General features: G+C 53.3%; 4 protein-coding genes and 1 long non-coding RNA gene across 18 annotated transcripts; all 5 read left to right on the top strand.

The window, feature by feature from the left end:
• Window positions 1-4,142: 4,142 nt before the first annotated feature.
• CD19 (CD19 molecule) lies at window positions 4,143-9,921 on the top strand. 6 transcript variants are annotated; one of them, XM_030301151.1, is made up of 15 exons: window positions 4,145-4,275; window positions 4,521-4,775; window positions 5,089-5,292; window positions 5,400-5,714; window positions 6,730-6,837; window positions 7,110-7,158; window positions 7,442-7,530; window positions 7,927-8,040; window positions 8,175-8,279; window positions 8,364-8,432; window positions 8,542-8,598; window positions 8,694-8,750; window positions 9,256-9,348; window positions 9,448-9,549; window positions 9,706-9,921. In XM_030301151.1, exons 1-14 carry the CDS (start codon window positions 4,188-4,190, stop codon window positions 9,537-9,539), a joined length of 1,695 nt encoding a protein of 564 aa, XP_030157011.1. In that variant the 5' UTR covers window positions 4,145-4,187; the 3' UTR covers window positions 9,540-9,549; window positions 9,706-9,921. The 6 variants fall into 6 exon arrangements, 5 of the variants coding, with proteins under 5 accessions (XP_030157014.1, XP_030157011.1, XP_030157013.1 ...); XM_030301153.1 differs by having other exon boundaries at window positions 4,147-4,275; window positions 5,421-5,714; XM_030301150.1 differs by having other exon boundaries at window positions 4,147-4,275; window positions 8,539-8,598.
• Window positions 9,922-16,853: 6,932 nt separating this feature from the next.
• On the top strand, window positions 16,854-26,891 carry LOC115503657 (nuclear factor of activated T cells 2 interacting protein). Its single transcript, XM_030299921.1, has 8 exons — window positions 16,854-17,364; window positions 18,028-18,100; window positions 20,268-20,385; window positions 20,998-21,078; window positions 21,169-21,355; window positions 22,557-22,701; window positions 22,834-22,943; window positions 24,797-26,891. The coding sequence occupies exons 1-8, from the start codon at window positions 16,978-16,980 to the stop codon at window positions 24,953-24,955; spliced, it is 1,260 nt and encodes a 419-aa protein (XP_030155781.1). The 5' UTR covers window positions 16,854-16,977; the 3' UTR covers window positions 24,956-26,891.
• Window positions 26,892-36,528: 9,637 nt separating this feature from the next.
• Window positions 36,529-44,683, top strand: SPNS1 (sphingolipid transporter 1 (putative)). Of its 6 annotated transcripts, XM_030299917.2 has the most exons (13): window positions 36,540-36,680; window positions 36,953-37,244; window positions 37,340-37,405; window positions 39,238-39,374; window positions 40,487-40,638; window positions 40,744-40,810; window positions 41,634-41,779; window positions 42,080-42,235; window positions 42,527-42,716; window positions 43,105-43,170; window positions 43,435-43,533; window positions 43,868-44,039; window positions 44,330-44,675. In XM_030299917.2, exons 2-13 carry the CDS (start codon window positions 37,004-37,006, stop codon window positions 44,422-44,424), a joined length of 1,587 nt encoding a protein of 528 aa, XP_030155777.1. In that variant the 5' UTR covers window positions 36,540-36,680; window positions 36,953-37,003; the 3' UTR covers window positions 44,425-44,675. The 6 variants fall into 6 exon arrangements, with proteins under 6 accessions (XP_030155779.1, XP_030155774.1, XP_030155776.1 ...); XM_030299914.1 differs by lacking the exon at window positions 43,868-44,039 and having other exon boundaries at window positions 36,532-36,680; window positions 44,330-44,683; XM_030299916.1 differs by lacking the exon at window positions 43,868-44,039 and having other exon boundaries at window positions 36,532-36,680; window positions 36,937-37,244; window positions 44,330-44,683.
• Window positions 44,684-44,959: 276 nt separating this feature from the next.
• LAT (linker for activation of T cells) lies at window positions 44,960-50,395 on the top strand. 3 transcript variants are annotated; one of them, XM_030299923.1, is made up of 13 exons: window positions 45,168-45,275; window positions 45,611-45,704; window positions 45,847-45,874; window positions 45,998-46,032; window positions 46,298-46,385; window positions 46,520-46,584; window positions 46,678-46,707; window positions 46,792-46,852; window positions 46,926-47,020; window positions 48,617-48,679; window positions 48,807-48,869; window positions 48,980-49,060; window positions 49,187-50,395. In XM_030299923.1, exons 1-12 carry the CDS (start codon window positions 45,186-45,188, stop codon window positions 49,051-49,053), a joined length of 786 nt encoding a protein of 261 aa, XP_030155783.1. In that variant the 5' UTR covers window positions 45,168-45,185; the 3' UTR covers window positions 49,054-49,060; window positions 49,187-50,395. The 3 variants fall into 3 exon arrangements, with proteins under 3 accessions (XP_030155784.1, XP_030155782.1, XP_030155783.1); XM_030299924.1 differs by lacking the exon at window positions 45,168-45,275 and adding an exon at window positions 44,960-45,050 and having other exon boundaries at window positions 46,678-46,852; XM_030299922.1 differs by having other exon boundaries at window positions 45,166-45,275; window positions 46,678-46,852.
• A 2,841-nt stretch (window positions 50,396-53,236) lies between these two features.
• On the top strand, window positions 53,237-58,879 carry LOC115503659. 2 transcript variants are annotated; one of them, XR_003965474.1, is made up of 5 exons: window positions 53,237-53,408; window positions 54,386-54,464; window positions 54,602-54,732; window positions 56,261-57,738; window positions 57,846-58,879. It is a non-coding gene; the product is annotated as an uncharacterized LOC115503659 (long non-coding RNA). The 2 variants fall into 2 exon arrangements; XR_003965473.1 differs by lacking the exon at window positions 53,237-53,408 and having other exon boundaries at window positions 54,118-54,464; window positions 54,602-54,759.
• Window positions 58,880-66,412: the final 7,533 nt, after the last annotated feature.

Genomic DNA, 66,412 nt, shown 5'->3' with positions numbered 1-66,412 from the left:
AGCATGTGACTCTTGATCTTAGGGTCCCAAGCTCAAGCCCCATGTTGGGTGTAGAGATTAAACAAACTTAAAAAAAAAAAAAGTGTGACAGTTTTCTTTCTTTCTTTACTTTGAGAGAGAGTGGGGGAGGGACAGAGAGAGAGAGAGGGAGAGAGAATCCCAACCAGGCTTCACACTTCAGCGCAGAGCCAGATGTTCAGCTCAATCCCACGAACCTCGAGATCATGACCTGAGTTGAAATTGAGCGGGACGCTCAACCAACTGAGCCGCCCAGGTGCCCCAGGAATATGACAGTTTCTAATGAAACTAAACATCTTATTTGAACACACCAAGCTGTTCCCCACCTCCGAAGTGTTCCCCACTCAGAAGACACCTCCTCAGCATCCTGTCTCAAGTAGGTCCCTCTATCACCTGTCTGCCATTAGATGATTTCTTACCATCTGAAATTGTTTATTGATTAACTTATTGCCTGTCCCCCTTTACCCTTCCAGGTCCCCAAAACTTGAATCAAAGCTCCATGAGGTTGGGAACTTTGTCTTGTCCCTTGCTATTTCGCCAGCACCTGGCACAGTACCTGATTTAGAAAACAAAAAAAAAAAAACACACATAGTAAACATTTGGTGAATAAACAAATGAATGAACACTTTCCTTACTGATCTCTCTGGCTTCCCTCTCGCCTCCCCTCCACCCTGCAGCCAGGGGGAGTTTTAGAAAATGCAAATCTGGCCAGGTTAGGGGCTCCTGGCTGGCTCAGTGGGAGGAGTGTGAGACTCTTGATCTCGGGGTCATGAGTTTGAGTCCCAAGTTGGATGTAGAGATTACTAAATAGACAAACAAACTTAAAAAAAAAAAATCTGGGGGCACCTAGGTGGCTCAGTTGGTTAAGTGTCCGACTCTTGGTTTCCGGCTCAGGTCACGATCTCGTGGTTCATGAGTTCGAGCTCTGCATTGGGCTCTGTGCTGAGCACCCGTTGGGGTTTTTCTCTCTGTCTCCCTCTCTCTCTCTCTCTCTCTCAAAAATGAGTAAACTTTAAAAAAAAAAAAGAGTATTAAAAAAAAAAATCAGGCCAGGTTAACTCCTGCTTATAAATCCCCAGCAGTTTACTGCCCTCAAATTCCCTCTGTGTGTGGCAGAGTGTCTTGGGAAGGAAATGAAATGGGGTCTATAAATAAGGCTCCAGTCAACTGTCAGGCTTGGATTTTATCCTGAGGCCCCGGGAGCCTTTGAAGGGTATTGAGCAGGAGGAGCACATGACTAATACCAAGGAAGTTCTTTCTGTGTAGAGTGTAGGTAAAGAGCAAAAGATAGGAGACAGCTCACAAAGGAGGCTATTGAATTGGTTCTGGTTGGGAAGGGAAGAGCCCCCAAAGAGGAGGAAGTTGATTCTAGAAATACTTAGGATGAAAACGGACTAGCCCTGGTGACTGAGTGCATGAGAGAGAAGTGAAGAGAAAGTTTTCCTTTACTCTTCCTAATTTCCTTTTGTTGTTTTTGTCTTACCAGCAAAAAACGGTTTACTTGGGAATAGCAGACAACTGCAATTCAGGATAAGCAAGGGACAGCAAAAACTGTATGCTAGCCCAGCAAATACAGGAGAGGGATGTTATTTTATGGAGAAGAAGAAGTTGGGAGAATCCTAACTGGGCGCCTGGGTGGCTCAGTTGGTTAAGTGTCAGACTCGGACTCCAGCTCAGGTCATGATCTCACGGTTCATGAGAGCCCCGCGTCAGGCTCTGTACCGACAACTCCGAGCCTGGAGCCTGCTTCAGAATCTGTGACTCTCTCTCTCTCTGTCTCCGCCCCTCTCCCGCTCACGCTCTCTGTCTCAAAAAATAAATAAGTGTTAAAAAAAAAAAAAAGTTGGGAGGGGTTGTATTGAATGAAAATTCATTGGAGAAAAGCAAGAATACAGGATGATAATGGTTTCTCTTTGGCTGAGTTGCAGGGATGGTCGATGTCTTGTAGGAGATGTAATGTACATCTTTTCCTGTTGGGGCCTGTGAGTATGATTCTCTCCTGTGGAGGGTTCTTCCCTTGGGTCTGTAATTGACAATGCTTCCTACAATTGAGGTAGAACGGTTATAGAGGGAGTGCTCCCCCTTCTGGCCTGGTTTCCCTTCATTCATTTTCACATTTTTATGCAACAGATACTTAATGAGCACCTACTAGATGCCAGGGAACAAGCCAGTAAAGATTCCTGTTGTTGAAGAGTGAACAGTCTGGGGCAGGAAGTAGTTGAGAGATTAACAAATAAACAAGCATATTTGGGAATTGGGGCAAACGCTGGGAAAAAAAAATAAAACGGGTGTGAAATCAAAGGTACCTGGAGGGTCAGGGAAGGCCTCCTTGAGGAAATAACATTTGATCTGAGGCCTGAGGGATAAAAAGGAGCCAGTGAAGTGAAAAGCTGAGGAGCGATCAGGAAGGAAAGCAGCAGGTGCAAAGACTTTGTTTGGAGCGAGGGACAGAGTAGTAGAGGGTTGAGATGGGAAATGGAGGCAGGTGCAGCCTCACTCAGACTTTGGAGGCCATGGTGTGGAGTGTTTATTTTGGTGTGGAGTGTTTATTTTAGGTAGAGGAAACACCACTACAGTGTTCTTTTTTTAGATGTAAGTTTATTTATTTGGGGAGACAGCGAGCGCAGGGGAGGGGCAGAGAGAGAGAGGATCCCAAAGCAGGCTCTGCACTGTCAGCGCAGAGTCAGACGCGAGGCTCGAACCCATGAACCGTGAGATCACAGCCTGAGCTGAAATCAAGAGTCAGATGTTTACCCGAGCCGACTGAGCCGCCCCGTCCCTATGGTGTCCTAAGCGGGAAAGTGCAGGGGAGGCAGCTGGAGAGCTAGTGAGGAGCTAGCGAACAGAGCCTCCTCACCTTCTCGATTCCCCAATGCCCCACTCTTCCCCCTCCTAGCCACCCCAACCCGACCAAAGGGAAGTGGGGCCCTACCAGCTGGAAGGTCCCCTGGGGTTCGCCTGAAGCAAACAGGAAGCTGCCGCCCAGCAAGACGAGCCTGGGAACTGGCAACTGAGAAAGCAGGTCTCCTGGGTCCCTGGCCCCTTTCCCTGAGCGACTGCAGAGTGAAAGTGGAGACACAGCCACGTATGCAGAGAGACAGATAGCTGGAGGAAGAGGAAAGGAGGGGAGAGACGGGGTGGGAGTGGGGGCAGAAGAACAGATTTATTAAGAGTTAGGATTCCCGAGTTCTAGGGCTCCCTGTGTGATCTCAGGCAACACCCTGCCCTTTGGGGGCCTCAATTTCCCCATTTCTAAATGGGTTCCTTCCATAGCTGAAGCAGGCAGGGGCTTCCCAAGTTCTTCCCCAGGAAGCAAAGGGGCACTGATCACCAGTCATCTCTCAGGACTGCTGTGTGGGAGCTGCAGTAGCAACCTGGCACTCGCCCTTGGCCGCTGGCTGATGCGGTCTCTCACTAACTGAGGGCCTACTATGCGCCAGGCGAAAAATGCTGCACGCATGCTGTCCTGTTGCCTCTTCACAAACGGGATTTTCATCGTGCTATCACTGTCCCCAGTTTACGGAGAAAGAAACTAAAGCTTAGATGAATGAAGGAACTTAGCCAAGCGGTAGACGGGGAGGATTCAAAGTCAAGTCTGCCAGATCCCAAAGTATGTGTGACGGGCCAGCTGTACAGAGTGGGAAGGAGGCCCAAGGCGTGTCGGCTGAATGAATGAATGAATGGGGTATGTGTGTGAAGGGAAATGATTTAGAGCCTGAGGTTGAAGGAGGGAGGGGGAGAAGGAGGGAGCCCCTAAAACTGGAGCCACTTAATTCAACAAATATTTATTGGGTGCCGGCGATGTGCCAAGACTGTCCCAGGGCACTGCGCATTCAGTGGTGAGCAGGACCAAGTCTCTGCCTTGAGGGCTTATACTCTAGTGGGAGGAACAGAAAGGGATACACAAATAAGCTCATTTCACATGGTGCGAGGTGTCGGGATGAAAATAAGTGTGTCAGGGTAGAGACAGGTTTTGTGGGTCCGGAGGGGTGCCAAGGGAAGGGGACTGGAGGCGTGACCACCCCTTCCTCCCCGGGGGGTGTGGGGGGGAACTGCCTGCCCGCCTGCCCGCCCCCACAGACACTCATGGTTCAGTGCCCCCCAGGCCCCCACCTGCCCCCAGCATCCACCGCGCGGCCAAGCTGGGTGCCCCGGGGAGTCTGGCCGCCATGCCACCTCCTCTTCTCCTCTTCTTCCTCCTCTTCCTCACCCCTGAGGGAGTCAGGCCCCAGAAAACACTGCTGGTGGAGGCTAAAGGTACGTCCAAAGGGTACAGACGGAAGGAGTTGGGGCTGGAAACTTGGGTCTGCCGGGGTGCCCTTGACCAAGTAACTATCCTCTCTGGGCCTTCATTTTATTAGCTGTAAAACTCAGAGAGGGGTCGGAAGGACTCTGAGCTCATCCACTTCCAGCTTGTGGGTTCGCTGGGTTATCACCCAGTGCGAGGAATGAAGGGGGCTAAGAGTTCCTCTCTATCTCTCTCTCTCTCTCTCTCTCCTCAGAGGGAGACAAAGCTGAGCTGCCATGCCTCAAAGGTCCCTCAGATGGTCCCCCTGAGCAGCAGGCCTGGTTTCAGGGGGCTCAGTCAGAGCTGGACCCAGGTTCACAAGGCCTGGGCATCCAGAAGGGGCCCCTGGGCCTCCAGCTCCTCATCTTCAACGTCTCTGACCAGATGGGGGGCTTCTACGTGTGCCAGCTGGGGCCCCCTTCTGAGCAGGCCTGGCAGTCTGGCTGGACAGTCAGCGTGGAGGGCAGCGGTGAGGTCTGGGCTAGGGCAGGGAGGGGTGGATGAGAAGAGGGAGGCCCCACGGATGGAGGATGGTCCGGCAGTGAAGACAGATTTGCAGGGAGGGGTCGGAGGGTCTGCGGGACAGGCACGCAGCTAGTTTTAGGTGGCTCCTAAAAACTCCTGTGGCTTCGTGACTTCCACCCTGAGCTGTTCCAGATGTCTTTCACTCTTGTCTGTCTCTGAGTTCCGTTTCTCTCTCTGGCTCTCTCTGGGTCTTTGTCCCTCTCTGTCTCTCTTCCTCTCCTGGATGTGTCTGTATCTGGTTCTGGGTCTTTTCCCAGGGGAGCTGTTCCGCTGGAATGCTTCATACCTAAATGACCCAGGCTGTGGCCTGGGGAACAGGTCCTCAGAGGGCCCCAAGCCCCCTTCTGGTTACCCCACAAGCTCCCAGCTGTACGTGTGGGCCAAAGGCCACCCTGAGATCTGGGAGACAGACCCTGAATGTGCCTCGCCCAGCGGCGGTCTGAACCAGAGCTTCAACCAAGGTAAGGTGCTGGGGAGATGCCAGGGAGTGGGGGTGCCAGGGAGGCGGGATGGTGATGGGGACCGGAGGGTTTGCAGGGAGGAGACCCCAAGGATTACACTTTCCTAGCCTTGGCTCTCCCTGCCCCAGACGTCACCGTGGCCCCTGGCTCCACATTCTGGCTGCCCTGTGAGGTGCCCCCTGCCTCCGTGGCCAGAGGCCCCGTCTCCTGGACCCTCGTGCGCCCCAAGAAGCATAACATCTCATTGCTGCACTTAAACCTGAGGGAGGATGCCCCGGTCAGAGAGATGTGGGTCCTAGACACCCTCAGGGGAGGGGCTGTTCTGTTGCTGCCCCAGGCGACCGCTCAAGATGCTGGCACCTATCATTGTTACCATGGCAACATGACCATCGAGATGCAGCTGAAGGTCACTGCCCAGTCAGGTAGAGTTTCTCCCAATTGTGGGGCACCCGTGTGGGGCTACCGGGAAGAACTGGAAGCCAGTCAACCTTGGCGCCCCAACCTGAGAGCTAGTACCAGGCTCTTCCCAAACCCCAGCTTCCATACTGAACACTGATTCCATCTCCGTCCTCCCTTGTTTCCAAATCACGACTTTTCTGGGTCTTCTCTTCCTACTGGTTGCTCCTTCCCATAAGCTTTGACAGGGTCCTCCTTCCTCCCCAATCCTCACCGTTGGAGCTCTGAGGCCTCTTCTTACACCGTCAGCACCCTCTCGTCCTGGTCTACCCATTCTTCCTGTTTGCCCTCCTCTACTCCCATGGGTCCTTAGGCCACCGTGCCTTAGTGACTCGATTCTGGGCTCCATACACCTCACACCCAGCCATTTCCTGGAACTGCCATTTGATGTTCCATAGACACTGCAGGCTCAAAAGACACAAAGCCAAACCCCACATCTTCCTGGAGTGTAGTCTTTTGGGTGTCCCTGTGTAAGTGAAGGGCACTACCACCTGCCCACAGGCCAAAGCCAGGAACCTGGGTATCTTTCCTTTTCCTCACCCATCCATCAACCCAGTCACAAGTGCTCTGCCCATTCTGTCCCCCTTAATACAATCCTCCTGTGGTACCCCAACCACAGTTCTCAAACTCAGCCTCAACTTTCACTCCCATCACACTGTGGCTTCCCACCTCTAACCCTGTGAACTTGACTCTGTCCTTCACTTTGAAAATGACTGTCCTTAACATGCTCCCCTTAATCCTAACATAGAGTCTAACTATAGTCATGGTTTGTTCAATAGATACTGCCCCAGGCCCCATGTCAGGCTCTGGGGCACAGTCTGTGACCTCAGAGGGAGGGAGAAGAGCTCTCCTTGTAGCTTGTGATTTTGAGGACCTGTGTCTTGCTCATGTTCCCAAGATTTACGGTCCTTTGAGGTCCCGGGGCTGGGAGGCAGGATGCCAGCCTGGGGCCCTCGTCTCATACCTGCTTCTCCCTATCAGTAAGACACTGGCTGCTGGAGGCTGGTGGCTGGAAAGTCCCCGTTGTGCCATTACTTTATCTGATCATCTGCCTGGGTTCCCTGGTGAGCTTTGTTCATCTTCGAAGAGGTGAGTCGTGTCCCCCAGCCCATCTGCCTAACCCACCCCATCTTCCTCAGGACAGCCAACACTGGCCAGTCTGACAACCAACCATCTTTCTCCCCTCGCAGACCTTCCCCACAGGCCTCCGGTCCTGTCCCCAACTCCTCTAACCGCCCTCCAAAGTTACCGGGCCCCTTGGATTTTGAAGTCCCATCCCCTCCATGGACCCAAGTGGCCTCCCCGGTGCCCCGCAAAACTTCACCCTGCCTCCTCTGATCACTCCTCTTAACTCCCACCAGCCCTGATCCTCAGGAAGAAAAGAAAGCGAATGACCGATCCCACCAGAAGGTAACGATGCGAGCGCACCCGCAGTCTCCCATTCCTGCACTTTTGCTTTATGCTTTGCACTTACGGTTTCCTCTGCTCAGCACGTCTTTCCCCCTTCTCTACCGTTGAAATACTGCCCAAGCTTCAGAGCCCAGCTCCAAAGCTACCTCCTCTGTGAAGACCTCCTTGGAGTGATCCCAAACCCCTCAATAGGCTGTGCCAGAACACAGGAGCTAAACACAAGTGGCTACATCTTATCTTCCAAGGGCCTGGCCTCACTGTGCAACTCCTCTTCCTTCGCCAGGTTCTTCAAAGTGACGCCTTCCCCGGGAAGCGGGGCCCAGAATCAGTACGGGAACGTGCTCTCCCTTCCCACGCCCACCTCTGGGACGGGTAGGAGGCACCGCCCGCTCTCTGACTCCAAGCTAGAACCCCACCCATTTTCCCCGGTCACTCCAATCCCCTGAGGGCCCTGCCTTCCCGAGCCCCGAGCACCGCCTTCAGGAAAAAGCCCGCCCCCGGGCGCGGGGTCCCGCCCAGATTGGAGCCCCGCCCCTAGCGCCGTGGCGGTACCCCAGGGCTAATAGCCCCGCCCCCAGGACGCGGGCCCCGAGGTCCAGTTCCGAGAGCCGCACCTCCCCGGAGACGTAGGCCACGCCCCCAGCTGGCACAGCCTCCAGTGCCCCGCCGAGCCCGCAGCTTCCTCTCCTTTGCCCAGCCTCGCAGACCCTTCGCCTTGACCGCCCTCATCTCTTTTCTCCCGCCCCGTTACAACGTTCCTCCCGCCAGGACGCGCCCTAAGGTGGGCTGCAGGCCTGGGGGCCGCCGTCCAGTCGTACGGAAACCCGCGCAGCGACGTACAGGAGGTCGGAGCCGCGGGGCCCCGGAGCCCGCCACCGGCAGGTGATTGCGGGGCTGGGCAGGGGTCCCCACGTGGAGCGTGTGGGAGCGGTCTGTGTCAGGAAGAGTGGACTGGGGCCTGGAGGGGGGGGGGCGGGGGCTGTGACTCGGTTCCCACTTGTGTCCCCAAACCCCAGGCCCAGAAGAAGAGGAAGGGGAAGCCTATGAGGAGCCGGACAGTGAGGAGGGCTCCGAGTTCTACGAGAATGACTCCAACCTCGGGCAGGACCAACTCTCCCAGGGTAAGACTGCGCTCCCCGCGGCTGCCCCCACCTTCTCAGCGGCGGGCTCTGGGCCCTCGCTGGACCTCCTTTCTTCTCCACCAGATGGCAGCGGCTATGAGAACCCTGAGGACGACGCCTTGGGTCCCGGGGATGAAGACTCCTTCTCCAGCGGTCAGTTGGGGTCCTTGCGGGAACTCAGCGACTTGGGAGGACCCAGAGGGCTGTGGCGCCCCTACAGGGCAGGAGTGGTCTCAGGAGTTCTCTTTTTTTCCTGCAGCAGCCGAGTCTTATGAGAATGAGGATGAAGAGCTGGCCCAGCCAGTCGCCAGGACAGCAGGTATGTGTGAGGATGGTCAGGGTAATGTGGGTGTGTGTGGGGGGGGGGGGGGGGCCTGGAGGCCAGCAGGAATAACTTCCTTCTTCCTTCTCTAGACTTCCTGAGCCCCCATGGGTCTGCCTGGGATCCCAGCAGGGAGGCAACCTCTCTTGGTGAGAAATGGCTAGGGACCCTCCTGCCTTGCCCAGATTAGGTTGACCTGGCCTCAGCGCTGACTCCACACTCAACCTTGACCTTGACTCCGACCCCAGGCCTACTCCTGGTCTTAGATGGACTCCTAACCTTAACCTCCACCCCAATCCTGATCCCAGTATTTACCCCATCCCCAAATGTGAACATCAGCTCTGATCCCAATCCGATTCCAGCCTGGATTTTGACCTCCACCTCACTGCAGCCCCAGCGCAAATGGCAGCTTTGACCCCAGTTGTCTCTACAACCTCCTCGTGACTGTGACTCTGACTTTGACTTCTTCCGGTTGGGTTCTCGACATGGATTATAATCTAATCCATACCTGACTGTAATCACTCCTTCCTAGTACCCACGGATCAAGCCTTCCACTTCCTCTGCCTCTCAGATTCCCTCTGTATGTCAGGCCACACTTCCCTTCCCCAAGCCCCCAGCATGGCGCTAGGCCTCCCAACTCTCCTGCCCACGCAGGGTCCCAGTCCTACGAGGATATGAGAGGGATCCTGTATGCAGCCCCCCAGCTCCGCTCCCTTCGGGCCCAGCCGGGTCCTAATCATGAGGAAGGTGGGTGCTTCTCCTGCTGTCCCTGCTGTCCTCTGAGACTTACCCCCTCCCAGTCTACTCTGTCTCCACCTGTACTTTACTCCTCCCGGTCCTAATCAGATGCAGACTCTTATGAGAACATGGACAATCCCAATGGGCCAGAACCAGCATGGGGAGGAGGGGGCCGCATGGGCACCTGGAGCACTAGGTGATTCCTTCCAGGTGAGCTGGGAAATGCCCTCTAAGGAAGGGGGAGAAAGTGGGGGAGGAGTAGGGGTGGATGTGGTTCTCGGGGAGGGAGAGGGGAAAGGTTTCCCGAGGCCTGGGGTTCAGGGGAAGGGCTCCTGGAACCTCCTCGTCACCATTTCTTCTACATAGCCTGGGCCTCCTTAGGCCCCCGAGATCCACACTGGATTCTGAAATCTGGGACCCCAAGCAGACAGTGTCGACTTCTGGAGCAGCGTTGACTCGGATGTGTATATCTGTGTGTGTGAGCGTGCACGCGCGCGCGCGTGTGTGTGTGTGTGTGTGTGTGTACCAATGAAACTTTGGCTCCCTTTACTTACTCCAAATAAATTCAGTGACTTCTTCTAATCCTATGCCGTAAATGCCCTTGTATGGGAGGGGGAGGGAAGGTGACGATGTGTGTACTCCCCTCTCGAATCCAGCAGAGGACGGAGAGCTGCATCCTGGGTACGATGGGGCCTTTTCCCTCCTGTGATTTGGCCTGCATCTGTTGCCCTCACTTGCCTGCCGCTCTCTTCATCGAGTTGTTTAGCCCCCATTTATTCAGCAGCTGGGGGTGCCCAGTGAAGAGAAAGCCATCCAGGAGTTGGCAGTCATCACTGGCATGTACTGAGCATCTCCTGGGGTGCCCGGGTGGCTCAGTTGGTTAAGCGTCAACTTCGGCTCAGGTCATGATCTCATGGTTCCTGAGTTTGAGCCCCACACTGGGCTCTGAGCTGACAGTTGGAGCCTACTTCAGATCCTGTCTCCCTCTCTCTCTGACCCTCCCCTGACCGCACGCACGCTCTCTCTCTCAAAAATAAATAAACATAAAAAAAAAATTTACTGAGCATCTCCTACGTTCCAACACCAGTTAACTCATTTAATCTTTAAAAGTATTTTTTTAACGTTTATTTATTTTTGAGAGAGCGTGTGCACCTGTGTGCACGCACACGGGCACACCAGTGGGGGAGGGACAGAGAGGGAGGCAGAGGAGCCCCGTGCCAGACTGGAGACCCAGTCCCTCTCCTGCTCCAGAAGGTTCAATGTGCTATAGAAGACTGACTAGAGTTTTCAGTACTTATACACTTTATTGCCAGAATTTTGCTTAATGTACCCGTTTTTTCTTCGCAATGCCCTGTTATTTCGAGACCGTCTTCCTTCTTTATCTCTGAACCTTTACAACTTACTTTCTGTGTGTTAACACTATTATTCTGTGCCATGCATTGTGCTAATAAGTGCTTTACAGGTAGCATCTCATTTTATCCTTACAACAATCCTTTGAGGGAGGGACGCTAAAATTATTCTGTTTACACCTGGGAAGCCTGAGTCATGGAGAAATTAAATACTTCCTGCTAACTGACCTTAGGTAACTTACTTAAGTTCAGGGACCCTCAGTTTCCCCGACTGTCTAATAGCATTAGGGAGGGGGCATGGTGTGGTTACCATTATCTGTATAATGGGTTGAATTTGCCCATGGTGATGTCAAGGTCTCTTTGACTTCTTCATGTTTCTCCTGAGCTTCCTGGGCCCCACTGCCTGGGGGCCAGCAGTGACTTTTTCCCTCCACTGTCTGTTGGGTGACTTGCTTCCATTCTGCATCCCAGGGCCCGTGGGTGGATTTTTTTCTGTCTTCTGTGCCCAGCCCTTTCTCAGCTCCTGGTTTTGGGCAAGACACTCCGTTTCCTTTCTCTGCTGTCCCTGGGGCCTCAGCTTGACCTCTGTCCCCTTGTGGGTATGAAAACCCCAATCCTAGGGATCTCGGTGTCCCCGTGGAGTGCTAGACTTCAGCCGCCTCTCAGCATTGTGGCTTTGATTTCCTTCTTTATTTCAAGCACCAGGAAGATTGTGTTGCTGTTGAGCTCAGATGTCTATTTTAAAAAGAAGAAGAAGGCGTGCCTTGGTGGTTCAGTCACTTGAGCATCTGACTTTGGCTCAGGTCATGATCTCATGGTTCATTAGTTCGAGCCCCAAGTCAGGCTCTGTGCTGACAGCTCAGAGCCTGGAGCCTCCTTCAGATTCTGTGTCTCGCCCTCTCTCTCTGACCCACCCAGCTCACACTCTGTCTTTCTCAAAAATAAACATCTAAAACAATTTTTTTAGGGGCGCCTGGGTGGTTCAGTTGGTTAAGTGGCCAACTTCAGCTCAGGTCATGATTTCGCAGTTCGTGAGTTTGAGCCCCACGTTAGGCTCTGTGCTGATAGCTCAGAACGTGGAGCCAGCTTCAGGTTCTGTGTCTCCCTCTCTCTGCCCCTTCCCTGCTTGTGCTTTGTCTCTCTGTCTCTTAAAAAATGAATAAACATTAAATTTTTTTTAATAAATAAATTTTTTTAATTAAAAAAAAAAAAGAAGAGGGGTGCCTGGCTGGCTTAGTCAGTAGAGGACGCAGCTCTTGATTACGGAGCCCCATGTCGGATGTAGAGAGTACTTAAAAATAAAATATTTAGGGGTGCCTGCGTGGCTCAGTCGGGTGAGTGTCCGGCATGAGCTCAGGTCATGATCTCATGGTTCGTGAGTTCGAGCCCCACACTGGGCTTTGCGCTGATAGGGCAGAGCCTGCTTTGGATTCTCTGTCTCCGTCTCTCTCTGCCCCTTCCCTGCTCATGCTTTCTCAAAAATAAACATTAAAAAAATTAAAAACAAAATCTTCAAAATAAAAGCAAACTTCCTATATCTTGCATAGTATATGTTTGGAGTGTGGGAGGTGGGATATGTACCTCCAGCATTACCTGGGGTTTCCATTTTGGAATGGAGTTTCTGTGGCAAAGAAAAAAAATGCAAGAATAAGAAATCCAGATCTAGCTCAGCATTCAAACACCCACCTTACCCTTCAGTCAAAAGAAGCTCTCCAAATCGCCATAATCCCCACCCTTCCCTATTACCTTTCATCCACCTGCTTCAGTCCATTGAACTTTCCTGCCTGTGCCTGAAGCATTCGAGCACGTGACTCCGGGTAAAAACATCCTGCCTTCTTGAGGGCAAATCCATGCCGGGGTCTTCTCTGTGCCCCTGGTACCTAGCCGGGAGACGACAAAGATCAGGAGCTCCAGAAATAAGTGGGGAGGGAGGAGTGAAGGGACAACGCAGGAAGCCCTGGGATTCAGAGCGCACAGGCTGGAGCCGCTCCTGGGAAGTGTGGACAGAAGTTGGGAAACAGAGGAGTGCCACTTCCAGCCCAGTGCTCCAGAATTAGACCATCTGCTCTTTTTCCTTTTTTTTTTTAACTTTTTAAATGTTTATTTTATTTATTTTGAGAGAGAGAGAGAGTGAGCGCAAGCAAGGGAGGGCCAGAGAGAGAGTGAATCCCAAGCAGTCTCTGTGCTCAGTGCAGAGCCCGACGCAGGGCTTGAACTCATGAACCTTGAGATCGTGACCTGAGCTGAAATCAATTTCAGATGCTTAACCGGCTTAGCCACCCAGGCACCCCCGGACTATCTGTTTTTGTTTTAAGTTCATTCATTTATTTAGAGATAGAGAAATAGAGCAGGGGAGGGGCAGAGAGGGAGCGAGACAGAGAATCCCAAGCAGGCTCTACGCTGTCAGCACAGAGCCTGACGGGAGGCTGGAACTCAGGAACCGTGAGATCATGACCTGAGCCCAAACCAAGAATGGGACGCCCAACAGACTGAGCCACCCAGGCGTCCCCCCTCCTCTTTTTTTAAAGGGTCAGACTATCTGGGTTTGCACCCTAGCTCACCCCTCTCTAGCTGTGTGACTCAAGCTCTGTGCTGTGGTTCGGAGGTCTGTAAAATAGGGGTGATTTTACCTACCTTAATGTGTCTTAGATGTAAAGCTCATGACGGTGATATAGCAAGCACGCTGAATATTAGTTTATTATGATTTGGCATTTATTAGGAGCCTACCGTGTGCCCGGAGCCAGAGGGCACCAAGATCGTTTGCACGGGGGCTTCCTCCGGCGTAGGGCCTTGCCCAGGGGGAAGTCACACTCCAAAGCTTCTCCACATCCACAGGACCCAATTTTTTGGCAGGGGCTGGACCACTTATAGCTCTTGAACAAGGTTTGAGAAGAAGGAGGCTTGAGGGAAGTTCCAGGTCCTCAGGGCTACCCTCTGCCTCCCTAGTTTGCAGTGGCTCTCGAGGTGGGGCTCGAGGCTGGCCGAAGGGTTTCTGGTGCAATCTCTGTGCCCTCAGCCTGGCTACCAAGAGTGGCTGAAGATCTCCTGGGACTGCGAGGTCCTTGGAGTCCCGTCTACTGGGTCCGAGGTGCCTTTGTCCCCTGGTAGACAGCACCACCTGCTGGGTGTGTGTTTGTGTCTGTACTGTGTGTGAGGTGTGGCGCGGGTGAGGTGTCAGGGGCCATACGGTTGGAGGTGATGTGGGAGGTGTGAAATGTCGCATGATGTCCAGGAGTTGCCAGTAAGGTAGATGTGTGGAGGATATGTAGCTCCCGAGGCCCACGATGCTGTCGGTGGGTGTGTTGGTGTGAAAAAACAAAAATCTTCTTCCAATGCAGAAACCCCCCACCCAGGTGATAGAGACAGAAAACAGACTTTATTACTGGAAGCATTAAACCAGAATGGTATGTACATTACAGGTGTTAACCTTAAGAATAAAACCGTTGGGGCGCCCGGGGGGCTCCGTCGGGTGAGCGCCCGACTTCGGCTCAAGTCATGATCTCACAGCTCGTGAGTTCGAGCCCCGCGTCAGGCTCTGTGCCGACAGCTCGGAGCCTGGAGCCTGCTTTGGATTCTGTGCCTCCGTCTCTCTCTGCCCCAACCCACTCGCATTCTGTCTCTGTCTCTCTCAAAAATAAATAAACATTAAAAAAAATTTTCTTTTTTTTTTTAAAGAATAAAACTGTTAAGGGCGCTCATCCGACTCTTGATTTTGGCGATGGTCATGATCTCAGGGTCATGGGAGCAAGCCCTGTGTTGGGCTACACACTGAATGTGGAACCTGCTTGTGATTTTCTCTCCCCCACTTCCTCTGTCTCTCACCCATCCCTCGTGCTCATTCTCTCTCTCGGTCTGAAAAAATAAATTAAAAATGAGAGTAACAGTGTCAGTTATTTTTTCCCAGCAGAAATAGGTTTATTCAGGAATAGCAGAGAAATACTACTTAAGACTTGTAAGCTCTGACAAAATTATACGTAAGGCTGGAGAGGAACCGCTGTTCTATAGAGGAAAAGAGGGGGCCTTGGGAGAATGGCTGTTGCAAACAGAGTTCATTGGACTGAACTGGGGGTTCCAAGCATAGGGGCTTCTCATTGGCTGAGTTGTGCCAGTCTCACATTGACCCGGGCTCCTGCTGGGTGAGGAGAAAATCTCCTGCTGGGTAGGCTCTTGCCTCTTGCAAATACAACTTAAGTCTCTTGCTGGTTCTGGAAAAGGCTGTAAGGAGTGGTAGGATATGAGAGCTCCCCCCCTCTGGCTTCCCAACTTCATTTTTTTTTGTAAGCTCTGATGAGGGATAAAACAGAAAATGTTCAACTTTAGCCCGGAAGGCTGATCCAAAGCCTACATAATTCTGATGAGGCTCAAATACGACGTGCTGGCTGCTATATTCTTTTTTTTTTTTTTTTTTTTTTTTTTTTTTTTTTTTTTTTGTTTATTTATTTTGAGAGAGAGCGTGAGTGAGCACACATGTGACCTGGGAAGGGGCAGAGAGAGAGAGAGGGAGAGAGAGAATCCTGCTTAGGATTCGAGCCCCATGCTGGGCTCGAACTCATGAACCGTTAGATTATGACCTGAGCCGAAATCAAGACTCAGAAGCTTAAATGACTGAGCCACCCAGGTGTCCCACGGCTGCTACATTCTTAAAGGGTCTCATGACTGCCTGTACAACCTACCCATAGTTAATATCGAACTGAATGATAAGAGAAATCTTGAGAGGTTTATGAGTAGAAATTCAAAGAAAACATTTATGATCTAATACTTGCATGTCCCCTCCCTCTTGAGCATTAAGCATATAACCGCCAGCTTCATACAGCAAAAGTGCAGCTCTTTCTGCCCATGGGTCTTGTCCCCTGCTATAATAAAGCACCTCTTTGCACCCAGAATATCTCAAGAATTCTTTTCTTGACCTGTAGGTTGGTGGCCCCACATCAAGTTCTACGACCAACCGTGGGGCTTGAACTCAGGACATGGAGATGGAGAGTCACGTGCTCTACCCACTAAGCTGGCCAGATGTCCCCCAACTTCATTTTGAATAAGGTGTTTTTGTTGTTGTTGTTGTTTTCCTTCAGTTTCACACAAGCAATTCTACAGGTAGCTAAGCAGGTACAACCCCTTGTCCTGTTTTCAAGATAAAAATTTCAAAATCCACCGTCTTTAGTCCTGTCTAGTTCATCCTAACTTTATTATGGTTTATTGGCTTATATCCAGGGGAGAAACAAGCTTCTCGCCTATTACTGACCTGAGGTAGTTTAGTATATCATAGCAAGGCCCCCACCAAAGTGAGGCTGTTAATCCCTCTCCCAGGAACTGGGAGATCTGGATCTATCATCTATCGCTAGGAGGTTTGCATTTCAAAAAGATGGCTTTCAGCCCCCGGGAGTCCTGAGTTTTGAGACTTGCAAGAGGCTTATTTAACCACAATAGAGATTTACAATCATTTTAAGAGGACGAAGAAAGAAATTCTGAAACAAACGTGGGAGAGAGGGAAGTCACACCCCTTCTTTTCAACAGGGAGAATCAAGCCTCTCATTTTTCACTTGGATTTGTCCCACCAGGTGTTGTTTTCGAGGCGTGTTGTGCTTAGGTGTGCGCTGTGGGCGGGTGTTGCGCGAGGGCGTGTGTTGTGTTAACACTGCGCGTGAAGCCCGTCTGTGGGGGCAGTCGGGTGTGAGGGAGGGTATGTGTGATATGTGTGATGTGGGAGGTAGTTCAGAGTTGAGTGGCGTTGAAGTGCTGGGCCGGGGTGTGTACCGGGTGGGTTCTGCACGGAGCAGGGGCGCGTGTGTCGGGGTGGCGATGAGTGGAATTAGCCCACAACGTAGTTGCGGGAAACGATAACGGCGATAATGGAGAGGACTAAAGCTTGGTTCCGCGGTTTCTAAAAATTCGGAGGCCGTCTTCCTTCACTTTGTAGTCGGAGGGCTTGAGGACTACAATTCCCAGGATGCCCCGCTCGCTCACCAACCGGGAACACGCGTCGATTTAATGGGCGGGCCTGGAGTGGGCTGGTCAGGAAGAGAGGCAGACGACCAATGGGCGAGCCGGAACGAATCGAAAGCCACGCTGATTGCGCCGAGGATGATTGGAATCTTTGGCGCCTTGGTTTCAGTGGTGGATGCATGGTGGGCGGATGTAGCTACCAATGAGAAGGCGGGGAGGAGGAGCCAGGGGGTGTGGGCAGGGAGAGGTGTTGACTAGCAGACGGTTTACCCAATGAGGGGCGCAGGTCGCTGAAGGGGGCCGGGCGAGGCGTCTAGAGGCGGTGGTCTGTGGTCGGCTGGTGTGTGCCATGGCGGAGCCGGTGAGGAAACGGGGCCGCCGATCCCGGGGCGGCGGTGTCGGCCGAGGGGCTCGCGGGTCCCGGGGCGGCCGGGGCCGGCGTCCTCGCGTCCCTCGGTCTCCAGGCCGGCCCACCCTGGACTCGGTGTTTGTGGACTTGGTCAGCGACAGCGACGAAGATATCCTGGAGGTCGCAACAACGCGCAGCGCTGCGGACTCGGTCGAAGTCCCTCACCCGGAGCCCCCAGTGCCGGCTGCCCCCCGGGACGACAGCGACAGTGACAGCGAAGGGGCGGACGCACCGCCCGCCGGAGCCCCGCGGGCCCCGGTCAGGCGGCGGCGGCGGCTGCTGCTGGATCCGGGGGAGGCACCGGTTGTTCCGGTGTACTCCGGGAAGGTGCAGCGCGGTCCCCGGGAGGGCTAACGCAGAAGGGCTGGGTCTAGGGACTGCTCAGATTAGGCTTCTGGGATTGGTCTTGGGGGACTAAACGGACGCGGGAGTTGGGGCCTTGGAAGCAGAGAGATGCAGGGTTCCTGACGTTTCTGCAGTTTGGAGAGGTGAAGAGGTTTGGAGTGTGTTAGGAGTTTGGGATTCCCGGGAGCTGGAGTGTCAGAAGCAGAGAGAGGCTAAGGGGCCGGGATCCCTTATGCTTCTGAGAGGGGCTGGCAGGACCTGGGGCTGGGATTTGGGGCATGTTGGGTTTTGAGGTTGGGGCCCATTGCTAAGGATCCAGGAAGCTGGGGTCATGGAAGTTCAGAGAAGACTGGGGACTCCAGGAAGCTGGGTCCCCTGGTGGGAGGGTGAGCTAGGAAGCTGGGATTCCCCAGGATTCCAAGGTAGCAGGATGGGTGGCAACCTAGTAAGAGCGTAAAAGAAAAACTAATGCCTTAGGGAAAGGACTTGTAGCAGTAAGGGTACTCTAATTTGGATCTTGTGGAAGCTGGGCTCCTAACTCGCCCAGAGAGGACTTGGACTTGAGAGCTGGAGGACGGGATGAGTCATCCTGTTTCCCTTTCAGTAGAGGGAGGACTTGGGACTGATTCACTTTTGTCTTTACAGGTGAAAAGCAGCCTTCATCTCATCCCAGATCACCTGTCCCTCCTGAAACTCTGTCCTCCAGAAGCTGAGGAAGGTAGGGGCAGACTTCCAGAGAGGAGCCCAGTGCTGGCCTCTCTGAGGAAGCTTCCTGGAGTTTACATCTCTGCGGTTTATTATTATTCTTTTTAATGTTTATTTATTTTTAAGAGGGAGAGAGAGCGTGAGCAGGGGAGGGGCAGAGAGAGAGGGAGACACAGACTCCCAAGCAGGCTCCAGGCTCCGAGCTGTCAGCACAGAGCCCGACGCGGGGCTCGAACTCACAGAATGTGAGATCATGACCTGAGCCGAAGTCGGATGCTTAACCGACTGAGCCACCCACGGACGCCAGAAATTCCCAGGAGCTCCTGCGGTTCATATTTTTCCTGAGGCTCAAGGGAAAGGCATGACTCCTTCAACCTAGCCAGACAAAAGCTTCTGTCCTGAAATGAGATGAGTGTTCACCAGGAGGCACAGAAAGGGCTGTCAAACTGCCCTTCCCCCAACCTGATAGGCACAAGAGTGTGCTAATCTCCAGATTTCTAGGCCATCTCCAGAGATTCTGATTCTGTATTCCTGGGGGCAGGGGAGGAGGAGGGGTTGAGAATCTGTAACATCGTGGTACATCTGCAACAAGTTCCTTGGGAACACTCTGGAGCCAGCATGGTGTCCTTTGAATCTTATCAGAACTGGTCCTCCCTCAGTGACGTGATGTTTTGTGAACCACCCAAAGGCAGTGAATAGGAGTCAAGTTTAATGAGGAAGGGATCCAGGGGTCCAAATGCAGACCTTGGGCCAGGCCTTCTGTACCGGGAGCAAGTATGGTAGGGTGATCAACAGCTGATTTAGGAACCAGCTGGCCTGGGTTTGAATCTCAGCTCTACCTTTTAGTAGCTGTGCGACCTTGTTTCGTCATCAGAAAACTAGGGGTAATAGTGGTCCTACGCCAGAGGATTTGGGTGAGAATTAATTAGAGAGTATACATAAGGAGCCCTCTCTTGGGCTACATGTATGGTTAGGATGGTACCTGGAACGTAGTCGTGCAAAGGTACCTCTGTCCTTGCTGCTTCAAATGTAGGCCCAGGTGCGCCAGGCGTCTCCCGGGAGCTTGGCAGAAATGCAGAATCTCGTGTGTCTACCGGCTGCCACATTTATCGAGGACAGAGTTGCTCAGCCTTGACCTCACTGACATTTGCACTGAGTAATTCTTTGTGGGGACCCGTCCTGTGCATTGTAGGATGTGTAGCAGCATTGTGACCTCTACCCACCAGGGGCCAGCGTCACACACTCCGACTCCCTCCGCCTCCTCATCATGACAACAAAAATTGTCTCGAGACATTGCCACATATCCCTTGGGAGGCAAAATTGCCTCTGGTCAAGAACCACCGATCTAGGATGTATTATCATTGCTTTGTTTTTGCAGTGTTTATTTTTATGGTTAATGATGATCTTTGGTTAATGGCAAACAAATGAAAAAAGAGCTTCTGTGTTCTAGAATAAACCTCTAGTTTCCTGTTATAAGGAGTTGTAGTTAAATTGAGTGATTAAAAAAAGATACTAAGTATTACAGAGATATGACAAAATGTGGTAATCATGCTCACATGGGAGAAATTTGAGAAACATGGGCTCAGAGGGCCTATACTGCTCCGTACCTCGTTCCCTCCCTGTGCCATGCTGCCTCCTGCCCCGTACCTACGTGGTCTGTCTATGCCCATCCAATCCAGTACAGGAAGAAAATAAGAGGAACAATTAAAAAAAAAAAATCGTCCTTTGCCAACATCTGGTTTGAAGTTTGTTCTGTCACATACACGGTAGTATGTGCATGTGTCATAAGGAACACGTGTGTATTAAGTAAATAACATATTTCCTAGATCGTGCGTATTTTATATGTGGGCGGCATGTGATCAAAAAAGGAGATTAAGTTAATCATAACTTAGTTGGAGTGGCCCACCTTCCGATCGTCCCCACTTCCGTGCCGGCTCGTGCCTTAGCATGAGGTTCAGACACCTCCACTCATCGTTTTCTCTGCACCAGGCATTTCCCTATGACTCCTGCCCCTTGAGCACTTTCCCAGCATTATTGTGTGTGTGTGTGTGTGTGTGTTTCTTGAGACCCCTCAGTCTCCAGCTTTCTCAGGACCTTGTGAAACCCCTGACTTGCCTCTCCTTGGCCTCTCGCTGCTCTCTCTTAGCCTACCCCTTCCACTTGTCCTCCTTTGTTCCCAGAGGCCGATATGGCAGATTCTAGCAGTCCGCATGCTGAAGATGCCCCGTTTCCAGATTCGCCTTGGAAGAAGAAGCTGAGGAGTAGAGATGCAGAAGAGAAGACAAAGGAGGTGTTTCTGTGAGTGAGGCTGGGGCACTGGGACCCCAGGAGCAGAAGGGGAGCCGGAGGCGTGGGCTGAGGTGGGCAGGATCCTTGGGTGGCTCCTGAAAGGGTAAGGAGAAGGGATGGAGGGAGTCTTGAGGCTCAGGGAGGAATGAAGTTGTTTTTTTGTAAACATTTTTTTAAAGTTTATTTACTTATTTTAAGTAGGGGAGGGGCAGAGAGAGAGAGGGGAACAGAAGATCTGAAGTGGGCTCTGTGCCGACAGCGGACAGCCCTATGGGGGGCTCGAACTCACGAACTGGGAGATCATGACCTGAGTCGAAGTCGGACGCTTAGCCGACTGAGCCACCCAGGCGCCCCAAGGAAAGCAATTTACCTTAAAACTTAGGCATTTTCCTTGCTAATATTTGGGTCCCGTGGGTATAAAAATGATGGCTCAGGTTTTCTCTGACCTTACCTCCCCGTGTCCACAGGATGATGTCACTGGAAGGTGTTCCCTCTTGATAATCCACTTCCCCGTGTTGGTGCCCAGGACCAAGGAGCTACCTCCTTGGTAGCTCAGGAGGAGACACATGGGACTGGGGTCCCTTCCTCTTCCTCCGTCCCAGCCCTCGCTTCTCTTTGTAGGTTTCAAGACACCTCTCCTTTGTCTCCGCCTCCTCCGAGAACCAAAAGCAGGAAGCATACTCGGGCACTCCAGAAGTTAAGGTACCAAGGGCAGGGGGCTCGCCGGGGTAAAGAGGGGCGGTTTGGTGGGTGGCCCACCCTGGCTGACCCACCGTCCTTCCTGCACCCCAGGGAGGTGAACAAACGCCTGCAAGATCTCCGTTCCTGCCTGAGTCCCAAGCAGCGCCAGGGCCAAGATCACCAGAACCAAGAGGATGAGGTGGTCCTAGTGGAGGGTCCCACCCTTCCATCGAGCCCCCGGCTCTTCCCACTGAAAATCAGGTGCCGGGCTGATGTGATCAGGTTGCCCATGAGGATGGTAAGTGCCTGAAGGGCCGTGGGGGAGGGGTCCCCGGAGCTGCCTGTGGGCGAGTGTGGTGTCAGGGCAGAAGGGACCGTGTCTTGCTTTCCCCATCCAGCCAGTGCCCTTCCAGGTTCCCCGCCGCCCCCCGCCTCCACCATGTCTTGGGTTCGCTCTTCCCTTTGTCTCGATTGTCTTTCCCTCACTCTCTCTTCTCCAGCAAACTTCCCACCCACCCTTCAAGGCTCCACTTAAGCCTCCTGAGAAGCTTTGCTTGGTAGCCCCCTCCTCTGTTCCTTCCCTCGGACCCCGTGCTGCCCCTTGGTGCCTGCTTTTTTTTTTTTTAATTTTTTTTTAACGTTTATTTATTTTTGAGACAGAGAAAGACAGAGCATGAACAGGGGAGGGTCAGAGAGAGGGAGACACAGAATCTGAAACAGGCTCCAGGCTCTGAGCTGTCAGCACAGAGCCCGACGCGGGGCTCGAACTCACGGACCGCGAGATCATGACCTGAGCCGAAGTCGGCCGCCCAACCGACTGGGCCACCCAGGCGCCCCTGGTGCCTGCTTTTAAACTGTGTTAGTCACAGATGTCACCCGTTCGCTCTGAGCTCCCCCAGCTTCCTGGTGGAAACGACTATTTTTGTAGGGATGAGCCCAATTCCAAAACAAGAGTGACAACAGAAATAACCATTTATTGAGCAGCAGCGACGTGTCAGGCAAGCAGCGAAGCCAGGCCTTGCGAACACGCAGCCCATGGCTTTTATCGACAGCGCGTCTTACTTTTTTTGTCCCGTGGACGCAGAATGCTTTTCAGACGTGTGTTCGTTGCCACCCACCTCAATGAGTGATTTCATCCAAAGGACCGGTTGCCTGGCTTCTCTTAAATAGGAAGGAGTAGTTGCACTGGCCTGTGCTCCCACATAGCACCCATCAGCCAGAGCTGGGGACAGCTGGCCTGTTAGAGGGGGCGTATGAGATCCAGTTTGCCTCATTCCCCACCCCTGCCCTTTTCCCTCTTAATCCACGGCTGCTTCATTTCTTTGTGTTACCTCCCCGAACCCCATATGGACGTGACTTTATTCTGTACTTTGCCAGGTAAATCTATGGGACTCCCAGCTGAGGAGCTCAGCGGGTAGCAAAGGCCAGAAACGTGGGGGGGGAGGGGGGGACGGGGCACGTCAGGAGGTGGCCTCCTTTGCTTCTTGTCCCCTCGCCAGTCGGAGCCCCTACAGAGTGTGGTGGACCACATGGCCACCCATCTCGGGGTGTCCCCAAGCAGGATCCTTTTGCTCTTCGGAGAGACAGAGCTGTCCCCTACTGCCACTCCCAGGACCCTAAAGCTTGGAGTGGCTGACATCATTGGTGAGAGGAAGGCAGGGAGGTGGAGCCTTGAGGAGGCTTTGGCCACAGGGAGGGGATAGAGGAAAAGGCCCGGAGGGGGCCCTGCTTCCAGTCCCCCCCTTAAGCCTGGCTTCCCGATCCTGCCTCCCACAGACTGCGTGGTGCTAGCAAGTTCTCCGGAGACCTCAGAGATGTCCCGCCTGCTCCAGCTGCGGGTGCAGGGCAAGGAGAAACACCAGATGCTGGAAGTCTCGCTGTCTCCGGTGAGTGGGAGAGATGGCTGTCCGGGCCCCTCACCCTTTCCTCTGCCGACCGTGTCTCTCTGGTCAGTTACCAGCGGGTGGCTCCCCCCGAGTCCCGAGCAGTTTGGGTTCCTGCCCGTCCTAGAGAGTGTGGAGAGCCCACTGTTCAGCTTTGATCCCCCTCGTGCTGGGAACCTCTGCTCTAGTCTCCCGACTCCTGCTTAAAATGGAAAGGACCCTTGGACGGTAACCAGTGAAACAGAACAACAGCGCCAGGCTTCTGAGTGACAGTCCCCATGCTAGAGATAATTAACTTCCCAGTCAGGGTGTTGGTGAACTTCACGGTGACATTGCGTGGAAACCACTGTCGTTGCCCTCATTTAACACATAGGGACACGGGTCTAGAGAGGCGGGATAATTTGCAGTGTCTGTTCCTGGGGCTGCTGTAGCAAAACACTACAAACCGGGTGGCTTAAAACAACCGTATTCTCACACGGTCCTAGAGGCCAGGAGTCGAAGCTGAGTGCTCAGCAGGGGCCGTGCTCTAAGGCTCCGGGCAGAAACGCTCCTTGCGGGGCGCCTGGGTGGCACAGTCGGTTAAGCGTCCGACTTCAGCCAGGTCACGATCTCGCGGTCCGTGAGTTCGAGCCCCGCGTCGGGCTCTGGGCTGATGGCTCAGAGCCTGGAGCCTGTTTCTGATTCTGTGTCTCCCTCTCTCTCTGCGCCTCCCCCGTTCATGCTCTGTCTCTCTCTGTCCCAAAAATAAATAAACGTTGAAAAAAAAAAAAAAAAAAAAAAGAAACGCTCCTTGCTTCTTCCTGACTCCTGGAGGTGGCCGCCGGTCCTGGGCACTCCTTGGCCTGCAGCTGCGCCCGCCCCCTCCCTCAGTGTCTGCCTCTGTCGTCACGGGGTGTCCTCCCTGTGTGTCTCTGCCTGTGTGTTTTCTTGCAAGGATGCCAGACGCTGGGGCCCACCCTCAGCGAGTGTGCCCTTGACTTCACCTGATTACATCCGCAAAGGCCCTGTTTCCCATCTGGAAATGGGAAATGGTCACATTCACACTTACCAGGGCCCTTGCCCAAGGTCACACATGAGCCGAGTGGGAGAGCCTGGCCTGCAGCTCGGGCCATCCTCACTCTAGGATCTGGGCTGTCTTCTTCACTGCAACAGACGCCTCCATTGGTAGGTGAGGAGCTTGGGGCTTGCAGAACCCACCTGACCCGGAGCCTGCAGCCTAAGCCTTAGCCTCTGTGGCCCGGTCCCCTAGAGAGGGACCCGGCTGTGCTAGCTTCTCTGTCCACTCGCCTTCCCCTCCGTGGGCTCTGACTTGATTTGTCCCCTTGTCCTCTCTGTCCTGAGTCCTCTGTACATCTCTATAAGTTCTCAGCCCCTCTTTTCAAATTCTTTTTTTTCTTAAGATTTTTTTAATTGAAAATTTTTAATGTTTATTAATTATTTATCAATTGTGAGGTTTTTTTGTTTTTTTAGTTTTTTTAATGCTTATTTATTTTTGAGAGAGAGAGAGAGAGAGAGAGCGAGAGACAGAGCATGAGCAGGAGAGGCAGAGAGAGCGGGAGACACAGAATCCAAAGCAGGCTCCAGGCTTCAAGCTGTCAGCACAGAGCCTAATGCGGGGCTCGAACTCACAAACCGTGAGACTGTGACCCGAGCCGAAGTCAGACGCTCATCCGACTGAGCCACCCAGGCAACCCGTTAAAGATTTTATTTTTAAGTCACCTCTACACCCAACATGAGGCTCAACCCCATGAGCAAGCGTCACATGTTCTATTGACTGAGCCGCCCAGGCACCCCCTCCCCTCCCCTCCACCCCATCTTTTCGAATTCTTACATCCATTTTTTTCTTCTCTGTCCAGGATTCTCCTCTCAAGACCCTCATGTCCCGCTACGAGGAGGCCATGGGACTCTCAGGCCACAAGCTCTCCTTCTTCTTTGATGGGACAAAGCTCTCAGGCAAGGAGCTGCCCACTGATCTGGGCATGGAATCTGGGGACCTCATCGAGGTCTGGGGCTGAAACCCCGCGCCCTGTTTTGACGTGCCGCCTGGACTTGGGGGAGGACAGCTGCCCCTTTTGGCCCTGTATGGGCTTATCTTTAAGCTGAAGCAAAATCTAGCAGCGAACTTTGACCCCCTCTCCCGTTGACCCTGGTTTCAAGCCGTTAGTTACTTGGTTAGTTGTGTGGTTCTTGCCGTCCTGGGTGGACTGTGGCTCCGCCCACTGGGTATGCTGCGTTCGCAGCCCCCCAGGACACGGGGAAGGTATCCCTCACTCCCACCGAGCCCCTTTCCTTCCTGGAAATGTTTTTATGCAAATGTTTTTATGCAAGTGCTCCTATTTAGAGCGAGTGGGAATAAACGAGGGGTGGGTGTGGATTCCAGGCCTGGGATGTCTGGGAGCTGGGACCAGCAGTGTGGCCCCAGGGGGCTAGCAGGTAAAGTTTGAGGCACCTACACGAGTGTGGTTCCCCGGCCTGCAGGAAGATAAATGGTCCAGGCCCCACACGCGCTCACTTAAGCCCAGGCAGACAGGGTCTAGTGGATCCTCAGCTTTGGATGTCTTCCTCACCCCAGGACCCTTTATAGGCACCTTCCTGAGGCACACACGTTGTTTAAGACATAATTGAACACCTCGAGCTCTTTTTGTTTGGATCTCCCGATGCTAGTCTACGAAAGGCTTCTCTGGTTTTACGGCTGTCTCTTCCCTGCTCATGCCAGCCTAAGCACCCATTCGAGTGTGCGGATATCGCGCGTCTTTGAATACAAACGCATCCTCGTAAGACGCACTGATGTGTGTGTTGAATACACTTTTGCCACGTGCGGTAGCGCCGTGCTGTAGATCTCGTGCTGTTTCTTTCCTCGCTCAATACGTGGTGCTTATTCTACGTGGGATTCATCGCTCGAAGGGCTCGTTGGTGTTCCTCAGGGGGGCCTCGGCTGCATCTTATGCGTTCATGGGTCTCCTTCCGCGCTTGCGTGGCAGGTTCTCCAACATCAGCCCCCAGGATGGGATTACGGGGCGGACGGGTTCATTTCCCTGTGGTTCTACCAAATTTTTCTCACGAATGGCCACGGAGCCTCCCCCTGGAGGGTCCCCGTTTCTCCTCAGCCTCACCAGCTCTTGTTACTGCCCTGCTTTCCAACTTTTGCCAGCCCGTGGGGAGGAAAGTGGTGCCGTGTTTCAACGCACATCCATCCGCTCACCGGCACTTCCGGGAATTTCTTCGCACGTGCCCCGCAGCCTTTCGGGCTCCCTTTCTGTGCGCTGCCGTGACCGCTGCCGACGGCTCGAGGACCGGCGCTCGCGCTTGATTCTTTAGGGGTGTCCTTCACCGAACAGAAATTCTCAGTTTGGATGTTACGTGCGTGAACTATTTTGTCGTATCATTTGTTGCTTTTTGATTTCTTATTTAAAAGTCGTTTAGATATTTTACATTTTCTGCTCTTGGCCCCTTAGTTTGCCCTTGCACGTTTCGGCCACTAAGTAGGGCCGAGGTCCAGCCATCACACCCCGCGATGCACGTCGGCTGGCCTCTGTTCTGTGTGGGCGAACATTTGTTCGCATCGGCTGATTCCGGGCCGTACCGGCTGCTGAATATTGAATATTACTTTTAAACGATTTGCATTCAACTTCGCCTATGAGATCCAGGTTTTATTTTCACCACAGAATGAGCCAGACTTCTCAGCGCTGTCTACTAATAAAGCCATTAATTTGCCACTGATAGGTGGTATCATTCTGACAAAAGTATGTCACCTTCTAAAAACTTTTGTTGGAATGTGGCATTCCTTTGACCTTATAATGTGAGAAAAATAGAAGCCTCTGTAACATTGAAATAATCCACGATATGGCATAACTCATTTTTTTCAGATCTCATTTTGTCCATTAATACGTTTGGATACGTTAAAATTGTGTATTCGGCCTTAACAAAATAAACGGGAGTACATTCACCTTGCGCCTCCTTGAGGGTTTCTGTCTTTGTAACCCCCCCCCCCCCGGGACCCCCCACTACAGCCCCTGTGACAGTCCATTAGTTGTCACCTTGCATCCATTGTTACTCCTTCCAGGGTAAGCAGAGACCCCGGTTTTTAGCAAAGCACGGAGACTTCAGAGGGAGGACAGCCAGCCTCCGTTGTCGCCAGCTGCCAGTTCAGGCTGGTGGGTGTAAGGGGGAGAGGGGCGCACCTCGCAGAACATTTCCCAAAGAGGGTGGCAGGAGCCCCTCTCCTTCGCTGTCTTCCTGCTGCTGGACGTAGAACAGCCCTGCGGACACGTGGCGACCTTGGGAAAAGAAGCCGTGCAGGTGACACAGGACACGGAGAGACGGAGAGACGGAGCCTGGGCCCCAGCCTCTCTGCAGCATCCTACCAGTCCTCCACTGCTGACCTCGGGGCTTTCCTGGGAGGGGGAGCTACTTCCGTCCTGCCTAAATCACTGCTATTTGAGGACTTCTGTCTCTGGTAACCCAACCCAGTTCCAGCCCCAGGATGTTGCCATTGCAACATTGTAGTGAGCCTGTTGGGGTCCCTGGCTGAGATTTTTCTCAGGTTTCTCTCCAGGAGTAGAATCACCGGTCACTGAACGTGTATCCTCCCACCTGGTCTCTCTCTTCAGCAGTGCGAGGTTGCTGACCACAGTGACTGGACCTCTTTATAAATCCATTAGCAAGTGCTAGAAGATTCCGGTTTCTTCTTCCCCAGCCCTGAATCTGGGGAGGAGATGGGAAAGACTACTTATTTTAAAAGAATTTGCATTCCTTCTATGTTGAGAGGTTATTCATCCTTTTGATCAAAGGGATTGATCACTTCTCAGGTGGTCATTTTATTTTATTTTAAAATGTTATTTATTCTGTGCTCGCTTTGGCAGCACATATACTAAAATGTTATTTATTTTTATGGATTTTATTTATTATTTTTTAAAATAATTTTTAAAAGTTTATTTATTATTGAGAGAGAGAGAGAGAGAGAGAGAGAGAGTATAAGCTGGGGAGAAGCACAGAGAGGGAGACACAGAATCTAAAGCAGGCTCCAGATTCTGAGCTCTCAGCACAGAGCCCGATATGGGGCTCGAACCCACAGACCTTAAGATCATAACCTGAGCCGAAGTCAGACACCTAACCAGTCAGCCACCTAGGTGTCCCTTAAGGATTTTATTTTTAAGCAATCTCTTACACCCAACATGGGTCTCTAACTCACAATCCGGAGATCAAGAGTCACACCCTCCACCAACTGAGCCAAACTGGCACCCCTATTTTCTTTTCTTTTTTTTTTTTCTTTTTTTTTTTTTTAAAGATTTTAAGTGATCTCTGCACCCAATGTGAGGCTTGAACTTACAACCCCAATATCAAGAGTCCCATGCTCTTCCCACTGAGCCAGCCAGGTGGCCTGTCAGGTGGTCTTTCTGAACTCTCCCGAAAAAAACCAAAAACAAAGCCAACAAACAGGGGTGCCTGGGTGGCTCAGTAGGTTAAGCTTCTGACTTCGGCTCAGGGCACGACCTTGCAGTTCATGAGTTCAGGCTCCGCATTGGGCTCTGTGCCGACAGCTCCGAGCCTGGAGCCTACTTCGGATTCTGTGTCTCCCTCTCTCTCTGTCCCTCCCCAGTTCATGCTCTGTCTCTCTCTCAAAAATAAACATTAAAAAAAACAATAAAAAAAACAACACTCTCCTGATGAAAAACCTTCAAAACTGGGTGCCTGGGTGGCTTAGTTAGGCACCCGACTTCGGCTCATGAGTTCGAGCCCTGACAGCTCAGGGCTCTGACAGCTCAGAGCCTGCAGCCTGCTTCGGATTTCTGTCTCTCTGTCTCTCTGCCCCTCCCCTGCTCACGCTCTGTCTCTCTCAAAAATAAATAAACGTTAGCAAATTTTTTTAAAAAAACACCTTCAAAATTGTAGTAGGCCCTTACTTGGTGTCACATGCGAAGCTTGGTACTTTTCGTAACCTCATTCATCCAAAGAGCACCTAGGAGGTAGGTGGTGGTATTATTCCCATTCTCCAGAAGAGAAACAGAAGCACAGATTAGTGAACCCGCCCCAAACCTCACAGCCACCGGGCGCAGAGCCAGATGGAAGGCCAGGTGGGCCTGATCTACGACAAGACCCGTGCTGCTCACGCTGGAACCTGCACACAAGTGAGCTGGGAAGCTTGTGGAAACAGACGTGGCGTCAGCAGTTCTGGGGTGCGGCCCGAGATGTTGCCGTTCTAACGAGCTCCTAGGGGTTGTGGCCGTGCTGGCCACACTTGGGGTAGCAGGATGCTGTTTTGCTTTTTTTTTCTATAGCCTCACAGCCTCCCATCTCCCCACCCCTGCCATTCCTTCCGGAAGTCCCCCCCCCCCCGCCATGTCCTCTGTGTGTCCCCACCTCAGTCCGAAACAGGGGTCTGGCTCAGTGGACTCTTCTTGCCCATCGATCTCTTTCTCCGGTGCTAGACTGTAAGCTCCTTGAAAATAAATACCCTATCTTGTTCTTCTCAAACATCCCTAGCTCGGTGTCTGATACCTAGTAGTTAGTTACCTGACAAATGTTTGTTGAATGAACAACTTCCTCATCGCATGAGCCAGAAACCCGTGTCACTCTGGACACCTCTTAACCCCCATATCCTCTCCGTCACCCACAGCTGCCCTAGGTGGCTAAGAGCGACTCACGTCCCTCCATCCCACCGAGGCCTGCAGCCCGGTCTCCTGCTGCAGCCGCCTGACAAGTTCTGCCGCCCCTTTGGCCCCCTCCAAGCCAAGGACAGTGTAGCCAGTGTAGCCAGAAGGATCTTAAATGCAAATCCAATTTTAAAATGAAGGATCTTGGGGCGCCTGGGTGGCGCAGTTGGTTAAGCGTCCGACTTCAGCCAGGTCACGATCTCGCGGTCCGTGAGTTCGAGCCCCGCGTCGGGCTCTGGGCTGATGGCTCGGAGCCTGGAGCCTGTTTCCGATTCTGTGTCTCCCTCTCTCTCTGCCCCTCCCCCGTTCATGCTCTGTCTCTCTCTGTCCCAAAAATAAATAAAAACGTTGGAAAAAAATAAAATAAAATGAAGGATCTTCAATGCAAATCCAATTTTAAATGTCCTAGGCCCCAGGCCCAGCCTGGCCCCTGTCTGCTCCCTGGCCGGCCTCCCTCCCCTCACTGTCCTCCATGCTGCCCTCCTTTCAGATTCTGGTGTCCCTTATGCTTCCTTCTGTGGCCTTTGCACAAGCTTTCCACTGCCTGGAACTGTTTTTTTCTCCCCTCTTAGGAAGTCAGTGTTTGCCGCCCCCCCCCCCCCCCCCCCCCCCCCCCCCCCCGTATCTGAGCTCAAGGATCACTTCCTCAGCAAGACTCTCAACCTCCCTGACCAGGTCAAATGCCCCTGTTATCAAGTCCGTGTCATACCCATACACCTGTCTTTGTTGATTTATTTTATTTTATTTTATTTTATTTTATTTTATTTTATTTTATTTATTGTTTATTTATTTATTATTTAGTTTACTTATTTATTTATTTGAGGAGAGGGGAAGAGAGAGAGGGAGAGAGAGAATCCCAAGCAGGCTCCGTGCTGTCAGCTTGGAGCCCAACGCAGGGCTTGAACCCACAAACTGTGAGATCATGACCTGAGCCGAAACCAAGAGTCAGACGCTTACCTGACTGAGCCACCCAGGTGCCCCCAGATGTCATTTTTTTGTGGCACTTGTCATAGGTGAACTTTTTTTTCCCCAAGAAATTCCACATGTATTTTCCAGACCAGTTTCCAAATCAGGTAGAGCAAAAAGTTGGGCTCCAGTTTAAACCAATAGACCTGTACAGACAGATTTATTTATCTGACCTAAAAGTAATTTTATTCCAGAAATCCATCAGATTGAAAAAGCCTGAGCCCAGAGATGAGCACAATGTTTTTTTCCATTTGGCAAAAGCAATTAGCATAAAGATATTTGCCTTTATAACCAAAAAGTTTTATTTTCATTAATGTCCAGTGGTACTGTATTTGGATCACAGGCTTTTTTAAAAATAATTTTTAGGGGCGCCTGGGTGGCTCCGTCAGTTGAGCGTCCGACTTGGGCTCAGGGCATGATCTCGCGGTTTTGTGAGTTCGAGCCCCGCGTCGGGCTGTGTGCTGACAGCTTGGAGCCTGGAACCTGCCTCGGATTCTGTGTCTCCTTCTCTCTCTGCCCCTCCCCCTCTTGTGCTGTGTCTCTATCAAAAATAAATGAATGTAAAAAAAAAATTAAAATAAAATAATTTTTAACTTTATTGGAGTTTAATTTACGTGCCTAACCATTCACTCACTTGAACTGTAAAGTTCATGAGTCTTAGTAGATGTACACGGCCCGGAAATGGTTCCTCCGGCCATTTGCATAATCCCCTCCCCCTGACCCCATTGTATGAATGTCACCTGCTGGTGGACACTCGGGGCTTTTTCATTCTGGAGGCTATTATGAATAATGATTCTTTAAAAAAAAATGTTTATTTATTTTGAGGTGGGGGGAGGGGCAGAGAGAGCGAGGGAGAGAGAGAGAGAATCCTCAGCAGGCTCCATACCCGGCGCGGAGCCCAACGTGGGGCTCCATCCCACAGCCACAAGATGGTGACCCAAGCCAAAATCAAGAGACAGACGCTCAACCGACTGAGCCACCCAGGGGCCCCAGTAATGCTTCTTATGTATATTTGCATACAGGGTGTTTTGTAGCGGCATGTTTTCAATTCTCCTAGGTGATCATCTCCGATGATACCTAGGAGTGGAGTAATGGGCAAATGTGTGTTTAATTTTGAAGGAAACTGCCGGTTTTCTAAAGTAGCTGTACTATTTGCATTCGTACAAGTACCGTGTGAGGGTCTTAGTTGCTCCATATCATTTCCAGTACTTGGTGTGATCAGTTTGTCTTTTTTTAAAAAGCTATTCTCACATAGTGATATTGTGGTCTTAATTTGTCTTTTCCATAATGACTAACAATGTCATATACTTGTTGGCCATTCATGTATCTCTTGTGAAAGTCTGTAGAAATCTATTGCCCATTTAAAAAATTGTGTTATCCTCTTTAGTTTTAAGAGTTGTTTATATATCTAGATACACGTCCCTTGTCAGATGCGTGCTTTGCAAATATTCTCTTTCAAACTGTGGCTTGCCTTTTCACAGGTGCGATTTTACATATGTATGGATATCTGTCTCCTCCAGATCAGCCTCCTGAGGGTAGGGATTCAATCTGCCTTGTCTGACACCTGGCATAATGCCAGGAACAAAGTAATGGTTTGTTGAGTAAATTCAGGGACCACAATCGGAAGTTCCTTTCTATCTCTTTCTTTCCCTTAGACCATATCTCATGGGGTGTCACAAGTGAAGGGTATTCGTGACTCAAATGGTTGTTTCTTCTTCTTCTTCTTCTTCTTCTTCTTCTTCTTCTTCTTCTTCTTCTTCTTCTTCAAGTTTATTTATTTATTTAGAGAGAGAGCACAAGGAGGGGAGGGGCAGAGAAGAATCCCAAGCAAGTTCAGTGCTGTCAGCTAGAGCCCTATGCATGGCTCAACCCCCTCCCAACCTGAAGATCATGACCTGAGCCGAAATCAAGCGTCCAATGCTTAACTGAGTGAGTCACCTAGGCGCCCCTTGCCTCAAATGTTTTCTTTTCCTTTTTTTTCCATTAGAATAATAAAGCTATTTTAATTACTATAAATCAGCATTTATGCCTAATATTTTCATTTTTGTCTCAGTGACCTATTTTTTCTTTTTTTAAATTAATTTATTTTTAATTTACATCCAAATTAGTTAGCATATAGTGCAACAATGATTTCAGGAGTAGATTCCTTAATGCCCCTTACCCATTTAGCCAATTCCCCCCTCACAACCCCTCCAGTAACCTCTGTTTGTTCTCCGTATTTAAGAGTCTCTTATGTTTTTCCCCCTCCCTGTTTTTATATTATTTTTGCTTCCCTTCCCTTATGTTCATCTGTTTTGTATCTTAAAGTCCTCATATTAGTGAAGTCATATGATATTTGTCTTTCTCTGACTAATTTCGCTTAGCATAATACCCTCTAGTTCCATCCACATAGTTGCAAATGGCAAGATTTCATTCTTTTTGATTGCCGAGTAATACTCCACTGTGTGTGTGTGTGTGTGTGTGTGTGTGTGTACCACATCTTCTTTATCCATTCATCCATCAATGGACATTTGGGCTCTTTCCATACTTTGGCTATTGTTGATATGCTGCTATAAACATTGGGATGCATGTGTCCCTTCGAAACAGCCTACCTGTATCTCTTGGATAAATACCTAGTAGTGCAATGGCTGGGTCATAGGGTAGTTCTATTTTTAATTTTTTGAGGAGCCTCCATACTGTTTTCCAGAGTGGCTGCACCAGTTTGCATTCCCACCAGCAATGCAAAAGAGATCCTCTGTCTCCGCATCCTCGCCAACATCTGTTGTTGCCTGAGTTGTTAATGTTAGCCATTATGACAGATGTGAGGTGGTATCTCATTGTGGTTTTGATTTGTATTTCCCTGATGATGAGTGATGGTGAGCATTTTTTCATGTGTCGGTTGGCCATCTGGATGTCTTCTCTGGAGAAGTGTCTATCCATGTCTTTTGCCCATTTCTTCTCTGGATTATTTGTTTTTTGGGTGTTGAGTTTGATAAGTTCTTTATAGATTTTGGATACTAGCCCTTTATCTGATCTGTCATTTGCAAATATCTTCTGCCATTCTGTCGGTTGCCTTTTAGTTTTGCTGACTGTTTCCTTCGCCGTGCAGAAGCTTTTTATTTTGATGAGGTCCCAGTAGTTCATTTTTGCTTTTGTTTCCCTTGCCTCTGGAGACATGTTGAGTAAGAAGTTGCTGTGGCCACGGTCCAAAAGGTTTTTGCCTGCTTTCTCCTCAAGGATTTTGATGGCTTCCTGTTTTACATTGAGGTCTTTCATCCATGTTGAGTTTATTTTTATGTCTGGTGTAAGAAAGTGGTCCAGGTTCATTCTTCTGCATGTCGCCGTCCAGTTTTCCCAGCACCACTTGCGGAAAAGACTGTCTTTATTCCATTGGCTATTCTTTCCTGCTTTTTCAAAGATTAGTTGGCCATGCATTTGTGCGTCCATTTCTGGGTTCTCTATTCTGTGCCATTGATCTGAGTGGCTGTTTTTATGCCGGTACCATAGTGTCTTGATAATTACAGCTTTGTAATACAGCTTGAAGTCCGGGATTGTGATGCCTCCTGCTTTGGTTTTCTTTTTCGAGATTGCTTTGGCCATTCGGGGTCTTTTCTGGTTCCATACAAAGTTTAGGATTGTTTGTTCTAGCTCTGTGAAGAATGCTGGTGTTATTTTGATAGGGATTGCATTGAATATGTAGATTGCTTTGGGTAGTATCAACATTTTAACAATATTTTTTCCTCCTATCCAGGAGCTTGGAATATTTTTCCATTTTTTGGTGTCTACTTCAATGTCTTTCATAAGCTTTCTATAGTTTTCAGTGTATAGATTTTTACCTGCTTGGTTAGGTTTATTCCTAGGTATGTTTTTGGTGCAATTGTAAATGGGATCGATTCCTTGATTTCTCTTCCTGTTGTTTCATTGTTGGTGTATAGGAATGCAACCGATTTCTGTGCATTAATTTTATATCCTGCACCTTTGCTGAATTTAAGGATCAGGTCTAGCAGTTTTTTGGGTGGAATGTTTTGGGTTTTCCATATAGAGTATCATGTCGTCTACAAAGACTGAGGTCCCAGTCTTGGGACCTTGGGATGTCTTTTATTTCTTCGTGTTGTCTGATTGCTGAGGCTAAGACTTCCAATACTGTGCTGAATAACAGTGGTGAGAGTGGACATCCCTGTCTTGTTCCTGACCTTAGGGGGAAAGCTCTCAGTTTTTCCGCATTGAGGATGATATTAGTGTTGTGTCTTTCACATGTGGCTTTTAGATCTCAAGGTATGATCCTTCTATCCATACTTTCTTGAGGGTTTTTTTTTTAATCAAGAAGGGATGCTACATTTTGTCAAATGCTTTCTCTGCATCTATTGAGAGGGTCATGTGGTTCTTGTCCTTTCTTTTATTGATGTGATACATCACATTGATTGTTTTGCGGATATTGAACCAGCCCTGCATCCCAGGCATAAATCCCACTTGGTCGTGGTGAATAATTTTTTTAAATGTATTGTTGGATCCAGTTGGCTAATATCCTGTTGAGGATTTTTGCTTCCATGTTCATCAGGGAAATTGGTCTATAGTTCTCCTCTGTAGTGGGGTCTCTGTCTGGTTTTAGAATCCAGGTAATGTTGGCTTCATGGGAACAGTTTGGAAGTTTTCCTTCCATTTCTGTTTGTTGGAACAGTTTCAAGAGAATAGGTGTTAACTCTTCTTTAAATGTTTGGTAGAATCCTCCCGGAAAGCCATCTGGTGCTGGACTCTTGTTTTTTGGGAGATTTTTGATTACTAATTTGATTTCTTTACTGGTTATGGATCTGCTCAAATTTTCTATTTCTTCCTGTTTCCGTTTTGATAGTTTATATGTTTCTAGGAATTTTTTCAGTTCTTCCAGATTGCCCATTTTACTGGTGTGCTCATAATATTCTTTTATTCTTGTTCTTATTTCTGCTGTGTTGGTTGTGATCTCTCCTCTCTCCTTCTTGATTTTATTTATTTGGGTCCTTTCCTTTTTCTTTTTGATCAAAGTGGCTAGTGGTTTATCAATTTTGTTAATTCTTTCAAAGAACCGGCTTCTGGTTTCATTGATCTGTACTGGGGTTTTTTGGTTTCTGTAGCATTGATTTCTGCTCTAATCTTTATGATTTCCTGTCTTCTGCTGGTTTTGGTCAAATGGTTTCTGATAAGACCTCTTGGGGACCCCATGCTCTGCCCATGAGACTCTAGAATTTCACAAGAGCTCAGAGGTCAGCTTGGAAGACAGGTCTTGAAGCTACATTTGCATGGAAATATATTAATTTTACATCGAGTGTACATTTATTACTGTAACTTGGAGATTGAGGCTGGGGGCACTGAAGAACCATGCCAAGCTATCCTTTGGTGCCAGGGCTCTGGTCTTTGAGTCCAGTCCAGCAGCTAGGAGAATCCCAGATGAGACCACCAGAGGGCGCAAGGGCTTCAGTCTTGGTTGAAGGTGAAAAAAACCAGGGCGTTTAGGGTCTGGGACGCTTCTTTCAGTGTCTACCAAGGAAGCTCAGGAGTTTACAGACAGCTGGCGTGGGGATTTCAAAAGATAGGGCCGGGGATGGGGCGGGTGGCGGGGGGGGGGGGGGGAGTGGAGGGGGAGGTGTTCAACTTTCAACATTCCTTCCACACTTCCTGAGCATGTATGAAGCTCCAACCGGACTAACTGCCGAGGCTGGGAACTGATCGTTGGGATTTCTAGAGATAAGCTACTTCCAGAACATTTTAAGATTCCATGATCTCGTTTCATCTCGTTTGATAAGAAGTGTGCCCGGTGGGAGCTGCAGATAAGGAAGCCGAGATTCCGAGGGCTGGGCGAGTTCAGCGGTTCGCTGCGACTCCCTGGGGGAACGCACCGGGTGCGGCGCGGGTCTGGGGCCGTCCCGGGTTACCCCGGCGACCGGCCGGCAGTCACGTGACGGGGGAGCAGGCGGAGAAGCTGGAGAGACGAGCAAGGTCTACTGCCGGGCTTCTGTAGTCCGGCGGCGGTCACGTGTCCAGGGCTCGCGGGAGGTGGAGTTGGCCCCCCGGCTCCAGCGTCACATGACCGGCTCCGGGACAACATGGCGGCGGCCGTGGTGCAGCGGCGGGGCTGAGCGACAGCGGTTGCAGTGGGCTCCTAACAGGGGTGAGGGGTGGCTTCAGCCTGGGCGGGGGGGGGGGGGAGCACGGGGAGGGGTCCGGGCCCTCTACAGCCTGCTCCCGTCCCCGACGTCACTCGCGTTCCACTCGTCCTCTCCGCGCGCTGCGTCTGCCGGAACGGGGAGGCATGACAGGCAGGGCCTGGCTTCCATCCCAGCCGCGCTTTGTGCTTTCGGGCAAGCGCCTGCCGGTCTCTGGGCGCCCCTCCCTCGCCTGGGTTCCCTCCATCCTCTTTTCTCCAGCCTCCTCCCCTCGCAGGTGGGATCGTCGGTGGGACCGGAGCGCGGGCGGGCGAGGCCCCCCAGGACCATGTCCGGGTCCGACACCGCGCCCTTCCTCAGCCAGGCGGATGACACGGACGACGGGCCGGTGCCCGGCACCCCGGGGTTACCGGGGTCCATGGGGAACTCGAAGTCCGAGGATCCCGAGGTCCCGGACCGAGAGGGGCTGCAGCATATCACCGGCTTGTCTCCGGGCCATTCGGCTCTCATAGTGGCCGTGCTGTGCTACATCAACCTCCTCAACTACATGGACCGCTTCACCGTGGCTGGTACTGACTTCTGGGAGGAAGTCAGACTGGGGGAAGGGAAGGGGGTCCCGAAGGTGGGGCTGCCTCGTCGAGCCCATCTCGAGTCTTCTTCGCAGGCGTCCTTCCAGATATTGAGCAGTTCTTCGACATCGGAGACAGCAGCTCCGGCCTCATCCAGACCGGTGAGTGGAGGCCCCTCCTGGGCACACGGCAGCTTTTCTTCCTTTTCTGCCCCAAATGGGGTTACATGCCGGCATGCCTGGGGCCTTAATAGAGGTAGAGAAGCCAGACTTAGAGGAGGAGATGGTCTTTATTTCTCTGTGGGTTGCCCTGTTCAGTTAGAACACCACATTTTATTTTATTAAAAAAATTTTTTTTTAACGTTTATTTATTTTTGAGACAGAGGGAGACAGAGCATGAACAGGGGAGGGGCAGAGAGAGAGGGAGACACAGAATCCGAAACAGGCTGCAGGCTCTGAGCGGTCAGCACAGAGCCCGACGTGGGGCTCGAACTCACGGACCATGAGATCGTGACCTGAGCCGAAGTCGGACGCTTAACCGACCAAGCCACCCAGGCGCCCCAGAACACCACATTTTAAAAGGCAGTTTAGTGTAATGGTTAAGACAGACCTAGGTTTAAATCTCAGCTTTCCACTTAGTGTGATGGTAGGCAAGGCCCTCAACCTCTCTAAGCCTTACTTTTCCTTGGTGAGAAGGAAAGAGTAGCAACCCAGAACACCTCAGAGGACTAATGTGAGAATCAGATGTGATGATTAATGCTGTAAAGTGCATGGTGCCGTGTCCGGAGGATGGTAGGCACCGAAAGATAGGGTGCCTGGAATGGGGAGAGTTGAGTTTTACTTGCTCAGAACGTTGTGGAAGAGGCAAAGCCAAGGCCAGATCCTCCTTTCCTTCCTTTTCCCCTTCCTTCGTTTCTCAAACATTTCTGAGCGCTTACTCTGTGCCAGGCCCTGGAGGAAGAGGCTGATAGCATACACAGAACTTGCCCGAGACCTTTTAGACCCATTGTCTCCTAATCCTTCCATCAGTCAAAGAACAGGTGGTGGTATTATTTTATAGAAGAAGCAGGTAGTAGTCGCTGTGTTTTTATAGGGAAACTGAGGCTTAGAGAATTCGGCCTTGCCCAGAGTCACACAAATGAGAGGAGAGGAGGAGTTTGAAACAAGACCTCGAAGGGTTCTTTGCTCCACTCCAGGCCAGTAAGGACTGAGAAGTATTTAAGGCAAAGTCTAGAGGAATGAGAACAGGATCATAGGCCAAGGTCTGCAAAGCTTTAAATTGTCGAGTTAGAGAAGAAGCAAGTCTTTGTCCGCTCCATTCGCTTTTTCGTTCAACACATGTTAATGAGCACCTTTTTTACGCAACGCCATGTGTTCCACGGTGGAAACACAGGAGTGGTCATTATAGGCAAGGTCCTTGTCTTCACGGAGCTGACATTCTACTGGGAATGAGCGGGCCACCGTCCTGAAAAACCTAAGCTGATAACGAGGTCATTTTCTGTAGGATTATTTTGTAAAAGAAAACAGAGTGACTGTGATCAAGAGAGATTGGATATGTGGGGGTTGGGAAGATGTCTGAGCTGGAGCCTAAAGGTTCTGTGAAGCTCAGGCGAGTGGAGAAACGTTCCCAGTAGAGAGGACAGTGGGTGCCAAAGGTCCCAAGATGGCATTGAGCTTGGCAGTTGGGCCATTGGGATGCAGAGAAGGGAAAGTGGATGAGCGTGAGGTTGGAGAGGTAGGGAGGGGTTAGATCAGATCGTGGGCCATGGTGTGGAGAGTGGATTTTGCTCTTGGCTGGATGGGAGTCAGCTGGGCCATCCATTCTACAGTGGAAGGTTTGAAAGATGCCAAAGAGGGGCCTGGACTTCTCTGGCAGGAAGCACTGATAGTTTCAGGGTTGGGAGTTATTCCTGAGCCCCCTTGCTCTCCCTGAGCTGGGGTCGGGGTGGGGAAGGGGTACCGGGGCTGGGCTGTGACTCTCTGCTTCTCCTCAGTGTTCATTTCCAGTTACATGGTGTTGGCACCTGTGTTTGGCTACCTGGGTGACAGGTACAATCGGAAGTATCTCATGTGCGGGGGCATTGCCTTCTGGTCCCTGGTGACACTGGGGTCGTCCTTCATCCCCAGAGAGGTGAGGCCCCATGCTGGCTCCTGTTTCTGCCCCACCCCCACCCCCCACCCATCAGTCTTTGCTGCCATTCTTTGGGGTCGTTGCAGACTGGGCCTGGGGAACTTATGCAGTTTCCTTGGTCCATGCCGTCTTCTCCTCCCTGCTTGCCTGAGTTAATCTGCCCACCCCATCTACTTCCCCTTTCTTCTAGAACATTCTTCTGTCATCCCCTTTCCCCCTAACCATTGACTGCTTACACTCCACACTTAAACACTCCCGCTTCTATACCATGGAAAAGACCTTACCTGGACTGTCTGTCCTCTGTCTTCCTCTTCTGAGTCAGACTGCCCACAAGGTCCCCTTGACCGAGCTCCATCCTGGGTGAAGGAGCAGACAGGGAGAGGCTCTCACTTTGCTTGCACTTCCTCTCCTCCCACTCACCCCGGAACACTGCCGGCCAACCTACCCCCACCACTCCATTGCCAAAGTGACAGAAACCTTTTGGTTGCTAAATGTAGCTCCTGCTTCCTAATCCTGCTCTTGCTAGATCTCCTGGGAGCCTCTGGCTCTATTGACTCACTTCCTCCTTCCGGAAACTCTCTCCTAACTTCTGTGATGCCACTCTTGTGGTTTTCTTCCCGCCTCCTTGGCTGTTACTTCTTTGCTCCTTTGAAATCCCTTCTGTCTGTTCTTACTCTCTGCCCCTGGAACTCTGTCCTCAGCCCCGGGTACTGCATACTCTCCTTGGGTGATCATGCCCTGTCCTTAGCTTCAGGTGTCTTTGATAGACGAATAAACTTCCGCCTCAGATCGTTATTCACGATTGGAGTGTCTTGGATGGTAGAAATTAAGATTTGTTCTACACCTGTCGGGGCACGAGATACTGAATAAAACTTGTATCGTCCCGTCCTGTTGATAGTTGTGTGAGCAAGTTATTGTTTTCCCCCTTTTCAGATGAGGAAACTGAGGCTCAGAGAGGTTAAGTTGCTTTCCCAAAGTCACAGCTAGTACGTAGTGGAGCCAGGATTCAAGCTCAGGTCTGTCCAGCTCAGGCCTCGCCCACCATCCCCGCCCCCTCTCCCGAGCCAGCTGGTGAAGGCGGGGTGCCACCTCCCCCATGTTTCGTTCCCCAGCAATTCTGGCTCCTCCTCCTGACCCGGGGCCTGGTGGGGGTCGGGGAGGCCAGTTACTCCACTATCGCGCCCACCCTCATCGCCGACCTCTTCGTGGCAGACCAGCGGAGTCGGATGCTTAGTGTGTTCTACTTTGCCATCCCGGTGGGCAGGTGCGTGGGCCTGGGGCCTGGGGGGGAGCACGGGAGGCGGGAGGGCCTGGCGTGGGGGCATGGCTGACCGGCTCTCCCCTCTCCTCTCCCATCCCCTTTCCCCAGTGGTCTGGGTTACATTGCAGGCTCCAAAGTGAAAGATATGGCCGGGGACTGGCACTGGGCTCTGCGGGTGAGTTTGGACACAGCCTGGGGGAAGGTCAGCGACGTTGTCACTGCTTCTCCCTCTCCTACCTTCAGACATCTCCTAACCCTAACCACCCCCCCACCCCCCGCCTTTTAAGGCAGCGCTCACTCTGCCAAGCCTGTGGGAAGCCACGTGCAGACAGAACTCTTGGTTGTGGGTGGTAGCAGCTCACTGTAAAACTGTAAGCTCCCGGATGGGACTCTGTTGGCTCTCATAGTGGAAAGCCCCAGGGTGAGCGTCAGGTAAAGCTGGATCCAGGACTCCCACTCCGTCCTAGGAGTTTGATCATCCTTTTTCTCAGTGCTGCTTTTCCTCTGTGTTAATTTCATTCTCAAGCAAGTGAAAGCTCCACGCATTTATCTTCCCATTTAGAAACCTCGCCACCCTGGAGCCTTGAGCACTAAGTCCTGGATGGTGTCTGATTAGATGAGCACGGGTCACGTGCCTGCCACTAAACAATCACCGAGGCCAGGGAGGTTCACACCACTCTTGTCGGCCAAGTCTGGGTTATAAGCCCTGCCCTGTTTGAACCACATGGACTGAGAGAAGTGGGGGGAGTAGTTTCCCAAAAGGAAACTGGGGTGCTGTTACCAAAGAGGGAGCAGTTAGGCTTGCGGAAGCAGGGGGCCCCTAGTGGCAGTTGCTCTGCCCTCCAAACGCACGTTCAGCTTCCTTGAGCACGTGGCTTACTGGTGTTTGAGGTCTTGGGGCCTGAGTTGCCTTCACACACCCTCACTTTCTCCCATCCCAGGGGCGTGGAGGTGTCCCTGCCTGTCTGTGCCCGTCCTGAAGCCCACTCTTTCCCCAGGTGACACCAGGTCTAGGAGTGGTGGCTGTTCTGCTGCTGTTCCTGGTAGTCCGGGAGCCGCCACGGGGAGCTGTGGAACGCCACTCAGACTCACCACCCCTGAACCCCACCTCGTGGTGGGCAGATCTGAGGGCTCTGGCAAGGAAGTGAGTTTAGTTCCATTCTAACCCAACATCTGAGGCCCCCCCAGGGAGGCCTCCGTATCTGTTCTGAGATTTACAGGAGCATGGTCTTTGTTTTCTGCCAGCTGGCCCTCCCCCAAAGCCAGGTCACCACTGCCCCCTTGTGGCAGATGCTTGAATTACAGGCCCAGATCCTGGGCGCCAAGACAGCTCCCACACCCGTCTCCTAACCTTACTTTAAAAGTAAGCCGGGGAGAGAGAGTAGAAGTCCCCTACCCTGGCACCTCAGTGGAGTCTGAGTTCCTTCTTCCCACCTGTCTTCAGTCCTAGTTTCATCCTCTCTTCCCTTGGCTTCACTGCTGTGGCCTTCGTCACGGGCTCCCTGGCTCTTTGGGCTCCTGCATTCTTGCTGCGTTCCCGTGTGGTCTTGGGGGAGACCCCACCCTGCCTTCCTGGAGACTCCTGCTCTTCCTCTGACAGGTACCCAGATGGGGGCTAGGCCAGGGGTGGCCTGCAGGTGGCAGGGGATGGAGCGGAGAGAGTCATTGATTCAGGGTCAGGCTACTTCTTCTCCCAGTCTCAGTTTTCCTGGCGGAGGAAACCGATGGTAGGATAATGCCTTCCTCTCAGAGCTCCGTGAACCATAGAGTACCTGGATAGAGCTGGGGTCAGGGCGGCTGGGATGGAGCATCTTCTCCAGGCGGTGGGGGCGAGGCGAGGGGGCTTTGCAGGCAGAGGGACTGGCTCCCATGTCCCTCCCCCTGCCCCCAGCCTCATCTTTGGGCTCATCACCTGCCTGACCGGGGTCCTGGGTGTGGGCCTGGGCGTGGAGATCAGCCGCCGCCTCCGCCGTTCCAACCCCCGGGCTGACCCACTGGTCTGTGCTGCTGGCCTCTTGGGCTCCGCGCCCTTCCTCTTCCTGTCCCTTGCCTGTGCTCGTGGTAGCATCGTGGCCACCTATGTGAGTAGCCAGCAGGTGTCAAAAGGGGTGTTGTGGGTCTGGGGTGGTGGGACGGTGGGACGGTGCCTCTGCCGGGGCAGGACTGGGGTTCATCAGCATAGTGGTTCAGAGACCACTTGAACCAGAAGGCCTGCTTTTGGACCTCAACTCTGGCTCTTCCCAGCTGTGCGACATTAGGCAAGTGAGTTAACCTCTCTGTGCTCAGTCTTAGCATCTGTAAAATGGGAATAAGAGCTTTGTCTCACAGGGGTGTCTCGAGGATTAAGTTGAATGAGTTAATACGCGGGCCTGGTCCAGGGTCGTGTGTTTGCTCTTGTTGCGACGAGACCAACCCCCCCTACCCTCCTCCATCTCCCCGCTTCCAATCCCCTCCCCCCCCCCCGCCCAGATTTTCATCTTTATTGGAGAGACGCTGCTGTCCATGAACTGGGCCGTCGTGGCTGACATTCTGTTGGTGAGTAGGCGGGCCACTGCAGGGTTAGCCCAGAGGCTGTTGGGAGCAAGGAGTGGGGGCGGAGGCCTCACTTGCCTTAATTGTGGCCTTCACCCCTTCTTCAAAACCCAGCCCCAGACTGAATTCAGAGTCAGCCCCAGATGGGCCTGGAGTCTGGGCATTCACCCCACTCACACCTCAGGGCTGGGGTTCACCTTTGACCTCAGCCTAGACTGAGCCTTGGCCCTGTCCTTGCCCTCTGCCTCCCACCCCCCTTCTCCCCAGTATGTGGTGATTCCCACGCGACGGTCCACTGCCGAGGCCTTCCAGATCGTGTTGTCCCACCTGCTGGGCGATGCCGGGAGCCCCTACCTCGTTGGCCTGGTGAGCACCGCCCCTTGGCTGGGCCCGGGGTGGGGATCGGGGGACCCTGCGTTCCTGGCACTGGCTGGCAGCCGTTGGCCTCAGCTTGAGCTGACTTACAAGGTCTGACCCAGTGGGGTGGTCGTGTGCTCTGCGCCCGGCGCCCCTCACCTCGGAGCCTCAGCCAGGCGGGCAGGACTTCGTTTTGGAAGATTCCGCAGCGAGGCCACGGGGCTTTCCCTGGTTCTCCAGACCACCCTTCTTTGCCAGCTCCCGACTCCTTTGTTCTTCCGCAGTCTGGGGGCTCCCTGTCCGTGACTCGTTCTCCTGGCTCTCCTCTCTCGTCTCCCTGCAGATCTCCGACCGCCTCCGCCGGAGTTGGCCCCCCTCCTTCTTGTCCGAGTTCCGAGCCCTGCAGTTCTCCCTCATGCTCTGCGCCTTCGTCGGGGCTCTGGGCGGGGCAGCCTTCCTGGGCACTGCCATTTTCATTGAGGGTGACCGCCGGCAGGCTCAGCTGCACGTGCAGGGTCAGTGGGGGCCTTCCCTTTGTCCATCCCTGACTCCTTGCCCAACTTCATGATACCCCGTGCTTGTCCGTCCGTCCATCTGCCCGGACCTGTGTCCCTGGCTTCTCTCAGCCCACGGTTCTTCCCCCATCCTGCTTTGGGTCCGGCTGTCCAACGAGCTGACGCTCCACTGTGCCCGCAGCGCTGGTGGCTCTGCCGCCCCGTGTCCACTTCCCACCGCCCGTCTGTCCCCTCCCTGGCTTTGTGTCTTTCCGTCCATCCAGCCCTTTCTCTGACCCCTCCCTTGGCAGGTCTGCTGCGTGAGGCAGGGCCCACAGATGACCGGATCGTGGTACCCCGGCGAGGCCGCTCCACCCGCGTCCCCGTGTCCAGCGTGCTCATCTGAGGGGCCGTCGCTCGCCAGCGCGCATCCCTATCCCAGCTGGCCCTGGGCCCGCCCCAGAAGGTGCCCGGGCCCGAACCCTTGGACTGGCCCAGCTTCTAGGAACGGCCTCGGGCCGCGTTCCAGCTCCCATACACTACACAGGCAGCGGTCGGTCGGGGCAGGGGGGCGGTGGGTCCGGGAGGGGCCTTCCTCTCTCCTGGAGCAGCCCCAGGGGCTTGGTGCTATTTGTAACTGAATAAAATTTGTAGTCAGACCCCAAGTGCCTGCTCGAGTCTCTCTGGGCGGTCGTATCTCTGGCTGGCAGACCTCAGGGGATGCCCTCTAGCCCCAGGACTCCCGGGGCTAGAGGGTCACTCCTGTGGGGACCTTAGGCAAATCCCTGCTCTCCGGGGGCCTGGCGAACAGCGGTGTGGGGTGAGCGAGCTCAGTATGACCGTGAGTCAGAACCGTGGTTCCCCTAGAGCCCGCCCCTCTTGGCAGGCCGGCCAGGGTGAGGTGGGGTGGGCACTGCCCTGTGCCCCTCAGCTCCCAGGGGCAGGGCCTCCCTCCTGGCTGCCTCCTTGGGCCACGGCTGTGGAGGCCGTGGCTGTGGGCTGGCCTGTCCGCGTCTTGCCCTTCTTCCCCTGGTAGGGCTCGCTCTGCGTCCTGGGGGCCAGCAGACCCCTCTCGAGGGCCTGCGGGTGGCCCCGCGGGCCTCCGCCTCCCCCTCCCCACTGGCTGGGTGGGGGTGGGAAGGGGGCGGGTGCAGCTGGCTGAGCCCGATGATTTCCTGCCCTCGCCCGGGCTCACCACAGCTTCCTGCCACAGGCGGGCAGGCGCTGAGGAGAAGCAGGCGCCTAGCCGAGCGGCAGGTAGGGCTGGGGCGCGCAGGGGCCGCGCGCCGCCGGGTGCCTGGTGCCCCAGACTCCAGCCCGGACCCTGGCCGGACTGCGCAGGGAGCAGGGGTCTTGCACGGTCGGCGCTGACCCGCCCCCCCCCCCCCCCCACTCAGCCCAGAAAGGGGAAGGGGCCAGTGAGTCCCCAAGGAGGGCGCGCTTGCCCCCCACCCCCCCACCCCCGTCGGGCTTCCAGGCTGTGCCCACCCGGCTCCCGCACCCCTGCTGGCCTGGCCCTCACCCCTCCGCGGCTCGGCCCTTGAGGGGGTGAGCGGCGGGCAGCCGGGCCTGGTGCAAGCTCTCTCCCGCAGATGGAGGCGGTCGTCCTGATCCCCTACGTGCTGGGCCTCCTGCTGCTGCCGCTGCTGGCTGTGGTGCTGTGCGTGCGGTGCCGAGAGCTGCCAGGTGAGTGGGGGCTCGGCCCTCCTCTACCTCTCGCTCCGTCCCGACTGTCCCGAACTCTGCTCGCACGCGAGACCTGAGCCCCGTACTCCCAGCCTCTCCCCTCTTCACCCCGCTTCCTGCCTTACTGGCTTCTCTTCCCCAGGCTCCTATGACAATACGGCCTCTGACAGGTGAGTTGCCCGTCGACCCTAGGTGGCTCCCTCAGTGCCCTGTGTGGCCCCGGGGAGGGGAGGGGACTGGGATGGGAGCTGGGGTCTCTCCTGCCCCTTACCTACCTGTGTCTCTCCTGCCAGCTTGGCCCCAAGTAGCATCGTGATCAAACGCCCTCGTGAGTACATGGAGGCTCCTCTCCCTCGGGTGTAGGGGAGGGGGTCCCCTGGCGTGTGAGAGAAAGCGTGCCTCTGTTCAGGTTCCCCCCCACGGTGGCTGCCCACATGGCTTTGATCTGAGCTGGGGATAGGAAGGGAGATGGGTGTCCTCAGGCCGGTGCGGGGCCCAGGGCGTTCACAGAATTCGCCTGCCCTTTGAGGCCTCGATGAGTGTGGGGGCAAAATGTCTGGAGTCGTTCCTTGAGCTTGGTCTCGTGTCCTCAGCCACACTCGCCACCTGGACACCAGCCACCTCCTATCCTCCTGTTACCTCCTACCCACCCTTGAGCCAGCCGGACCTGCTTCCCATCCCGTGAGTAGCATCCTCCCCTCCAAATCCCCCTTTTTATCCCCCCCGCCTCTGAGGATTGGGGATCTCTTTCCCTGTTGCGACCCCTCTTGGTCCAGTGCCCCATCTCAGCATGACTTCTGACCTTTGACTCCCAGGAGGTCCCCACAGCCCCCTGGGGGCTCCCACCGCATGCCATCTTCCCGGCAGGACTCAGATGGTGGTAAGTGTGGGGCAGGGCTCAGGGGGCTGGGGCTGGGCAGAGGATAGACCCCGTGTGAGCTGACTCAGCCTCCCTCTTGCTCTCTCTCTGAAGCCAACAGTGTGGCGAGCTACGAGAACGAGGGTGCGTCTGGGGCCCCAGGTGCCCTGGTTGCAGGGAGGCTGGGGCCTGGGCTGGGCCCTGCTGATCGCTGTGTCGTTACCTCAGAGCCCGCCTGTGAGGACGACGATGAAGACGAGGAGGAGGATTATCCCAACGAGGGCTACTTGTGAGTGGCCAGGTGGGGGGGTGGGAGCTCCAGCTGGGGGTCCTTACTCACCTGCCCCTTCACTTGTCCTCAGGGAGGTGCTTCCTGACAGCACGCCAGCGACAGGCACTGCTGTCCCACCGGCTCCCGCGCCCAGCAACCCCGGCCTCCGAGACAGCGCCTTCTCTAGTGAGTTGGCCATTTCTGACACTCTGCGTTGCGGCCCGTCTGCTCTTCCCTCTCCTGTTATTTCTTTGATGCTTGCTGCCCCTCCGCATTCTCTCTCCTCTCTTTCTAGAACACCTGTCCCTCAGGGCGGACTTCCACTCTGATCTGCTGGTTTCCTTACTTTTTCTATCCTCTTTTCTATTTCTTTGTCTTTCCCTTTTACCGTCTCTGAGATTTCTCCAACTTCACTATTCTTTGAGACTCTGTTCTTTTGTCTCTTATCTGAAAGCTCTTTTCTTGGTCTCTGGTGTTCCTTTTTCATAGCCTTCTGTTCTTGTTTCACAGAGACAATACCATCTTGTACATTTCTACAGATATTGATTATAGATTGTCTTCTCTGAGGGTTTTTTGGGAAGTTTTCTTCTGCTTCCGACATCATTTTGGTTTCCTTTGAGCTGCTTTTCTCCCTTCGTGTTCGTCTCACGTTGCCTGTTAGAGACTTCCTTCCATGTTTGGTGACCTTCCATTTTCTGTCGCTCTCTTCACTTTCCGTACCTGTTCCGGGCCGTTCCTTCTACACCCTGACTTCGTGAGCGAGCTCGATTCCCAACTCCCCACCTCCCCTGAGCTCATTATTCATCCATCCCTCACTTACTCGCCGTGTTTACCGGGTGCCTCTGATAAAACAGCTCACGAGGTAGTGTCATGATAAAGGAGCTCAGCTTGTCAGGGACCTACTACGAGCCTTTCTGAGAGCATTTCGTGTATTAACTCATTAAACCTCAGGATCCCCAGGTGCTCTTGAGCCCATCTCTTCCCTTCCTGCACCTCGGTTGTCCTGACTGTACGACAGGAGGGATCACGTATCTCATAGACACTTGGCGGCCCCGTTCAGATATTCTCGGCTTTAGTTCTCACGGCGCTCCTGGGAGGTGGGTGCCGCCCCTCACCCTATTCTACAGATGAGAACACCGAGGCCCAGAGAGGCTAGGTAGCTTGTGTGAGGTGACACGACTGTCAGTGTGGGAGCTGGGTTGGCACCTGGGCTCTCTGGCTCCAAAGCCTGCCTCGTCCACGGCCTCGTGGAGAAACAAGTCCGCATGAAGGGACAAGATAGGTGGGAGGCACCCGGGTGGCTCAGTCACTTAGGCGTCCAACTCTTGATCCCGTCTCAGGTCTTGATCTCGGGGTCGTGAGTTCAGGTCCCACGTTGGGCTCCGTGCTTGGTGGGGAGCCTACTTTAAGTAGGACAAGATGGCACCGATGGCTCCAGGTGCTGGAAGACACCAGGATGGGAGCGGGGGTCAGGGCAGGCCTGGCCGACGGGGCCAGTGGGGCGACGGCACCTCAGACTCGGCACCCCACAAGCGTTGTCTCACACGTGCCACCCAGCGCCATGGCTCCGAGCTGCTCTCTGCCCCTGCCCCCAGCCTGGCCGACATGCTGTCTGTTCTCCCCCACACTTCCACTCCCTCTCATCCGCTCTGGGCACGTTGCCCTACTTCTCTCCATCATCAGGGCCTCTGTGGGACCCTCTGGGGCTGGCTGCGGGGCGGCCTCTGGGGTCTGTGCTCGGGGCTCTGGGTGACAGTGCCGGGGGCCCTGCTTCTCCTGCAGTGGAGTCGGGGGAGGATTACGTGAACGTCCCCGAGAGCGAGGAGAGTGCAGACGTGTCTCTGGGTGAGTGGCCGGTGCCCCCTAGGGTCCCCCTTCCCTCCCCCACCCTCACCTGCTGTGGCCCTCTTTCTGAGTGTCCTGTTCTCTCACCCTCCACGTGGCCGTCCCCCCTTCTGATCTGTCCCTGCAGATGGGAGCCGGGAGTACGTGAATGTGTCCCAGGAGCTGCCACCCGTGGCTAGGACCGAGCCTGGTGTGTGCTGGGATGGGGGGTGGCAGGGGCTTGGGGTAACGTGAAAGGTAATGTGCCCGGGGCAGGAGGGACGGTCTGTGAGCTTAAGACTGATCTCTTTCCCCTTCCAGCCATCCTGAGCTCCCAGAACGACGACGAGGAAGAGGGAGCTCCAGATTATGAGAATCTGCAGGGGCTTAACTGAGGGTCCGGTGAGAGGCCCTGCCCACCCTTCCGCGGCCCCTCAGCCCTATCCTCCGACTCCTTCGGGGACCCCTCGGACCCCCACTGACCTCCTGACATTGCAACCCCTCCCTCTCCCTGTCCTGTTGTTTCAGCGCGAGGCCATGCCTGTCCTCGAACCAGCCTTGCTCGGGAGTGCCGAGCTGGGCAGCTGGCAGTGGCTCTGGGGGACCCTCCTAGGCACCCCACCCTGACTGCAGCCTGAGAACAGCCTGAGAATCTCCCCCCTAACTTATTGTCACTTTGGGGTCCAGTCTGTGTGCCCCCAACACTCTGCACCTTCTGACGCAGCCTGAGAATGAGCTACCCTGGCCCCGGCCCTATTCGGCGGTAGAATAAAGGCTGGTGTGGTCTGTAGCGCTCTTGCCTTTGGGGGGCCCGTGGGGGGGTTCCGAGTGAGGGTGGGCTTGCCTGGGCGCCCGTGTGGGAGCTGTGTGCACGCACGTGTGTGTGTGTGTGTGTGTGTGTGTGTGTGTGTGTCTGGGGGTCTCCATCCTCCCTGGGCCGCCGTGCCCCTGAGGGTCCTCACCAGCCGTTGGGAGTGACCAAATGGTGCCTGGGGCACAGCGCTTCGGCGTGAGGCAAGTCCGACCCAGACTGGGCCTTCTGGGCTTCGAGGCTTCGATGCATCTCCCCCAACGCGATAGTCCACCGGACCCACGGCAGACGATGGCTGGGATGATGGGAGGGCAGGGCATGGGGAACCTTGGGTGCAGAGTGACCTTCGAGAGCAAGACTGCTTCCTGCCGGCCCTCATTTTCTCCATCTTTAAAGCAAGGGGGTGGACTTGACCCCAAGCAACTGAAAGGTAATATGCGATGCAGCCTTTTCGGACTCGGGTGTGCAGATGACTCACCGGGGGGTCTTGCTAAAATGCAGATTCCGAATGAGTAGGTCTGGGATGGGGCCCGAGAGTCTGCATTTCAGAGAAACTACCAGATGCTTCTGATAGCGCTCTTCCGAGAACCAGACTTCGAGCACCTTCTGGTGGACGCCCTGGTCATTGTGATTGGCTCTGGTCTGGGCACGTGACGTAATCTGGGCCACCGAGGACCAGCCTGGGACTTGGGCCGGAAGTGACCGGAAGGAGAAGCTCTTTTTGTGCTCCGTGGCAGTTGGTAAACTGGAAGAATATATTCCTGGCGCCACTTGGCAAGCCTGCCCAAGAACGAAGTCCACGTGGAGGAGAGAATGGCCTCGAGGTGGACAGGGTGTTGGAATCTCTGGGTCCAGTCACATCTGAAGCCAGACACCCCCCTCAGACTTCCCAGTCACATGGGCCAATAAATTACCCGTTGTCTTCACCCGGCTTGACTTGGGATTTCTGTTGCACACGCCAAAGTAGCCCTGAGCGATGCACACAGTTGTTGGCGTCCTTTGTTGGCTCCAAAGGCAATAGTGACAGCTTCCCTTCAAGCATGCGCCATGTTTCCATGCTTCCCTCATTCGATCGCTGCCGTTCCCCTGTGGTCAGTTCCTGTGGGTATCCCCATTCGCAGGTGAGGAAGCAGGCCCAGAGAGGAGAAGCGATTTGCCCAAAGGCACACAGCCAAAGTGGCAAGTCTGGGATTCGATCTGGGGCTGTTGGCCTCTGGAGTCACTGCTGCCAATGTCCTTGCTCTGGGTGTTGTGCAAAGTGTCGGCTGCTCTACAAGGGAAGCTTGTGAGAGGCCCGATTGGAGAAATGGGGGAGGGAGGCTTAGAGAGAGCGTTGGACAGGCTGGATGTCAACAGGGAGAGTTTATTCTGGAGGAAATAGACGAGAAGAGGCACCTTTGTGCCTGGGCCAAGGAACAGAAAGTTTATCACAAAGGTATGCTGGTGCAAGCACCCTGGAGAACGATCTAGCAACATCAGTAAGGCTGAAGATGGTGTGTCCCTTTATCTAGCAAACTCTCGGGTATAAACCCAGAGCAGCTGGCACACGGGCTCAGGGGGCGGGCACCTGGGGCTCGGGGCAGCCTTGCAATGGCCAACAGCTGGCAACGGTAGGGGCCGTGACCAGGAGAATGGACAGGGCTTGTAGCCCAGTCACAGCACGGACGCTTCCCAGCAGGTGAAAATGAGTGCATCGGGGCAACACCAGTCAGCACAGATAAATATCACCAAGAGAATATGGAGTGAGAACCAGAAAACAAGTTCTTTTATTTGTATATAGAAAGTTGGAAACATGAAAACCGAAATATATGGTTCAGGGATACACAGCGTGTGCAAAATGGGCAAAGCAACGAGGAACACCAAGTTCAGGAGAGAGGCAACCGTGCGGCCGAGCGCGGGGAAGGGTCGGGAAGGCATTCGGGAAGGCCTCAGTGATAAGTGTAATGTCTTATTCTTAAGCGGAGTTGGGTACACAAGTGTTTGGGACAGGATTCTCTTAAGTGTTTGCATATCTAAGCGATTTCGTAATAAGAGAGACGGAGGCCCAAGGAGGGAATAAGTGGGGGCGGGAGGATAGGGCAGCTTTAAGAGACAGTAAACGGGCTGAGAATTGCTGGTCGGTCTATGCCAAGGCGGGTGAGTTCCAGGCCTTAGCAGCAGCATGTGCAAAGGCCCTGAGGTGGGGGGCGGTGGGGAGGCTGTTGCATGAGACGTGGTGGTGGGCTAGCCGAAGAAGTGGCAGGGGCAATGGAGAGGGGTGGTGGAATGAGATGTTTGGGAGGCCGAAGCAAGGGGCGTGGTGACAGGTTGTGCTGGGAGGCATGGGGACGTCCAAGGTGACTCCAGTCCTTGCCTTGGTCGATTGGGGGTAGGGGCATTCCCTGAAGCACTAACTAAGCAGCTTCCCATTTTTGCCTCTTGGACCAGCGAGATTACATGGCTTTGCTTCCACCGGTCGACGAGCCAGCCAGGACAGAGTCAATGCAATGAGATCTATGGGGCTGGGGCTGGGGTATCTTTGCCCACTGGGGTGGCCGGTAGAAAGAATCCCTGCGGATGGAAGCTGGGAGCAGAAATAATTTTTTTTTTCTTGTACAAGGCATTGACGGTGACTGCCACGGGACCTTGGGCTCTTCGTGGTGTTCGGTGTTGTTTTCCCCCAAATGCACCATGTGGCCCATGAGTCCTGGGAGCAGCTTCTCAGGAAAGAATTCTGTGGTCGGGAGAGCCTGGGAAAAGTTGTCTCACGCTCCTCCGTTGCAGAGACAAAATGCACGTTAATGAGTTCATGGCTCAGGAGACATCCTGTGATAAGTATCTTTGTTTCTCTTTACCAAACCTGGTGCTTCCTGAACTTATTTGACTTCAGGGAGAAAAAAAGTTATTATTAGCAATTCGCAGACCACCTTTTAACATCTATAGAGGACATCTTTTGTTTTCACCTTCCCCGCATGCTGCTTTCTTCCAAAGCCACCACCAGATTTGCATTGGAAATGTTTACAGGACTCAGGTGGGGGCCAAGCTTGGATGTGACTGTGACCCAGGATGGGCCAATCATTATAGCCCACCTTCTGGCCTCAGTAATTGGTTGATAGTGGAACACGTGACCCAATTCGGGCCAATGAGACACCTTCCTGAGACTTTTGGTCGGAACTCCTGGCAAAGAGAAGCTGTTTATCCATTGAGGGGGCCGCTGGGGGGATGCAGGCTTGCAACGTTTGCAGGCTTCTGCTTGGAGAGAGCATGCTGGTGAAAGAAGGCACCACAGAGGAAAGCAGTGTGGACCAAATAGAAATAGAAATAGAAAAGTTGAGTTCTTGGGGCGCCTGAGTGGCTCGATGGGTTAAGCATCGGACTTCGGCTCAGGTCATGATCTTACCGCTCGTGAGTTTGAGCCCTGCATTGGGCTCTGTGCTGACAGCTCGGAGCCTGGAGCCTCCTTCGGATTCGTGTCTCCCTGTCTCTCTCTGCCCCTCCCCCAACTTGCACTCTGTCTCTCTCTCTCTCTCAAAAATAAATATGCATTAAAAAAAATTAAAAAATAAAAAGAAAGTTGGGTTCTGATAGCCCACCTAAGCACCCGGAGCAGTGGTCCTGAAGCCATTGATTGCTTCTTTTTAAAAACAATTTTTTAATGTTTATTTATTTTTGAGAGACAGAGCACAAGCAGGGGAGGGGCCGAGAGGAGAGACACACAGAATCGGAAGCAGGCTCCAGGCTCTGAACTGTCAGCACAGTGACGACACGGGGCTCGAACTCCTGAACTGCGAGATTGTGACCTGAGCCAAAGTCGGATGTTTAACCAACTGAGCCGCCCAGGCGCCCCATGGATCTCACTTTTCAAAGCCTTCTTATTCCGGGGTCCGTAGCCCGAAAAGGTATCCCCGGAAGAAAAGGGAGGGGATCCCGGTCCCTCGTTGCTGAGAAACTCGGAAACAGGTGTGGCTGGGGTCAGAGGCCTAAATATTATCGCCAACTTCTTTCTCCTCAGCTCTCCTTTCTGTGTGGCCCGTAGCTTTCGTCTCCTTGTGTGGTCATGTGACAGGTCTAGCGGCTCGGGATACAGACACCGTGTGTTTCCGCACATGCCGGGGCGGGGGGGGGGGGGCAGAGGTCCGAGCATCTCCAGCAAAAGCCCTACACTCCCTCTAACTGCCCTGGCTTGGGACACATGACTTCCGGAGCCAGTCGCTGGCCAGGAAGGTATCCTGTGCCCACCGACTTAGGCCTGTGGTGTATACTCCACCCGCAATTCTGAGGTTCTGGAAATGAGAAGGCACCCAAGATTAGGGGCTATTGCTGGTAGAAGGGGGGACAGCTGTTGAGATGAATTTGTTCCACATTTATTGTGTGTGTGCCACACTCATTCTTTCAGTGAGTTTCACAACACACCTGTCTAAGATATGAGGGGCCCCTCTTGTGGAAAAGGAAAAAAGTGGGGACGCCTGGGTGGCCCAGCCAGTTAAGCGTCCGACTTGGGCTCAGGCCATGATCTCAGAGCTCGTGAGTGTGAGCCCCGCGTCGGGCCCTGTGCTGACAGCTCAGAGCCTGGAGCCTGCTTCCGATTCTGTGTCTCCCTCTCTCTCTGCCCCTCCCCCACTCTCTCTCTCTCTCTCTCTCTCTCTCTCTTAAAAATAAACATTAAAAAAAAGAAAAAAAGAAAAAGAAAAGGAAAAAGGTTCAGAGAGGTTAAGGATGTGCTTAAGGTCACACAGCAAATTCCAAAGTTATTTATGCAAGCGCAGCCTGCTTTGGGTGGAGGGAGGGAGGCGACGAACTGGTTAAAAGTTAGCACCAGAGGAGAAAACACAGAGGCAAACGAAAAGAGCCATTCCACAGAGAGTGGAATTAGGCTCCGCACAGGGACTTTTGCTCAAACTCGAGGGACTAAGGCTCTCTCTCTCTTCTGGGACTAGTCAACAGAGGACAGAGGAGCCTGGAGTGACCAGAGGCCACCAGGGGAAGGGCACCCACGAGAGAGAAGGCAGCACCGAGGTGAGTGGTGCCAGGTCGAGGAGAAAGCTTCTTGGGAATGTGGGTTGGGGTCCTGGATCCGTCTGGGCCTGAAACTGGATCCACCCATGAAGTGTTCAGTTACTGGAGTTACTAACACCCTCCCTCACTTGGCTCAGCTCCAGCTGGACTTCTGTCGTTTGCAAATGAAGGGGCCCTGACTCATCGAGACAGGATGCTGTGGCGCTTCGACCTTCAACGGGCCCACCGTCAGCCACTTACGTGTGTCGTGCCCTGCCATGCACTCCACGTACGTTTGGTCCTTACTGTGACCCGAGTGAGCTCTTATTGCCACCTTTGTACAAACGGGGAAACTGAGGCTCGGAGAGGGCACCGTGGCCAGACCCAGCAGGGCGCTGGCGCTCCCTCCCTGAGTGCCCGGGCAACCCCTGTTCCCGAGTGCCTCCTCTGTGCCCACCAGGTCCCTCCTCGGGCCTCTGTCCACCTCTGGCCCCGAGCGTGGTGGGCCACTCAGAACCCGCCCGCCGCCCCCGCCCCCGGCCGGGCATCTCCTGGGCCGGCGGGGACTCCAGGGCCGGGCCTGAGCACAGTCCTTCTTCTCAAGGACACAGGGCTTCGTAAGCCCAGCGGGCGGACGCTTGGGGCATCTGTGGCGTCGTGGGGGCTCTGAGAAAGATGGGGAAGGGGAGGCCTCTGGTCTCCTTCCCCCAGGGCCCCTCTTGCCTGGGCCCGGCGGGGGGGGCCCCCCTTCCCCTCCCCCCTGCACCTGCGCGGGCGGGCCCCTGAGCTTTCCTCACCTTCTCCCATCTGGCTCCCACACTCGCCAATTTCTTTCTGTTTCCGGACGCTCCCCAACACCCCGTGCCTCACACCCCAACCCTGATCGCCTCCCTCTCCCGCCTGCCGCTTTCAGTTTTGCCTCAGCTCTGGGGCTCCTCTCTTGCCTCCTTTGGCTCTGTGTCTTTGGGGCACCCCTCCCCTCTCTCTCTCTCTCTCCACCTCTGTCTGCCTCAATCTGTTTCTCCTCTGTCTTGGAATCTCTATCTCTCATCCGTCTCTCTGTCTCTGTGCGGCTCTCTGTCTCCGATAGTCTCTCTGTCTCTTTCCTCTCTGTGCCTCCGTCTGTCTCTCATCTCTCTGTGGTTCTCTGTCTCTCTCTGTGATCTCTCTCTTGTTCTCTGTCTCCCTCCTCCTCTCCCTGCCCCTCCCTCCCCACATCCTGAGTTGTCTTTGGGGAACCGGAAATTTGGGGGATCAGAGAGATACTGGGAGGCTCAGCTGCTGCCGCCTAGAGATAATGCGTGGGGGGGGGGGCGCTGGGGCTGGATGGGGGTGGGGGAGCCCAGAATCCCCTGCGTCTTCCTCCTACCCTGGTGCACGCAGAGACAGGCAGAGGAATTATGTCCCCTCCCCGGGCCTCGGCTTCCCCTTCTGTGGAGTGGGTCCGATGAACCACCTCCCTCGTGGGGTTGGTGCGAGCGAGAAGAGAAGTTAATCGAGAAGTTAATCGAACAGCCTGGCCAGAGCAGGGGCTCAGGGAGATTGGGGATGAGGGACAGAAGCGAGGGCATGTGCAGGGAAGTCGGCGGGTGAGGCTGACTGGGACTGAGAGGGGCTGAGGGGAGCGTGGCTCCCAGGTGCTCCTGAGCCCGTCTTTTCCCCTCCCTGCACCTCATTCGTCATCCCCTCTGTACCACAGTGGGCTTCCGCGTTCAACACCTGCTTGGTGGCACTTTCTCTGCCACACGTCTTGTCTATACTCCCTGCTTGAACCCTCACAACACCCCTGCGAGGTGGGTACTGTTATTATTTTCCAGGTGGGGAAACTGAGGCACAGAGAAGTTGAATGGTCTGCCCAAGATCACGCAGCTGGGAATCCTCCACGGGACAGGACTCTGAATTAGGCCGGTCGTGGCCCAAGTCTGGGGGTGCCGTATATGCGCCCATTTGAAACAGAGGCAGCGTTAACCAACCCCCCCCCAACCTTAAATCCCGGGGAGAGAAAGGCATTTTCTTCTCAATTCTGATTCTGGTTACAGAGAAAGGCTCTGTGGGACTGCGACACGTAGTTGCCTTTGAAATGACTTTCCTTGTAAAAAGGAAATCATTTTAAAGAAAAGTAACAAGAGACTTGGTTTGGGCAGTTTATGGATGTGGTAAGAGTCCTACATGTGGATTCGGAATCGAGTCTTAGGAACCCCAGAGGGACCGAGAACGCTTTCCTGGCTCTGCCGACGTCCCTCCCAGCCAGGCAGAGCTCTCAACCGCCTGCCCAAACCACGTGGCCAGTCAGCGGCGGATCTGGGACCCCAGCGGCCACCGCATGGGCTATAGGGATGATCAAAGGGCCACCAGAGCCCCAGAGACCGTCCAGTCCTTCAGAGATCCTGGGAGCAAGCCGTAGAAAGTATCCGGGGCTGTCTGATTCAGAGACTCCGCAGATGGAGGGCCAGGCCCAGAGGATCATGCGAGAGGGCCGAAGTGGGCTCAAAAGACCAGCAGGAAGTGAGGGGACGGTCCTGCCGAGCAGGTGCCCGCCGTGTCCAGACACACCCAGCCCAGGCAGCAAGCCATTGGCTTGAGCCCCAGCCGTCCTCCCCCGTCCCGGGCCTCATGCCCAAGAGGGGGGGAGGAGGTCCTCCGCGTAAAGGAAGTGAGCCCCCCCCCCCCCCCGCAAGCCACACGTAGTAAGTAAGGGCCTCCAGACCCCTGACCCCGGAGCCAGGAGCCCCTCTCCTCCAGGCCTGACTTCTGCTCAGCCCTGCGCTTGCTTGGAGCTCCTTCCCCACTCTGGGCCTCAGTACACCCCTCTGCCGAGTGGGGGTGATGGCGCCCAAGCAGATCAGTGGCTTTTAAATCACGCCAGGGGGCTAATTCAGAGATCCAGCAGCCAGTGGGTGTGTGGAGACAAATACGAGACTTTGAGGACCTCTGTCGACCCAGGCTTTCTCTAGGACAATACCGTTTCGCGTCCTGATGCGTTTTTTGCAGCCTGAAAGAGAGTGACACATGTGAACTCACAAAACAAGTTTATGCTGATAAAAGACTGGGTTTTATCTGTTTCGTGCACACGGGGCTGCTGGTGGCACGCCAGCCATCCTCCCCGGCCGGCTCCTGAGTCAGGCCTTCCTGCTCTCGCCCCGCTGCGAGCCAGCCACGCAGGCCCCTGTCTCCAGGCCTTGGCACCACTCTCCCTCCTCCTGGAGCTCTCTCCCGTCCTCACAGGCCCCGGATCTTCTGACGCTGGGATCTCAGATGAAGTTCCCCTTCTCAGAGCCCTTCCGGTCTGCCCCATGTAATCTCGCGCCCTTCCCGTCACCCTGTATCCTGTAACCCCATGGAATTGGTATCGTGAGCGCTGATCCTTTCGCGCATTCAGTGTCTGTCATCTGTTCCCTCTAGGCTGCGAGCTCCCCACTCATCTCTGTCGCTCCGGGGCCTGGAGCTTGGCGTGCGGTCGGCGCCTGGGAGGTGTTGAGTGAAGCAAGTAAGAGACAGCTCGAGCGGAGCATGTCAGCCCCCCCCCCCCCCCCCGTGATGAGCTCCCCACGGTTCTTGCAGTCCCAGCAAAGAATACCTGCCCGGCCCCCCGGGGAAGCACTGTCTAAAGGAGAGATTGCAAACTGGTGGCCCACCGCAGTGTTTAATTTTTTTTTTTTATTGTGGTAAACACACACACACACACACACACACACAGACATGACACAAAATTCACCCTCCAATCATTTCTCAGGGTACAGTCGAATAGCGTGAAGTGTATTCACATCGTTGGGCAACAGATCTCCAGAACGTTTTCTTCTTGCAAAACTCCAGCTCTGTACCCATTAAACAGCACCTCCCCGGGCCCCCCTCCCCCCAGCCCCTGGCAAACACCGTTCTACTTTCTGTTTCTATGCATTTGAATACTTGACGTGCCTCGTATCATGGGAATCATATGCTATTTGTCTTTTTGTGACAGAAAGCTCAGCGTGTCCCCAAGGCTCATCCGTGTGGTGGCACGTGACATGATTTCCTAACTTGTTAAGGCTGCATAATATCCCGTTGAATATATATATATACACACCACGTTTTCTTCATCCGTTCATACTTTCGTGGACTCAAAGCCCGCTTCTCCGTCTCGGCTATTGGGAACATAATGCTGATATGAACACGAATGTGCAAATGTCTCTTTGAGATTCTGTTTCCGTTCTTCCGGGTGTATGCCCAAAGTGGAATTGCTGGATCATTTAAAAAAAATTTTTTTTTAAAACCTGCATGCTATTTTCCATAACAGCTGCACGATTTTACATTCCTACCGGCAGGGCGGAAGGGTTCCAATTCCTCTGCATCCTTGTCACCGCTTGTTATTTGCTATTTTTTTTAGAGCAGTCATCTTCGTGTCGATGAGGGGATAGCTCATTGTGGTTTTAATTTGCATTTCCCTCATTATTAGTGATGTTGAGCGTCTTTTCATGTGCATGTTGGCCATGTGTATATTGTCTTTGGAGAAATGTCTGTTCAAATTCTTCGCCCATTTAAAAAAATCTAGTTGCTTTTTTGTTGTTGAATTGTGGGAGCTCTTTATATATTCAGGATATTAACGCCTTTTCAGATGTATGATCTGCAAATATTTTCTCCCATTTTGTGTGTTGCCTTTTCACTGCATTGATTTTGTCTTTTGATGCACAGAAGGTTTCATTTATTTATTTGTTATTTATTTATATTTTGAGAGACAGCACGAGTGAGGGAGGGACAGAGACCGAGTGAGAGAGAATCCCAAGCAGGTTCTGCACTGTCAGCACAGAGCCTGATGCAGGGCTCGAGTTCAAGAACTGTGAGATTATGACCTGAGCTGAAACCAAGAGTCAGATGCTTAACTGACTGAGCCACCCAGGCTCCCCCCGATGCACAGAAGCTTTTTTTTTTTTTAATGTTTATTCCTTTTAGAGAGAGAGAGACAGAGTGAGTGAAGGAGGGGCAGAGAGAGAGAGGGAGACACAGAATCCAGAGCAGGCTCCAGGCTCTGAGCTGTCAGCACAGAACCTGATGCGGGGCTCGAACCCATGAACTGTGAGATCTCGACCTGAGCCGAAGTCAGACACTCAACCTACTGAGCCACCCAGGTGCCCTGATGCACAGAAGCTTTTAAGTTTGATGTGGTCCCATGTATTTGTTTGTGCTTTTGTTGCTAAGCCTTTTGCATCATATCCAAGAAATCATTGCTAAATCCGATGTCATGAAGCTTTTCTCATGTTTGTTTCCCTCTGCCTAGGATTTTTATAGCTTTAGGTCTTTTTTTTTTTTTTTTTTTTTTTTTTTTTTTTTCAACGTTTATTTATTTTTGCGACAGAGAGAGACAGAGCATGAACGGGGGAGGGGCAGAGGGAGAGGCAGACACAGAATCGGAAACAGGCTCCAGGCTCTGAGCCATCAGCCCAGGGCCCGACGCGGGTCTCGAACTCACGGACCGCGAGATCGTGACCTGGCTGAAGTCGGACGCTTAACCGACTGCGCCACCCAGGCGCCCCGCTTTAGGTCTTTTTTTAATGTTTATTTGTTTTAATTGTATTTATTTTTGAGAGAGACAGAGTGTGAGTGGGGGAGGGGCAGAGAGAGAGGGAGACAGAATCGGAAGCAGGCTCCACGCTCTGAGCGGTCAGCAGAGACGTGGGGCTCGAACTCACGAACCTCGAGATCACGACCAGAGCCGAAGTCGGATGCTTAACCGACTGAGCCACCCAGGTGCCCCTAGTTTTAGGTGTTATAGTCGATCTTAATCCATTTTGAGTTATTATTTATTTATTTATTTATTTTACATGTGGCTATCCAGTTTCCCCAACACCAGTGTCTGTCTTTTTTTTTTTTTTTTAACGTTTATTGATTTTTGAGACAGAGAGAGACAGAGCATGAACGGGGGAGGGTCAGAGAGAGGGAGACACAGAATCCGAAACAGGCTCCAGGCTCTGAGCTGTCAGCACAGAGCCCGACGCGGGGCTCGAACTCACGGACCGCGAGATCGTGTCCTGAGCTGAAGTCGGACCCTTGACCGACTGAGCCACCCAGGCGCCCCTATATGTCTGTCTTTATGCCAGCACCACACTGTTTTGATTAATGTAGCCTTGTAATAAGTTTTGAAGTCGGGAAGTGTGAATCTTTGAACTTTGCTGTTCTTTTTCAAGATGATTTTGGCTATTCGGGGTCCCGTGAGAGTCCGTATGAATTTTATTTGTTAAAACATTATTTAACACATTTTTTAAAATGTTTATTCACTTTTGAGAGAGAGAGACAGAGAGACAGAGCAGGGAGAGAGGGAGACCCAGAAACCGAAGCAGGCTCCAGGCTCTGAGCTGTCCGTACAGAGCCCGATGTGGGGCTCGAACTCACAAACCAGGAGCTCATGACCTGAGCTGAAGTCGGATGCTTAAGTGACTGAGCCACCCGGTGCCCCTCCAGAAATGGACATTTTAGATTGTTTCCAAAAATTTACCAAAAAAAAAAAAAAAGTTGCACTGAACAGTCTTATACATAAGTCATTTAGCGTATGTGGGAGTATCTCTGTATAACGAATCCCTAGAAGTGGAGTCATTTGGTCAAAGTGAACAAGCATGTGTGATTCTGATAGATGTTGCCAAATTCCCCTTTGGGGGAGGGGGCCAGCCGACACCCCCACAAGCAGTATCCGACAGGGCCTGTCTCCCCACATCCTTGCCAACTCAGAGTGCTATTGAACTCTTGAATTTCTTGCCCAACTGTCGGGTCAAAAGTGGCATCCGAGTGCAGTTCTAATTTGCGTTGCTTTTGTCATGAAGAAGAGACAAAAGTCATCTGTATTTTCTGTGATCCCTTTGTGTCCATTGTCTTTTTTTCGAGTAGGTTTTTTTTTTTTTTTTTTTTTCGTGTTTCTTCCCAGGAACACTTTAGATATTAGGAAAATCGAGTCTCTGTGGGTGATTTGAGGGAACAAACGTATTTTCCCGGTTTGGCTCTGTTTATACCCAAGCAAGCAAGCAAACACAAAGACCTCGGAAGTATAACATACACAGCAAAGCACCAGATCAGAAGCGTGCAGCTTGATGAATCGTCACCGAGGGAACCCACCTCTGTTACTTCTCGATCGCCGCTTTATCTCGCTGGGGCTTTTGCCTGGAGAAGTTTTGTATTTTTACCTAGTGGTTTATGGCTTTCATCTAAATTTTCAGTGTGATTCAGTGTAAGGTGTGACCTCTGGCACAGCCGCTTGTGTATTTATTTACGTATTTATTTATTTATTATTATTATTTTTTTTTCCCAGATGGCAAAGCCTTGTCCCGCTGCCGTTTAGTGAATACTCTGTATTTTCTTTGCTAGTCTGAAATGGTGCCACAGCCTCAGACTTCCCCTGGTCTGTGTTCTGGATTTTTCTGCTCCCTTTGCTAACGTCTGTCTGTTCTTGGGCCACGTCAGTTGGTGATCTCTGATTTGGGGACTTAGCGGATGCCTCCGTGCTGTGTGTTTGACACGTAAGCTGTAGCTGTTAACAGCTTGGACCCTCGAGCCCTCCGTTTGAATTACAGACTCGAGCAGCAAGGGACTTCATCGCTCTGCCTCCGTTTCTTCGTCTATAAAGTGGGGATAATAATAGTACCGACCTCCCAGGGTGGCTGGTAGGATTAAATAATTTAACGTATTATGTAAAGTGCCTAGAACAGTAGCTGCTGTATAATACACCCTAACCGTTACCCGGTTTGTTTGTATTATTTCAGGCCCCTTAAATTTTTTTTTTTATTTTACTTTTTTTAAAAATTACATTTCTTTATTTTTGAGAGGCGGAGCGTGATTTTTGAGAGGCAGAGCGTAATTTTTTTAAATTACATTTCTTTATTTTTGAGGGGCAGAGAGAGAGGGAGACACGGAATCCGAAGCAGGCTCCGGGCTCCGAGCTGTCGGCACAGAGCCCGACACGGGGCTCGAACCCACGAACCGAGAGATCACGACCTGAGCCGAAGTCGGACACTCAACCGACTGAGCCACCCAGGCGCCCCATTTCACTTTTTTTTTTTTTTAATTTTTTTTTTCAATGTTTATTTTTGGGACAGAGAGAGACAGAGCATGAACGGGGGAGGGGCAGAGAGAGAGGGAGACACAGAATCGGAAACAGGCTCCAGGCTCCGAGCCATCAGCCCGGAGCCTGACGCGGGGCTCGAACTCACGGACCGCGAGATCGTGACCTGGCTGAAGTCGGACGCTTAACCGACTGCGCCACCCAGGCGCCCCCCCTTTTTTTTTTTTTTTTTTTTAAAGCAAGCTATGCGCCAGACGTGGGCCTTGAACTCACGACCCTGAGATCAAGAGTCACAGCCCCCACCGACTCAGCCAGCCGGGTGCCCCGAAGACCACCTTTAATCCTCCCGTCAGCTCTGTGATGTGGAAAGGATCGCTGACCCTGTTTGTTTGTGGATGAAGAAACCGAGACTTGGAGCCGTGAAATGACTCGCCTGGGGCTTTGGGGGGCAGCGGCTCCGGTTTTGACAGGGGCCTTCCCATTCCTGCGCCGCCTCGAGCGGCTCCCATGGGTGAAGGGGCCCCCTTCTCCTCCCTCTCCCCCAGCCCAGCGGTGGCTGTGGCTGATCCTCAGAGAGGAAATGTCACCTGAGGCCCCGGCTGCAGGGGGATGGGACGAGGCTTCACCAGGCAGCCTCTGCAGCAGGTCCCGTGTGAAAAGGCCTAGGGGACCCGGGGTGGGGGCGGGGGGACTGGGGCCTCAACAGCTCAGTCCCTTCCTCCAGGGCCTACTCAGCCGCTGCAGGGGAGCCGGGTCTCCAAGGAGGCAGGCGCCTGCTCTGGGCATCCCCAGGGCGCTTGAAAGAGACCTCCAGTCTGCCATGCTCTGTGACCGGACCTCTCTGGGCCTCGGCGCTCTCATCTGTGAGATGGGCCGGTCGCAGTACATCTCAAAGCAGAGGATGGGGGCGCGGCCGCAAGGCGTGGAGGGCTGATTTGTGGCTGTTCACTCGAGGCGGTGTGTTCTCTTTTCTGCCACCCCCCCCCCCTACAACGCAGAGCCCAAACTGCCGGTTCAAAGGCTTGTGCCAGGTGCGAGGCAGAAGGGACTGGGGCGGGAAGGCCAAGTGCGACCAGAGAGGAGAGGGGATGGGGAGAGAGCGTTGGAGTTGATGGAGGTTTTCCTCTCTACCTCTCCTTGAGGCTCGCCCCGCCCCGGGGTGAGGCTGGGCGGAGGGAGGGCGGAGGGAAGGGGTCCCCAAGGAGTTTGGGGGTGAGGCTGGGCGGAGGGAGGGCGGAGGGAAGGGGTCCCCAAGGAGTTTGGAGCCTCTTTTTTTTTTTTTTAAAGTTTATTTGTTCTGAGAAAGAGAGAGAGAGGGAAGGAGGTGGGGAGGGGCAGAGAGAGGGAGAGAGGGAGAGAATCCCAAGCGGGCGCCTCACTGTCAGCACAGAGCCTGACGTGAGGCTCGAACACACGAACTGTGAGCTCGTGACCCGAGCCGGAAGCAAGAGTTGGACACTTAACCGACTGAGCCACCCGTGTGCCCCGAGTTTGGTGGCTTTGAGGGAAAGGGGAGACCACAGCCCCTCCACGGCTGGATTTGCTAGGCACCCCCTCGTCGCACTGCCAGATTTGGCAAAATAAAAATTCCAGATCCAGGGGCGCCTGGGTGGCTCAGGTCGGTTAGGCGTCCGACTTCGGCTCAGGTCGTGATCTCGCGGTTCGTGAGTTCGAGCCCCGCGTGGGGCTCTGCGCTGACCGCTCGGAGCCTGGAGCCTGCTTCCGATTCTGTCTCCCCCTCTCTGCCCCTCCCGTGTTCATGCTCTGTCTCTCTCTGTCTCTCAGCAATAAATAAATGTAAAAAATAAAATAAAATTAAAAAAAATTCCAGATCCAACATTTGGGACGTACTCGTACCAAAAACATTATCTGTTGGTTGTCTGAAATTCAGATTGACCCAGTGTCCTGTGGCCACCAGGGAGGCTCGCTCTTCTCGGGGGTGATGTGACCTTGGAGCTGAGGGCTGGTGCCCAACTGGGCGTCGAGCAGGAGGCCTGAGGAACCACAGCGAGAGTGAACGTGAGGAAGCCTTGAAGCTAAAGGGAAACCACAGCACTCGGGTGGCCCCGCCACCGGGGCAGGTGGAAGGGGATGGGGGATGGGACTGAAGCGTCAACCAGCCTCAGCTCGGTCCAAACCTCCCCCAACCCCCACCTGTCTTATCACTGTAGCGGGCTCCTACTCACCCCTCATCGGCCCTGTGGGCCTGGGGTCCTCGGGCCAGCCCAGAGGCAAGCAAAGGGGGAAAACACCATGTCATACAACTCCTGGGACTCAGAGCCTTCAAAGTGACTGAAAAATCACCGGTTTGGACTGAGTTTCCCCAAACGTATCTTGATTATGTTGTCAGAGGCAGTGGGGAGCCAGAGTCAGGAAGAAGATGTTCGATCGGTCGGAAAGTCAAGTTCTGTTTTCTTCTGCTCTTGGGTCCTATGGACCGTCTGGCTTGCTCCGCGCACACAGATCACCTGCCCCAGGAGCTGGAACAGGGCCTTGGGCAACAACTGGAAAGCCCAGGGCAGGGCAGGCAGGGGGAGGCACCCCAACAGGTGCTCCTTGTGACCCTGACCCTGAGGTCCCCCGGGGCGGGAAGTGAGAGCTGGCCAACAGAAAGGCTGATATTTGCAGGGGATGCAACTGTTTATTTTATTCTCAACAACCCTCATAATGGAGTATGGACTGTGGGCGGGCTCGAGTGCTTTCTAAACCCCAGTTCAGTTCATGCCCATAAGAGCCCTTGGAAGCAGGATGACTGTTATCTGCACGTGGCCAACAAGGGCACTGAGTTGCAGAGAGGTTAATTTAAATGGTTTGCCCAAGGTCACACATCCAGGAAGGGGCAGCTCCCAGGGCAGGCCAAGCCCAGCCTGAACACTCAGCAAGCGCCGGGCCCCAGCCCTCAGCACTGTTCATGGGCAGGAAGCTGGACCCTTGGCCAGCCATCCAGAACGTAGGATATGTGTTGAGACGTCCGGTAGGACAGGCCAGGTGCTGGGATCTGGGACGAGCACGGAAACAGGGCACCGTTTCTGTTCTTGCAGAGCGCTGGGTCCAGATGGAGAGACAGACGCAGTTACAGCCCAGTGCACACAAATCAATGCTACGAAATGAGCCTCTTTAGTGAGCATTTACTGTGGCCACACCCTGCTGTATGCGCGACTTATCTCCTTATCCTTGCAAAAACCCCTTGAGGTAGCACTGGCCTCATTTTGTCGATGAGTAAAGTGAGGCTCAGGGAGATTCAGTAACTTGCCTAAGGTCACAGAAAGCAAGCGGCAAATTTGGGGCTCGTTAGGGGAAGTGTGGGGTTCAGCGGGGGGCACATCCCAGAGGGCTTCCCAGAGGAGGTGCCGCTGCCCTTGAGTTGTCCAGGAGAGGGGATTGGTCCAGTAGAGAGAAGGAGGAGCGGGTTCCAAGCAAAGGAAACCACCTACAAAGGCCTGGAAGCTGACCGGCCTGGCAACCTGGGGTTGCTGCGTGTGGCCTGGCCAAGAGGTCACCTGTGCTGAGTAGAACTGGTCCCTTCCCCAGATGGTGGCCCCCGCTCGCCGTTCTCAGGGGCTCTGGCTCAAGGTGCAGGACCGGGCCCAGGGCAGAGACTCAGCCTTGCCCAGCCCTTGGGACAGTGTCGATGCTGGAATGCCCATCACGGAGGCGGTCCAGACTCCCTGCTCTGTCCTTTGCGGACTCTGTGGCCTTGGGCAAGTCACTTCCCCTCTCTGAGCCTGGGTTGCTTGAGCTATAAAATAGAGACAATAGTACCTCACGGGCTTTTATGAGGCTTCCATGTCTTAAAAGATACAAAGGGCTCAGAGCAGGGCCTGGCTGGAGTTAGCACTCTAGAAGTGCCAGCTGTCACTGGTTTTGAGACCATCCACCTGACAAATTCACTGCTTTCACTTGGGTTAAGGGAAGCCAGCAATGGTTATGGAGCCTAATGGCCCCCAGT

The sequence above is a fragment of the Lynx canadensis genome, chromosome E3 (genome assembly GCF_007474595.2).
Source record: "Lynx canadensis isolate LIC74 chromosome E3, mLynCan4.pri.v2, whole genome shotgun sequence".
Classification (NCBI taxonomy): Eukaryota; Metazoa; Chordata; class Mammalia; order Carnivora; family Felidae; genus Lynx; species Lynx canadensis.
Note: the sequence above shows the minus strand (reverse complement) of the source record. Positions and strands in the feature narration are given on the sequence as shown.

Excerpts from the sequence above, each read along its gene's own strand:
- CD19 (XM_030301150.1), top strand. The coding sequence starts at position 4,188 with ATGCCACCTCCTCTTCTCCTCTTCTTCCTCCTCTTCCTCACCCCTGAG. Across the intron at positions 7,159-7,441 it reads ATGACCGATCCCACCAGAAG|GTTCTTCAAAGTGACGCCTT; the intron begins GTAACGATGCGA and ends TTCCTTCGCCAG. Across the intron at positions 8,751-9,255 it reads CAGGGAGGCAACCTCTCTTG|GGTCCCAGTCCTACGAGGAT; the intron begins GTGAGAAATGGC and ends CTGCCCACGCAG.
- LOC115503657 (XM_030299921.1), top strand. The coding sequence starts at position 16,978 with ATGGCGGAGCCGGTGAGGAAACGGGGCCGCCGATCCCGGGGCGGCGGT. Across the intron at positions 20,386-20,997 it reads AAGACAAAGGAGGTGTTTCT|GTTTCAAGACACCTCTCCTT; the intron begins GTGAGTGAGGCT and ends TTCTCTTTGTAG. Across the intron at positions 21,079-21,168 it reads CGGGCACTCCAGAAGTTAAG|GGAGGTGAACAAACGCCTGC; the intron begins GTACCAAGGGCA and ends CCTGCACCCCAG.
- SPNS1 (XM_030299914.1), top strand. The coding sequence starts at position 37,004 with ATGTCCGGGTCCGACACCGCGCCCTTCCTCAGCCAGGCGGATGACACG. Across the intron at positions 40,639-40,743 it reads TTTGCCATCCCGGTGGGCAG|TGGTCTGGGTTACATTGCAG; the intron begins GTGCGTGGGCCT and ends CCCTTTCCCCAG. Across the intron at positions 42,717-43,104 it reads GTAGCATCGTGGCCACCTAT|ATTTTCATCTTTATTGGAGA; the intron begins GTGAGTAGCCAG and ends CCCCCCGCCCAG.
- LAT (XM_030299922.1), top strand. The coding sequence starts at position 45,186 with ATGATTTCCTGCCCTCGCCCGGGCTCACCACAGCTTCCTGCCACAGGC. Across the intron at positions 45,875-45,997 it reads GACAATACGGCCTCTGACAG|CTTGGCCCCAAGTAGCATCG; the intron begins GTGAGTTGCCCG and ends CTCTCCTGCCAG. Across the intron at positions 46,853-46,925 it reads TATCCCAACGAGGGCTACTT|GGAGGTGCTTCCTGACAGCA; the intron begins GTGAGTGGCCAG and ends ACTTGTCCTCAG.